Source organism: Wolffia australiana, chromosome 7, assembly GCF_029677425.1.
Source record: "Wolffia australiana isolate 7733 chromosome 7, ASM2967742v1".
Classification (NCBI taxonomy): Eukaryota; Viridiplantae; Streptophyta; class Magnoliopsida; order Alismatales; family Araceae; genus Wolffia; species Wolffia australiana.
The window spans coordinates 13960232-14032320 of record NC_135841.1 but is presented as its reverse complement, the minus strand read 5'-3'; the positions used below and the strand labels follow the sequence as shown (position 1 = coordinate 14032320).

General features: G+C 40.2%; 2 protein-coding genes across 4 annotated transcripts; one reads left to right on the top strand and one right to left on the bottom strand.

Moving 5' to 3' along the window:
• Positions 1-6693: 6693 nt before the first annotated feature.
• LOC144706018 (uncharacterized) lies at positions 6694-9506 on the top strand. The gene is made up of 7 exons (XM_078578896.1): positions 6694-6827; positions 6909-6980; positions 8552-8692; positions 8750-8906; positions 8984-9181; positions 9264-9323; positions 9384-9506. The coding sequence occupies exons 1-7, from the start codon at positions 6694-6696 to the stop codon at positions 9504-9506; spliced, it is 885 nt and encodes a 294-aa protein (XP_078435022.1).
• Positions 9507-20332: 10826 nt separating this feature from the next.
• Positions 20333-58933, bottom strand: LOC144705514 (midasin-like protein). Of its 3 annotated transcripts, none has more exons than XM_078578241.1 (75): positions 58369-58933; positions 57674-57758; positions 53116-53390; positions 52818-53021; positions 52401-52567; positions 51240-51349; positions 51050-51169; positions 50708-50783; positions 49809-49931; positions 49637-49733; positions 49418-49514; positions 49198-49332; positions 49066-49122; positions 48811-48987; positions 48611-48736; positions 46802-48541; positions 46624-46688; positions 46341-46536; positions 46169-46273; positions 45792-46094; positions 44761-44796; positions 44512-44669; positions 44362-44416; positions 43856-44006; positions 42562-42635; positions 41748-41916; positions 41162-41260; positions 40990-41090; positions 40820-40909; positions 40683-40748; positions 40453-40617; positions 40171-40378; positions 39211-40103; positions 37640-39109; positions 37378-37564; positions 37238-37300; positions 36848-36927; positions 36521-36784; positions 35929-36064; positions 35765-35850; positions 35600-35676; positions 34113-34254; positions 33957-34040; positions 33633-33750; positions 33234-33388; positions 32948-33061; positions 32548-32670; positions 32284-32460; positions 32063-32191; positions 31853-31954; positions 31290-31496; positions 31096-31215; positions 30348-30429; positions 30143-30273; positions 29896-30060; positions 29223-29298; positions 29034-29146; positions 28870-28949; positions 28665-28778; positions 28516-28584; positions 28278-28419; positions 28013-28173; positions 27851-27942; positions 25639-25865; positions 24938-25174; positions 24730-24856; positions 24565-24632; positions 24320-24478; positions 24019-24243; positions 23537-23953; positions 23251-23460; positions 21130-23154; positions 20787-20885; positions 20583-20708; positions 20333-20496 (listed from the first exon to the last, which is right to left on the bottom strand). In XM_078578241.1, the coding sequence occupies exons 1-75, from the start codon at positions 58863-58865 to the stop codon at positions 20467-20469; spliced, it is 16029 nt and encodes a 5342-aa protein (XP_078434367.1). In that variant the 5' UTR covers positions 58866-58933; the 3' UTR covers positions 20333-20466. The 3 variants fall into 3 exon arrangements, with proteins under 3 accessions (XP_078434367.1, XP_078434368.1, XP_078434369.1); XM_078578242.1 differs by having other exon boundaries at positions 31293-31496; XM_078578243.1 differs by having other exon boundaries at positions 46624-46682.
• Between the last annotated feature and the right edge of the window lie 13156 nt (positions 58934-72089).

Sequence of the window (72089 nt, the reverse complement as noted above, 5' to 3'; positions counted from 1 at the left end):
AAACTGCCACCTTCTTGGCGTTCTTGATCAACTACTGCATAAGAAGCTCCAAGATTTCAAGAAACCGCCTCCTTCTTGGCATTCTTGATGAACTACTGCACAAGAACCACAAAGATTTCAAGAAACCGCCACCTTCTTGGCGTTCTTGATCAACTGCTGCACAAGAAGCTCCAAGAATCGACGCCCAGCCACCCTCCGGAGGAGTTCTTGGGGTGGTTACAAGCCAAGAACCCATCTTCCGCCTTTGCTGCGCCACCTCCGCCGATGCCAATGCCCGCGGCGCCCGCGCACCGCCTCCGTGCGTCTCTCGCTGACGCCTGCACTCCGGGGTATCAAACCCGCACGAGCGCTATTGCCTACGCCGTGCGACAGCGTTCGCTCGCTCCGCACAGGCCGCACAATAGCACACCGGCTCCTCTCCGTTGTTGTCTCGCCGTCAATGTAATCTCCCATCGTCTTCGACGTCATCGAGACATCCTACCTTGCTGTGGACTCCATCAATTCAGGTATCTTCTCGTCTTCCCCATCGTATTTTCAGTGTCATTATCTGTTGCATTGCCATCTTCCGCTATTGATTCCTATGCCTTGGATTACGACTATAATTGCTAGGATATCCAGTTGTTGAGTGATAGGATTTCTTTGCGGTAAGAGATTACTCGTTAATCCTTAAGCTTGGAACAACCCAGGGCCATCAAACGCCCCTTGCTCGTAGACGTCTAGTTGGTTCTCTAGGTCATTGGGACTCTAACTTGATCAATATCTCTCTTAGTGGACGTCATCGATCGATACCCATTCGTAGTCGTCTCATATTGCTAAATTGGGGTGTTCTTATCGATATGCATTGCATCTAAAGGATTTACCAAACTTAACCCTCATCTGGTTGGGACATAATAAGATCCGTTCGATCCCGGCACCCTTCGTATTACATCAGTACGGAGATGTACTATGACATCCACAATGTGGCTTTGATACCAAAATGATGTCAGATGGTGTCAATGACGTCGTCTGATGGGTAATTCACTGAGTATGTAACTACATGATGACGTGAACCCAAGGTGGATGTACGTGCAGATCCTGACCTGCGGGGATTCGCTGAATTTCCGAGCTCCCGGATGGGCGACTGACAATAGTGACGGTGGCCATCTAACCCTTGTCAGAGCAATGACGGTGACGATAGTGACGACAACGCCAAACAAAGAAATTCCATCGATGCTTGCACATAACGGACAGGCTCGACCCGTACCTAAGAAATCACTCGAATCGTAGTTTTTTTGATAAATTCTCTCACCTATCTAACCTGAACGTGGTGGAGTGTAGACGAAAATATATTGAAGAAAATAATGCAACTGACGAGGGAAGGGGAACAACGTACTCCATTGGTGGCGGTGTTCGTCATCATTTTTTCGTCAATGCACGGGCTGACGTAGGAGAGGTGGACTGTGATGTGTCGAGACGGGTTCAGAATGGCTCGACAGTTCGCAAGGGCACGGTGCTAGAGTCATGTTGGAAGATAGCTGGCGTCGCTCGACAAGCGGCGGTGACGCGGAGACCGGAGTAGTGACCTGGCGCCTGGAGCCGTGACGCTAAAGATAGGTGAAAATGACGTAAATGGAGAACCACATAGGTTTTGCAACTCGAGTGTTCGCTCTCGGCTCGATGATTATAGGGGTCACTCACTGGTATAAGCTACACAGTTCTCGTAAACCAACAGCAATAAGTCCACCGATGGAGTCATGGGGCGTGTGTTCTATCCTGTAGTGGGAAACTCGGCAATCAACAGAATTAGCTGCACATGCATGAGGGGGTTCCAAAGAGAGGACCAGGCATTCTACGGGTGGGGTCGTCGTGCGGGGTCACAATGTTGGTAGTCGGCGATATTGTGGCAGAATGTTTGCGCCCGGCATAAATAATGCCCACTCAAAACGGTCATCATTGATCAGATCGTGGTGGCCTGAAGATCACATGATGGCCAAAGTCAAGACGAACGCACACGTCGACCACGTAATATCACGTTGGCGCGTTGACTATTCGTAAGACCACACCACGTCGGTGGACATGGAAGTTTACCTCTACGATGGATGACGACATGTCGATGGACCCTTGCGATGCAGATGGCCAGGGGGATGGCACGGCGAGAGCTGGATTGTTTCCACCCCAAGAATGACGATCTGGGAGGACCAACACACGGAATCATTTCTCCCTTATGGTTTCCATTTCTTCTCATTTTCCTTCACTTCTTTTCTCCTTCTTCCCTAGCGGTAATATCCAGTCTGAACAATAACTGCCAAAATAGGAAACCACATCTAAATGTGTGCGGTGCCCATCATGGCCTTTATATTAGGCCATGATGGGCCCTTTACAATGTTAGCGAACACTGTCTTTACTTTTTCGTAGGAGGCGACGTGTGATGAAGACAAATTACAAACTTACTTTTCTTGTAGTTGTAATTTAACTTGCCTAAATCAAATGACTTTTTTAAAATAAAAAACTCACTCAGATGTATATTAGGAGTGAGGTCGTCTCAACTAGACATGTGTGTTCTGTTCTTTTTGTGTGATTGTGCACGAATTGTGTGTTCTGTTCGGTTATCCTAACAGAACAAAATTGAATTCACACAGAACATCGCACAGATCCATGTGTGTTTTTGGATTGTGAGAATTGTGCGAATTTTTTTGAAGTTTTTAAAAAACTCCACTCGATTTCCTCCCTCTCTCACAGTCTCCCATCGCTATTCCAGTCCCCTCTCTCTGTCTCTAGTCTCTATACTCTACTCCCTAGTCTCCACGGTGCCCGTTGCCAGTCTCGCTGCTCCGGCGTCGGATTCAGATGAGGAGCATGGTGGAGGCAGAAATAAAAAGCGGAAGTTTTTCAGCTTTCTAAGGTTGTTGGTACGTTTTGTTTTATTTTTTTATTTCAGTTCATGTTATAATATTATTTGCTGTGTGATGTTTTTCTTTATTATTATTTTTAGTGAGCATAATCATTAATTTTTTATCTCAAATCTATCAAACCTCTCGCGTTTTCAATTTTTTGATTCGCTTCGATCTTCGATAATAAACCTCATATACTTATATATATTCGGACGTTAACTAATTTGTGGTATTAAGAGATCGATCTGCACACCAGTCTTTTATTAAATGTATTCCTGGATATAAGAAATATTTTGGTACAGTTATATGTATATTTCCAAATTCTATTGTCTATGGTTTGATTATCTTCCCAATCAAACCATAGGTTACAGTATTGTATTCCATCTCCATGATCATGTTTTTGATTTCAGGCTGACAAGCCAAGGCTGAACTTGAAAGACATGTACTCAGAATCTTATAGAAGCTTACACCCATCGGTGCCTGTGGTTTTCCCCTGGATCTCCGGCATCATTGGCCAAGGATTCTCAGTCTTCCAAGCTTATCGGCTGTGAGTAGCTTCAATTGTAAGAGATATTACTTGATTATTATATGATCCTTCTCATTTTGCATCCAAATTTATTCCTTTGGGTTTTTGTTTTATTTCCTCGCCGCCATCATTGGGGTGTCCCAGCCTAGCTACTGTTGGATTTGTTATCATTTTATATAATACGGAGATAGAAAGAAATAAAAATTACCTTCTTTTTATTTTACTCTTGTCATAAACATTGTCAAAGTGGGTGCTTCATTTTATCTACTTGCCTCATAAAACCACTTTATACTTCAAACGTGGATGGAATCACATCATTGTGTGTTTAGCATTTACTTCAGAGGTATCGTAACCTAATCGTCCATTTTATTTATTATATGTTCTGTATGTACCTTTGTAGGTTGTTCTTATTATTGGTTACCGATACTGAATCACGTGGCCTTTATGGTTGGCGGACAATGAGGAATGAGGAATACATTAGTGTCATCATCAAATTTATCCTCTCCAAGTTCAAGACGAATGATGAGTCAATGATGAGCTGAGGACAAGGCGATGACCGAGATGATGATGTGGTGATAGCAAATTTGTCATTGTATGATGATGTCAACTCAGCATTCTCCTTATCTGCTCTCATCACCAATGTAAGAGTTTAACCCTAACTGACTTAACTATAACTTGAAAATACTTTGGGAGTCTCTCATCTATGATTGGTCAAACCCAAACAACAGATTTCATAGGCATTGTTCGTACTGGCATTTTTAATGTTTATAAAACCATTTTACTTTTCAAAAGATCAAGACTACCTCCAAATCTCATCTTAGAAAAGAACAGTGCACAAATACAGTAAATTCTATATAATTGACCTCCCGAGGCTTTTATTTCCAATTGACACAAATCGTTGAATACTAAAATAAACCTCAATTGCAGTATGAATTTTTCAAGATGGTAATTATGCATTTGTCTCACCGATTTTTTCCCTCAGATGGCTTCCATAAAGAAATATTATTTGTTGTTTGATGTTTTTCTTTCTTGGCACCCTATTTGACTCCAAATGAGGTTTATTATCATTTTTTGTGACTTTATTCATTATTTTTTAATATATATTATGGATATCATATAAGTGCAATACCATGACTTTGAATGTTTAAATTTATCTGATTTTGTGGAGTGATATTCTGAATTTTACACATATAGATGCATAATGATTATCAAATAAGTGCGTTAGAATGACTTCGAGTGCTTAAATTCATCTGCTATTCTGAATTATGATTATCACGTATTAGGGTGATATCCTGATTTTTGTAGAGTTTATGGGATTTTCTCATGCTCCAGCTATTTTTTGAATCACTCCATCTTGTTCTTAGTTATTGTCATATATTTCATTTATTTTGCTTCTATATATACCTAGAGGAGGAAAATTTTATATTTCTACATTCAAGTAGTCATATATTTTATATACTTCAATTTACGAATCTGTTTTAACATTTTTACTTTAATTGCACTTCAAACTTTGTCTCAAATTATTTTGATATTGGATGAATTATCAGGTAAATTTATATTTCAACTGTAATTTTGGATGCCTAGAGCACCTCTCTTGCATGCTTCTGGTGCCTATGAAATCTCGTCATCGTCCCAGGGGAGTGTTGGCCGAAGCGAAAAGAAGAAAAAGAGAGAAAGAATGTATGCACTACACAGATACACTTCACAGAGGTTGCACTAAAGGTGTTCACGTGCAACCTTTGTGCGACCCGTAATTAGGGTCGTGTTGTGATTGTAGAGCAAAATAAGTATAATTGTAGCACGGTCCTATGGCGTCATTTTCAAAATATGCACCAAAAAGAGTATAATGAGTTGAAGGCACAAGAAGGCAGCTCTTCTAACCAACCATCTGTGGCGAACATCTTTGACCAAAAATTGAATGAAAAAATACACTTCTATGGTCACACGTTTGAGATGACAAAAGAGGAGCTTGTATGTTTCATTTGTCAGTCAGCCTCACCGTGGAATATTGTATGTAAGAAATACTTCATACGACTGCTTCAATACATCACACAAGAGGAGATATCCATTCCGTCGACAAGGACTGTGAAGGAAAAAGCTTTCAAGCTTTATATTGACCAACCGGAGAGTGTTGATATAGTTGCCATCACTCTAGATTGTTGGACTTTTGTGAATCAAATCTCCTTCATAGGTCTCAAAGTTCATTGGGAGACAAGGAATGGAAAATGTGTGAATGTGTCCTTGTTATACACCAGTTGGAAGGATCGCACACTAGGGAGTGCTTGAGCAAGGTTGTGTTAGAGGTTCTTGTAGAATTTAATTTGAGCACAAAAATATGTGCTATTACTTTGGATAATGCTTCGAACAACGCAATAATAATGGTGACATTAGAACAAGAGTTGCGGCCAGTGAACGTCCGTTGCACTGCAAAGAGACATGTCTTGTGTATTGCGCATGTGATCAACTTAGTTATGCAGGCCAGATTGAAGGTGCTCCATGTCGTCGAAGATGAGCCCGAGTCAACTTTGATGAAGTAGACCTCACAAACCTTGATGGTGTGTTGGATGCAGTCGAGTCTGATCCTTCTTCAGCTATTTCCTTAGGGGATATTGTTCAGTGCCTAAGAGACGTGGTTAGTGCAATACGAGGATCGTCAAGGCAAGAGGTGAAGTATTTTTCATACTGTAGACAATTGAATATGACAAACACAAGGAGGATCCAGCTAGATTGCCCTACTAGGTGAAGCTCTGCATACAAAATGCTACGCGGGTGCCTTGAGAAGAAAATAGTTATTGATATGATGATGTTATATGCTCGTAGAAGACCTACTTTACTTGAGTAAAAAGAGACCTAGTAGAAAAATTTGTTGACCTACTCAAACCACTCCAGTATGGTACCTCTATTGCTATTCAGAGCAAGACACTGACTTCAAATGAGGGTGTGGTCATTATAAAGGGATTGATGAGGCATCTTGAGCCAATTAGTGTGGGAATATCAAACTCATCCATGCTTCCAGTTGGACATGCTATCTCCGCTAGGCAAGGAATGGCTTAGCTAACGTATGTTCTGCTATGTGGGCAAAGCTAGAGAAATATGTGTCCGTGCTAACACGAGACGAGGCTTTCACTATCGCTTCCACTTGATCCATCAATGAAGCTTCTCTTGATTGATCCACAGGCTAAGAACAATGTTCTATCTACCGGCTGGACTATCGTGAAGTCATATTCAATATCCAGGAACCTGGGGAATCAGTCCACCAAACTATCTACTCTATCACTGAGGAATGATTTCCTACAAATGGAGCTCCAAGAACTACTAGATCCATGCGAGCTACCACAAAGAGTTGATCCAATTGAAGAGCCCTATGTGTACGCGACGCCCCCCCCCCCCAGCACGTGGTACAAAGGTGTTGCATTGGTGGAAGATGACAGGTATCAGATAATGTGCATCGTTAGATTAAAATTTTCTTACTTACCTTATTGAATTTCTAACTGCTTTTATCCCCATAACAGGTCAGGTTTCTTACCCCGCATTAGCATTGGTGGCAAAGAAATTTCTAGCAGTTCAAGCGACAAGTGCCACGTGTGAGCGTCTATTCTCAAAAGGGTGTCGTGTAATCAACTAAAAGCGATTGAGGCTCACAGCATAGAGTGTCGAAGTCCTGATGATGTTGAAGTCATACTACAGCAACGATGATTTGAGAGCAAAAGAGGATGATGACGGTGATGGTGATGATGACCGATTTGCCATCCATGTGGATGCACCCATTGGTTAGACTCTCAATTTTTGCCATCATCTAATGACATATACTCTGTTATTCTTCCTTTACTGGTGTATTGAACTATTAATTTACTTGCACATTGAGTTTAAAGTATTATTTCACCCACATTGTGTTTAAAGTATTATTACACATTGGTAAAATCTTTCATTTTTTCATGTCGCAGTTTAGTTGTCCAACACCCACTACCGGTGACGAAGATGGAAGAGAACTGTGAGCTAGATGCGAGAATCCTATAGCATTATTGTGGAAGACTAATCCACCATCCAATGTCAAGACTACTCTAAAAATACTGTCTTGGATGATTGTTCGCTCATCTTTCTCACGGATTTTGATCTGTATTTTTCAAATTTAATCAAGGTGTGATCCTCATATCTATTTTCCTTTTCTACTAATGTTTTTAGGTTAGCAACAGTGACAATCTGAACTCGGTAGTCGGGGCACGGGAAGAATGGTCAAAGAACAAGATGAATATGTGGAAGACCACGGCGTCAATCATGGAGGTCAAATTCACGTAGAGACCAACCATCTCGCACAACGTTGCAATTCGGTACGGTATTTTTTGGCTAACTATCAGGTTCATAACCAGAAATCAATCAGATTCAATATCTTGTATTCTACCTATCAATCATTCTAACATCTATTTTTATTTCTATCTATTGACATCCTATCGATTTATCTATCTAGCATTATGTCTGTATGTTCATAAATTCACTTAGATTTGCTTTCATGCGTCATGATGTATTGTTTCATTTTAATGATTTTTACATTGTTCTCAGATATTAGATTGGCTCCTAACTATGGTAAGGATTTTTATGGATTCCCTACCATGTTCAGCTATTATGTCTATATTTTTGAAAAAATATGTTTTATTGATTTCAGATGGTCACGTGTGGGCTAGAATCCAATAAGAACGGAGGAGCTCCTTGTTGAGCTTTCGCACACTAATTTTATTGTGTGATCCGAATTGCATGAATTATGTTTCATTTGTTTGAAGGGTCCCAAGTAAAGACAAAGCCGTTAAACCAGAATCAACGCGTCCCATTCAATCCAGGGATTTCTGTTTGATCATCCTACAGGAAAGGTTAACTTCATGTTGATTTTTTCCATGACTTTGGATTAATGAATTCTTTAAATAATACCCTATAAATAAAGTTCAATTCTTTGTTCTTGACGAGTAATTCAGCAACAATACTCAAATTTCTCTAATGGTGGCTGAGGAACCACGATACTGAATGGTGCTGCCAAATCAAATTTTTTGTTTCAGCTCAAAAAACAGTCTCTTGCATTATCTTTGTTACCAACCATATGATTATCGAGTCGACCAAATTCGACTTCGATCCCGAAATTCATCTATTTTCCTTAATTATTTTTCAGGATAATGGTTGTCAGGCTTGGCCTCTTGTTTCTTCTTTTCTTGAGCATTAAGTGTATCAACGCCGACGTCAAAGGTGTAGAAGAATCTGTTATCTCCAATAAATTTTCATCTCCCATCTATTACTCATCAGACTTTCATAGGCAAGTTTCATCATTCGACTTCATATCATATTAATATCTCCACTGAACAAATCGTAGTTTCTTCGGAAGGCAAAGAAACAACAATAATCTCTGCACACTATGTGAAGAGTTTGCATCTCAAGCATTGGACTATTTCAACTCCAATAAGACCCAAGAAGAGCCCATCGAGAGGCTGCACCATGCTTGCTCTCAGTTGCATCATTTGAAAGAGCAGGTTCTCAAATAATCTAATAATTCATGTGGTAAATCAAAACTTTATTGATATTATTTTTTATTATTCTCTTTCCAAAGTGCATTTCACTGGTGGACTACTACGCCCCCCACTTCTTCGTGGAAGTTGGCTCAGTCCAGCCAGAAGCGTTCTGCAAGAAGGTAGATCTATGTGGAGCCCAGACGGCTGTTCCGACAACTAATGTAGAGGAAATCTGCTCTACTTGCCAGCAGACCATCCTAGAAGTTTTGACAAAATTAAAGGACCCTGAGACACAGGTCAGCTTCAGAATCAGAAATAATGTAAGCTAAATATTACCTAAACTTACTCAAGTCTTATTAAAATTTACTATGGGTTTAGGTGGATATAATCCAAGTGTTTCTGAAGGCATGCAACAACGTGGAACAGTACAAGCAGCAGGTATTTTGAATTTTTTTGTCGTGAGGTTCTTATAGTTTTTTAATTATTTGTTAATGCAAGAAGCTTGTTTTCGAGTATGGGCTGCTGATTCTGGTCAACACTGAGAAGTTTTTGGAGACGACGGATCTTTGTAAAGCTGTTTGCTCTTGCCAATCGTCAAAAGCGGTGATTGTTTCTCCATGAGATTGTGGCACAATGATAATAAGACACTCATGTTTATATAAATGTGTATGTTGTACTTTGGTTAATCAGACGTGTATATGTCAAAACTGCGGCTTGATTTGTACCTTCAATCTTATAAACATTTTTTCCCAACTAATTAGTGTGAATTATGCAAATTCAGTCAAATTGTGAAGCAGTTTGTACGGAATTTAGTAATTGTGCAAATTTTGTGTGAATTTTGACGCATTGTGTGAATTTTGTTCACTCTGTGCGAAATTTGTTTGGATTGTGTGAATTGTTCTGATTGTGTGAATTTTGTTCGGGTTATGCAAATTTGTGCAAATTTCACGACGTGCAAATTTTGTGCGGACTGTGAAAATTTTGTTTGGATTGTGCAAATTGTTCAAACATCTGTTCTAGTTTTTGTACAATTAGAGAACAGAACAATGAACAGGGTCCTGTGTGGTTCTTTTGTGCAAAACTTTTGTTCATTTTAAATGAACAGAATAGAACACCCATGTCTAGTTTCAAAAGAGTCTGGACTTTAGAGTGATAGAAAATTTAGTATGATAATATTGGTACTTAAAGAAATTAGTTTTAGTTCAGTATTAGACATAATAATAGTGGGGAAGATAGTGGAATAGTCGAACATAAGTAATTAGTAGTTGGAAGGTAGTATCTAATGGATGAGAGAATTAAGATAATACTTAATAGTGAGGAATAATAAGTCATATGAGAGAGAGCTAGAGAAAGAGAGAGATAATATAATATATTATTCATATCTCTTTATAGATACTAGAGATAATAAAGAAGTACGCTATTTGAAATGAAGTAATGGTATTATGATTGTGGATGATGCTAATGTAGGAAGTGGAAAATTAGGCAAAATTAGTGAGATATATAGAATAGTAAAATACTAATAATAGGATAGGACGCATATTTATTTAGTTAATTGTCATTTTTATGTAAGATAGGAGATCGGTATAATAATAATGGATATTTATATTTACTTAGTTAACAGCAACTTTATCTTTGGTAAGATGTAAGGAGTTAAATAATTGGAATATTTATTTTAATAAGAGGTCATAAGAAGAGTGAAGAAGAAAGGGAATAGAACTATGATAGATACGGGGAAGAAGTGATTATTAATCGAGTTATAGATTAAATGAAGAGATAAAGATGTATATGTATATATAGATATGCTAAAATATAAAATAAAAACAAGTAGAGATAATATATTTTATTTAGATTAAATGAATTCAGGTAAGTAGATAGAGAGAGGATATTAAAGTTTTTAAAAAGTTAATAGTTTTATTGTTTTACATTTATGATAACTTAGAATGATAAGGATATGTTTTATACAAGTAGATATATTTAATAAGTATTTTTTTAGCACTTTTAATGAGGTAAAACCTGGAAATTTCATGTAAAATACCCAATGCATGGAACATGTTTGATGGAATGCCTTAGAGAGGTTGAGTTAAGAAGACAAAATTCGAGTCCAGATTGCAGCGTCAATTTCTAAAAAATATTATCATGGAATAATTCATACAAGCTCAATATCCACTCAATAATTATCACAAAATCACTGTTGGTGCCCTGATTTGAATGATTGAGGATCGAGGCGCTGTCCGCCAGCCCCTCACTTTGGCTTGCATCTCAGCCACCCTCTGTGACGATGGCACACCGTCAATGATTCCTAGACCTTCTTGTGTGCCTTCTTCAGCCAGACCCGCCACCCTACAGCTGTCATCCTCTCCAACTTGCTTGGAAGATCTCAAGATGGGTCTCCCATTTCCGCTGATTTATTTCCATCAAAAGATCAAAAATTACAGTCCAAAACCCCCTATTAAGGATCCTGGGCGATCACCAATAACCGCAAATGACATGGTCTGGCCCACCAAGGGCACTGGATTGCATGAGGCAGTCCCCCTTAGTTGAAAATTGCTGTTGAGCCGGAGGAGGACAACAGCCCGAACAGAGATGGATGTTCCTGGTCATAGGATTTGGCTTCTAGAGGGGTTAACACCTGCAATTAAATCACCCCATGGACCTCTAGAAGTTTATGGTGACTCACCCTTGCCATATTGACAACCCAATCAGTGGCCCGTTAGCTACCCTGGCAGTAATCTGTCTCCTGATTCGTCGATCATGTAGCTCAATTGTCCTCATTGAAGAAGTGGCCAATCAGAGCCTTGGAGGAAAAAAATAAAAACAAATAATGGGTTAAATATAGTGTGGACTGTCTGATCTTCCTTAGGGATATCAGACAATTGTGATTAATATGCTGCTTATGAACCGGCCCCTTGTGATGCAGGCTTCGGGATGGGCCGGCTCAAAGCTCGTTCATTACTACTTTGTTTTTTTCGTTGTCACTTATTATCACTTGGCAGCCCGGCCTTGGTGCAGAGCTGAAAGAAACAGTGAGATATGATCCCATATTGGAAAGGATTAGAAAAATGACAACTATGTAAACCTGATAAATATAGTTATTTTAAATAACATGTCATATCCCCCATGCATGTGTGAGGGCTACCTCTATAGTAAGCCTTTGCGGGCTCCTTGCCAGATTACTAGGGCTTGTGCCGAGGGTCGCAGCTTGCTGGCTGCAGGTAGGCTTCATCGCCTTGCATTTGTCTGCCTATGGCTGGCTTGAGTGCGCTGCACCTAGGCTCAACCCTCACTGCCCACTTAAATATAGTATATCTCTTTTTTGTTTATTTATTTACCTTTAATGTCCAACCTGCAAAACATAGATTGACGTATTAGACAGGAGTATTAATCTCATTAAAATTATCAGCATTTTAAACATATTTTTATTGAGAAATACTTGAACTTGTAAAATATGTAAAAATTATATTAAACTTCATTGTTTTATCAAAGCTCCATTTATTGCATGAGATGAAAATTCTAGTAAAGATGAAGGTAATACATATAAAATGATCTTAAAATGACCTAAAAATATCCATAATTTGATGCCGCATTTAAGGTTCATCAACATGGACCCATCAAAAGGCATGCTTTAAATCACAATATATGTGGTTCATAAACCAGGAAAAGAATTTAAAAAGGGGAGATAAAAGTCAAAAGTTTCAGTGGTATACATGGTGCCCACATGTACCACCACAAATGTTTAAAAATAAATTGAACGCTCACGCAGCATGCAAAAATATGTGCCATGTCAGGCAATAATGACAAAATATTCCCCTTTTCCTGATGTGAATGACACGCGTCGGCATATCATTCAAGTAAAAAGGGGAATATTGTGATGTGCCATGCAGTAGCGCATCACCATGTCATAAATATTAAAAATGATAGTTAAAGTTAGTTTTTGTCTTTTTCTGCTGTAGGTGCACGTAATGTTATCGAAGTGTGCAATCGTGGAAGACAGGTCGATCGGACAATCATTAACTATCTGAAAATTTTACTATTTAACTGAAGACTGAAAAGGAAAGCATTAGCGTCGATGACAAGGAGAGAGAAAAATGGATGGCTAAGATTACTCCAAATTTACAGCACAATATCTAACAATCCAAAAGTTATATTGAGCTGAAAATTGTAGGGGTGCTTTGCCTTGCCCTCCTATTTCCATCCATACCCTGTGATCTATAAATAGAAATGTGGACTACTGTCATAATCATTGTTTAACTTGCTTCTTACTCATAGGGCTAATTGAAAGGTAGTAAGTTTTTGAGATCCATCAAGTGTGTTCTTTGTTCCTTAGGTGTGTGGGAAGAAGCAACATCGAAGAGGAGGAGCTTACCTGTGCTTGAAAATTTCTGTGATCCTAGAAAAATATATGGATCTATGTTAAACGTCTTCACCTTAGATTACTCTTTCTCGAGATCGTATGTAGCGTAGTTTGCTTCCACTATCACATCCACTAACGCACCACCTCCATATGTTCTCCCAATCACATATTACCACCTTCATATAATCGTCTAATCCTTAAAATTCCTCATCACATATCAGATTTCACTTGTCTCTACCTCATCTCCGTCACACTTTGTATCATCGTGATTGTATTCTCGCATTCAGTCGCTATCTCGCCTTTAATTTTCTCGTCGCTTGATTTCATGTTTAGTATGTATTTCTTCTCATTTGAATAATCACAATATTAATAATATTAAACACTTAATCTATGTTCCCAATGGATACGATCAGTACTCATCACTAGATAAGATTACTGAGTACAGGTTTATATTTATGGATACGGTTAGTACTCATCAAAAATTCCGACGACAATTTAAGACCCTAGTTTTAATAATATCATGCTTCTGCGCCTTAATGGTTCTGATGCTGCTACTAACCATTTTTTTATTTTCCTCTTTCTCTCTCTATTAATATTTATTTATTTAATATTATGATTATTAAAATTATGTAGTTTTAAATATAATTTGAATAAGATGTAATGGGCCTGAAAATTATATTCAATTTTTGGTATTTTAACTAAATGGCCCATTTAATTTATGAAACGAGAATTCATATCAAAACCAAGATAAACGAGTAAAATGATGCAAAAATAGCATTAACATATGTAAAATTTCATGCCTCAATTAGCGTTTGTCACAATACATTGACGTTGTGAATGTATTGATTTTATTTATATGTTTAAGATATCATTATTACTTATGTGACTGTTTAATGACATCCCCTATACCTCCGTGTTTCATATTTCTGCATATATACTTTATACTCATCAAATCCATATTTTCATTTATTCAGGCCAACAATCAGTACATGAGTAAAGTACATGCAACCAAACACTTCAGCCATAACACTCTTCTTAGGGTTTACATGTATGTAGAATAATTTAACTGAGTAGTATGTTCCTTCGATTTGTCAGAAATAATATTTGGGGGTTTCTTGGGAGTCCTCCTTAGTATATTTTAATATTGTCATTCGCTCGGCATCACCATATATCTTCCCTTGAAATGGGGACTTTCCTCCGTTTCCTTTTAAAAAAAGAAGTGGAGACTTGGGGAGTATAATCCGAAACATTTATGGCAGTTAGAACTACTAAAAAAAGGTTGTCATAGTTGAAATTACAATGAAGAATTCATGTCATGCTAATAAAGAGAAGAGGAGAAATAGAAACATACAATAAACACAGAGGGAGATAACAAGGATATCATATCACGAATGAATAATATAAAAAAGGGGAGGAGAAGAAAAACTTAGAAGAACACATGTAAAGAATACTAAAGGGAAAATGGATTATAGATGTGAGGGAGAGGTAAGTTATGACTTAAACTGATACGCATCTCTACTACCAGAAATAATTTCACCCAATGAAAAATCAAAGCATATGACTAGAACCAGTCTTGGGTTGTTGATGTAACACGCTATCGGCCAGGATCGATCGGCGCTTATTACACCACAGATGATGACTAATGTAACGACGTATCATGACGCAATGATGTGAACTTTAGAAAATTTAACGACAAGTAAGAAGAAACTATATAACAGAGTTCGAGGATTAGCAAAATTGTCCAAGTTTTATTGGACACAATCGACTCCCCCAACGTCCCTTTGGACCTACTAGATGCGTAAGATGAGAGGTAAGCGAATTAACCGTCAGCGTCCAAGTTCAGGTAAATGATTAATGTAGTACCACCAAAGAGAAAATCACTAATGCTCACTAAGGGTAAACAGGTTCAATTGACGTAATAGGAACCTATCTCTCGAGGCACGGAAGAATATACCAACGAATACTGTAAGGAAAGTAAAGAACTGCGTTGGCGAAGGACAACGGCGGAACCTGTGGGTAGGTACCTGTAGTAGTTGTTGTAAGACCAAGATGACATTCAATGCGATGATAGCATACTAGTGGGCTGAGATGCACAGCAGTCTCTAGACTGGCAGGGACGGAAGAGTTGGTCATCTGCTGAGGCGTGTCGAGGAGCACGCTCGGTTGGATGTGGAGCGCTCACGTCAGCACGCACGAAGAGACCAAAATGATGCGCAGGAGTACTGAGTGCGCACGGTGGGGACAGTTGACGCATCGGGCATGGCAGTGCACGCACGCACGCACAAGGCAGCTAAGGGCGCGGCCGCTGATGGACAGGACCGACCGTCGGCAGACTTTTATGTGTGGACAACGTGCACGTGAGAGGCACTGACGGCATGTGCTCACGAGGGGGCACTACAGCTCAAGCTGAGATTCCAAGAATCTAAAGAGGAGTCGAAGACTCGCAAAGACGAAAGCAGCATGATAGGATCTTAATCAAGATTAGAGTAGTAATAAAAGGCGCTATAATTTTACTCGTTAGAGGTTAGAGTATTAGGAAATCATATAAGTTCAAACATAGTTAGGATTAAACATAGTTAGGATTAAACATAGATAGGAATATACGGTCAGGATTAGATCTCGCATATCCGTAATAATGAAAGTGTCCACAGCACCGATCAACGGTTGTGATCGGTGCACCCAAACGTTATAACGGTTTTGATTTAAAACAATATTTCAAATCTATGTGTCCATTGTAAGTCGTTACAACGGATACATATACGTTATAGTAGTTACTATATTTAGTTACCTATACACCGTATAAATTGACAACCAATGTTCATAAAATATCTAAGTGGAAATACAACGATCTTGGAGTATTTCTGTGTCTCTTCTCTCTCTCTCTTCTTCTTCTTCTCCTCTCTATCTTTCTTTCTTCCGTTCTACTTCTTGTGGCGAGATCGAAATATTTAAGAATCCACTCCTCGGCTTTCTTAGTGTAAGGGAGAGAGTCTTGAACGTTCAGGTGCAAGAAGATCCAAGAAACAGAGCACAGGCTTTCTTGGGCAAGTAGTGGAGTTCGTCAAGTGTAGCAAATTGGCAGTAGGGGTGGACGACAGCAATGAAACTATGCAATCCACGATGGCAATGAAGGTCGAGGCCGATCAAGGACTCTAATGCTTCGATGAGATTCTTGAACGATTCCTGGCGACGATGATGCTTAAAGAACGGGTGATCCTTGATGGTGCAGTGATCTTCCAATTAACACCGATAATGCAAGGAGAGGAATCACGACCCTGAACCTGCGAAAGAACCATGTCTCCATGATCTAAACTGGCAATCAGAAAGCTATACCAGAACTAGCTATGGCTAAAGGAAACAACGAAATGAAAAAAAGAAAAATTCCACTTGATTCTCAAATTCAGTCTATCTATACTCTTGGGCATGTTTTCCTTGTATAGGGCCGTCGGCATGCCCAATTGGGCGTAACTGGAGGGAACCGTCTCAGGACGAGCGGTTCTCTCAAAACGATGAGAAATATAAAAATATTCGAAATGGACGAGGGCAAAACACGATGGGCCCAGTCCACAATACAACGGGAAATTACAACAATAATAAAATAAAAATAAACGAGGACTGAAGCGGTTTCGATTCATGCAGAATGTGTGAACGATGCGTCGCGGGCATCGGCTCATGCGGCTCGATGAGGCTACTGGCGCCGTTCCATCTTAATGCCAAGATGGTTCCCCATCAGTCATGTAATGTGGCCATTCACTCTTCACTCATTGACATCCACTACAAGAGCTAAGTTTCTATGCTTTCAGTTCTCAAGTTCAAGGACTTTATAAATATCTCAAATTAGAGTTAAAATTAATGTAATGAAGGCATAAGTAAAATAAATATGTATGCATTATGAGATGTGTTTTCAGTTTCACTCTCAAGATGCCTTGCAACTATTATGTGTTTTATCCCCAATACAAATAATAAATAAAATGGGAAACAGAAAATTCAAGTTGTGCTTTCTAACTGTTTGTCATCCCATGTAAACATGGATGCTACTAAAACTTGATGATATCTCTGCTTCCCCTGGCTTAGTAGAACAACTCAACAAAAAACCATCAAAAAAATGTGAGTCCTTGTGGCTCGTGTTGATAGTGCAAGATAACAAATGGAAATAAAAAATCAACTAAATAAAAACTATAGAAACTCTAATGACTAAAATATAAATCTAAAAAATTGATAGGTTACCAAATGAATTTAAAATCTATTCCAGCATTTGAAAATTTCCAGTTACCAAATGAATTTTTTATTATTCAAAAAACTAACTTTCATTTTTTATTATTTGAAAGAATAAACAACATCATGGGATATAAGGCTTTAAAAAATAATAAACAAAAAGTGAAATTTTCAAGGATATCGAAATTCAGCTTATGGTAATGATATGAAAGGTAAACAAATTTCTCATTCCAGTTTGCAGAAATTTTATGCAAGGTTTGCCTGCTTATGATGGAAACAAAAAAAGTGGAGCATGTGATGACCATACAAGCATTTGCTCAATCCATGAAGTGATATCCTCAACATCACCTATAGAAAACATATTAACGTGATAATATATTTAGGCACATAGACCAAATCAAAATCATGCAAATTTTCTTTTTCCATCTTATCTATCATCAGATCTTCATCAAAAATAGAATTTATATATGCGAGAGTGTTTTCTCAACTATCCATTTAGTAAACTTCTGCATTATTTTACATAACTGCTCTCAAATCAAAGATATTTGGTTCATATATGTGAGTAGGTTCTCTAAACACAACATAATTTATGTCATCGTCATCATTCCTCAAGACAAAATTTTCAAATATGGAATCATCCTTTCCGTATATCATTTGTTCTTTGAAATCCTTACATGCTATTTACATCTAGATCGTTACCTATTTTGACTCTCCCTCATACCCTAGATAAAATCTTATTTATCATATTGACTTAAAAGCATAGTAAATATAAGTCCAAATATTTCTTTGTATTAACATCATTTGTGACAGAAGTCCTCATTCTTTTTACCTCATCAAATAAAATAAACAAGGTGTATGTTTCGTTCATGGTGTTTCTCTGGCCATCTTGACCTCCATAGCTCATCTCTCGTTCACTCTTCAGTTTCCCCATTCTTTTCTTTAATACTTCTCTGGTTCTCCTGGAGTTCTTATGTGTTCATCATTTGTATAGGGCTGATGAACATGTCATCAGAATTCAAAGAAATTCATCGACTGGCCTAGATAAAAGAGTTGGACTCTTGTGCACAAAACTACTTCTCAATTTCATTTTCATAGTAAACTTGATTTCTAGATTTAACATTATCTGAATTTCCAAAATCATTAGATAAGAGAGTTTAAGAAATAATCTTGATTTTGATGAAAATCTTTGCATGATATTTTTCATGAGCATCAGTGAACCAAAATAATATTAGAACCAGGGATATCAGTTTTAGGTCCCAAGATATAATGAACAAAATGTTTGGTTTACTTTTGGTAAAGGTAGAAAAAGTATTTCGGCTATGCTAGTCAAATTATTTTTTATCCTAATGATTCTTATGATTATTGCCATCATAGTGTGAATGAGAGATTTGGACTTGATCTAGACCTCCATAAACCTGCCTCAAGAACTCAATAAATTACTCATTTAACTCTTGAAATATTGTGCTCACATTGAAGTGGAAATTTATTTATTAGAATCAAACATGATTGACTTCATAGAACTCAAGCAGGGTTAGTTTAAACTAGCAAATGCCCAACTGATATCCGTTCGATATCCGGTAACGGACAACCGATTTCCGATATCTGCGAAAAAATGGGACGGGGCTGGATATCGGATATCGGTCAATATCAGTTGGGGTTAGACGGATATCGGTATCGGGGGGTTGAAGATGAACAGGGTATCGGATACCTTATATCGGTTTTCCGGTATCCGGATGTTGGAGACGGATACCGGATGCCGGATATCGGTTTTCAATATCCGGATATCGTATCCGGATTAAATGGTTTTATTTTATTTGAATCTCAGTTAATATATAGAGTTTAAAATTTTTATTTTCTTCGATATGGGATAACAGGATTAAAGTTTAATGTAAACTCAGAATCCCGTTTTCCCACATGCAAGAATTTAGAAATCTTTCTTTGTATATATTGAATGAATCCGATATTTTTTTAAAGTAAAATTATATTATAGCCCATATTTGCAATATTTATTGACCTTTATATTTAGTCATTATTTAATATATTATCACAGCGTGCAATAAATAGAAGCGAAATTTTCTATATTCTTCCATATGGGACAAAGGGATTCGGATTTGACACCAAACCCGAATCCAGTTATCCCATATGGAAAAAAATAAAAATATGTAGCTGTATGAATTAAATGTGATGACTTACCTCTTAAAAATTTCTCTCCTAACTCTCTGGCCCATGTTAAATTGACCTATCGCTGAATAGTTGTCAATTAATATTATTTTTAAATATACTTTCAGAGTGGATATTGAAAACCGATATCCACAACCGATGTCGTAATCCTCCCACCTGAGACGGAGATGGATGCCAACATCGGAATGAACGGATACCGGAAATTGACTTCCCAGTATTCGATACGGTATCCGTCCCGATACCGGCATCCGGTACCGGTATCGGGATGGGCAAACGCTAGTTTAAACTCTCTGTAATTCGCAATATATGAAATTTGTAAGCAATAAATATCAATTAATATTATTTTTTTTGAAATTTTGAACTGTGATCATGCTGTGGTCACCCACGAGGACTTCCCAGGCAGTCACCCATCCTGGTACTGCTCTCGCCCAAGCACATTTAACTATAAAATTTTACTTACCAACATAATAACTCTAAAGTCACGTAAAAAATATGGAGAGAAACAGTGCATTTATAATGTTATGGACAAAGCTATTAGGTATCCATGTATCCTTCCAATACCCATCTGCTATGGTTGAAAATGGTGAAAAGTGGTTGGCCGTGTTTTTAAAATGGTTGAAGGCATGAAATTAAATAACCAACATCAAAAAAAGACCGAGAGACATGGGAGAAATTGAAGAAAGAAGTTTTACGATCCTCATTGTAAGACTAATTTCAGGGCAGATTTGCATATATATGGATGCTAATTTCAAGGTCAACTGTGTAAAACACTAAGATTATCGTCAAATAAAATTAATTGAATCAAAAATAGGAAAACCTCTGTCAAAAAGTGGCTCAATCGGCGCTCTGCATCAGCAGGAACCACTGCAGCCAAGAACACAAAAGACCGCGTAAGACGAAGATGAAATAAAGAGAGATAATAACGACGACGACGATGATGATTATTTTACCTGGCGGAGCAAGTCCGAGACCGTCCGGGGGAGAGCTTCGATATTCCGGAGGACGACGTAGAAGGGGAAGGGGAAGCTGTCCATGTACTTGGTGCAAGAGAACTTGCCTCCGGCGAACGAGTACTCCTGCAGATTCCCCCACCAATTCCATTTTCAGAGAGTGAGAATATATATATATATTGAGAGAGAGAGATGTGAGCTTACGGGTATATCCATAATGGACTCCTCGGGGTTGTCGAGGAGCACGAAGGCGATCATCCTCCTCCTCTGCAGAATATCTCTCACCCGTCGCCTCAAACTCTCCTAAAAAGAAGAAAAAGAAAAAAGCTCAGATGAAGACAACTGAGGGGATGGACGAACAAAACGTCCCGTCCAAGGCAATGGACGGAATTCGGACCGAAAATTCGTCCCGGGAACCACGGGACGGGACGGTTTTCGCCCTGTAGGCCGAAAAACCGTCCGATTCACATCGGACGGTTGTGATGCAGCCACGTGGCCTCGCTATGACAAACGAATTTTTCCGTCCGGGACGGAGGGAGGGACGGACCTTGTCTTGGAAGCGGCCGTCGGCGATGATGAGGATGAGCTGGTGGAGGGGGTTAACGCCGGAGGGCAGGCGAGCCCGAGCCACGGCCTGGTCCAGCACGCGGTCGAGGAAGCCGAGCAGCTCGACCACGGGCTCGTCCCTGACGGTGTTGTCCTGCTTGAAGGAGAGGCTGGAGAGGATCCGGGCGCCGGCGTCGGGGGTGAAGGGGCGGTCGAAGTCGTGGAGCAGGCGCGCGTTGCCCTTCTCGCCGAAGGAGGCGACGGCGAGCTGGCCGACCTCGAGCTGAGCCATGGCTCGGCAGATGAGCGCCAGCGCCTGCACCGCGAACTCCCCGCAGCCGCCCTCCGACATGCTCCGCGAGTCGTCCACCGCGACCACCACCTGGTACTCCCGCCGGTTCGGCTTCGTCCTCCTCAGCCAGATCTTGTCCTTCCGGTACTGGCTCGCTATGTACGGGATCACCTTCTTCATGTTTATCCGTTTCCCCGACTTGTAGTCCCCCTGCAGCTTGCTCGCCACCGTCGGCTCCATCACCACCCGCAGCTGCTCGCACAGCTCCTGCGACAGCCTCGTCGTCTTCCGCTCGTACCTCCTCCACTCCGCCGTCGCCTCCTCCATCTCCCTCTCCTCTTCCCTCTTCTTCTCTGGAGTCCCTTCTTCTTCTTCTTCGTCCTCCTCGAAGGGCTCCGCTTCCAAACCGGCTCGCTCAAACAAGACGAGATCCGCGGCGGACTCCGAGCTCGGCCTCCGCCCCAATTCCTCCTCCTCCGCCTCCGGCGGCTTCTTCCATGATTCCTCGCCGCCCTTGGCGGAAGAAGAAGAAGCTTCCGAGGATCTCTTCACTCTCTGAGGCTCCGCCGTGTGTTCTTCTTCCTTGGGGATTCTCTTTCTCTCCTCCGCTTGATCGGCTTCTTCCATGGCGGATTCCTTCCTCTGGATGTTCTGCTCGATCTGGTCGTGGGCGGCGGGGGCCAAGGTCTGGGAGCTGCCGGGGGTCTTCTCCGGCTCAGAGACGAACTGGTACTCGTCGCCGCCGCCGTCTCCCTCCCGGTCGGGGTCGTCCGAGAGCTTGACTCTCTCCTTCCAGTCTTCCATGGCGTCGCCGAGGCTGCGGTAGGGATTGGGGGCGATTCTCTGCAGAGATGGCGGTGGTTTCTCGCCTTCTTCACCTTCTTCGCCTTCTTCCACGCCGAGCTTCTCGCCTCCGCGGGAGTCCGGCGCGGTCGTCTCCTTCCTCGGCGCGTCCTCGGAGGTCATCTCCCCCGACGGCGCGCTGCTTCTGGCTTGGAGATCGTCGGCTATGGCGCTCGAACCTTGCTGATCCGCCGCCGTGGAAGCTGAATCCGCCGCGGAGGCGTCGTCCTCCTTCTGTTCATTCTTCTCCTCCGCTTCGGCCGATTCCCCCGCCCCCGCGGCATCGGTCCCGTTCTCATCCGTCTCCATGCGATCATCTTCCTGTTCTTCTTGATTATCATCTTCTTGATTATCATCTTCTTGGAGATCGGCTGCCTCCTCCATCGGTTCTTCTTCTGGATGATCGTTCTTCTGCTCGAGCTCGATTCCGGTCGGCTCTTGGAAGGCGTCGGATCCGTCCATCTCCGCCTTCTCTGCGGAGCATTCGTCGTCGGAGCCGCTAGGGTTTGCTTGATCGTCCTCCGCCATTTCTTCGTCGGCGAGCTCCCCAGCCTCGTCGTCTTCCGCGATGGTGGAATCCTTGCCTCTGAGCTCCCTCGAGCTCGGATCGTCTTCCCCGACGGCAGGTCCGGATTCGTACTTCTCCGTCGTCTGATCGCCATCGCCGTCTTCTTCCTTGTCCCAGAGCTTCTCGTCGACCACCTCGCTGCCATCGTCGCCTTTTCCCATGGCGGACTCGATATCCACGTCGTCTTCGTCCTCTTCCTGGTTCTGTTCGTCCTCCGAATCTTCGCTGACGCTGAGCATATCCGCGGCGAAATCCTCCTCCATTTCAATCCCTTGATCCGTCTTGCTCGGCGCATTCTCGGCTGCGTTCTCGGTTCCATCGTTCTGCGGGAATTCAGAACTCGGAATTCAGAATCGGAGAAAAGATTGATGCAGCTGAGATAAGGATTTTGGGGAATGCGGAAGAACAATTAACCCTACCTTCTCGGCGGAGGCGCCGAGGAGCTGATCTTCGTCTTCGATTTGATTGCTCACGTCGTTGGCGCCGTCGCCCTCTCCCATTCCAGTTCCAGTGGCATCTTCGCAAGGACCGGAGGCGTCTTCTTCCTCCCGCTCGTCCGCCTTCCCCCCCAATCCCTCGGAGAACAAGAGAACGAAGATCTGCGCGATCGTCTTCGAAGCTTCGCAGATCTGCTCACCGAAGACGAATCACGAAGAAGAAAAACGAAGAAATCGAGGTGATTCCACGGAGAAAACGGGAACTTACGGCGTTATGGGCCGCCAGGAAATCCAAGAGCAGCGCGTCGACAAAACTCAAGAACAGATCCAGCAGCTCGTGGAGATGCTGCAGCTGAGCCTCCACCCTGACGCAAATCCCGTCGTTCTTACTTCCCGCGCTCCGCCACAGCTCTCCGGCTTTGATCAGCGTTCGTCTGGAAGATTCCAGCACGAGATCGAGTTGCAATTCCGAGAAAAAGTTTCTGAATATAGTGCTCCACGAAGTGATCTTCTCGTCCGGTTGCTGTTCCTCAGATTGACGATCGAATTTGCTCAACTTCTCGATCAAACCTTCGATCGTGCCGACGGACTTGACGTAAGATCCAGCGAACGCAGCCTCCTGTTCGGCGAGAATCTGAGAATCTTCTGCCGCATCGCCGCGGAGTTCCTGCTCGATCCGCTTCCCCTGTATCCTCAACCATCAGCGTTGGCTCTTCAGTCCAGATCAAATTGATAACAACGGAGACATACCTCGGCGAAGAGCGGTTCAAATCGGCTAAACAAGACGCCATCGACGGATCTCTTGGAAGCTCTGGAACGGGCGAGGCTGTTCATCTCGTCTTCCATAGAACAAACGACTTTGAAATTTTCAATCACCAGCGCTTCCATTTCCTTGGTAACCAAATACGGATACTCCAAGTCCACCGACGTGCTCGCCCCCGCGCATCTCCCGAGAAGGAACCGATCAAGCGATTGCTGAGAAAGAAATTAGCCGAGATCTGATCGCAAAAGTCCCATTTGAAGCCGAAATTGGCGGGAAAACTACACAAACCTTGGATTTAAACAGTCGTTCAGTTTGGCAGCCGAGGAACTCGGAGATCTTCAAGGCTTCATCCCTCACGTCTCGGCAGCCACTCAGATGAGCGTTCCCGACGCACTCCGTGACCAGAGCCATGTCGCTCGTCATCACCACCAACTGATCGAACAGTTTCTGCAAGAAATCGCGAAAACGCGTGAGGTAAATTATAGATGAACAGATGAATCCGGTTGATTATCGCTCAGATTTCGGATGCTCACCTTCTGCTTCCACATGCACCGCGAAATCGAACGATGATCCAAGGATAACCGCAGACCTCCCCCATTTCCTGCAGAGTATTTATTTCCAGATCATGATACGATTTATTAACAACAGAGGAACTTCGTTCAAGTAGGAATATTTAGAACACATTGTTAAATCCTTACCAATAGTTCTCAACAAAGAACAGTGATCTCTAGCTTTCTTTATTTTCCCGCGAAAATCGTACAGAATGGAACGCTGTTCTTGTTGAATTGCGATCAGATGGTCGACGAAGGACACGGCCCGATTGACCTGCACAACAAGAAAAGAGTTGAAAAAACTCAAAGATGGCGAAAGCGAAACCCACAGTCACGGCGTTTGAAAGATGCCGACCTGTTCGAGAGACAAGTCCTTGTGGAAATTCAAGCGAGCTTGGCGTATCTCTTGTAGCAGAGAGAGGCTCTTGAAGTATCCCCGGTTTGACTTTTTCAACTCGGAGTCAAAGTCAACGTGATTAACCAATTGACCGTTGACAGGGAGACTCGCTGAGTCAGACTCCGGAAGCAGCAGATGATCTACGTCGTATGACGGCTGAAGGAAGAGATTGCTTGACTGGTCGGACATCTCCGCCTGAAGATAAATTAGCACGAAAGGAAAAATCATTGAGAAATATCAAGCAGGGGACCATTGAAAGTTATTGAAAAATTAATTAAGTGGGGCGTCTTATTTCTCCGAACGGTACAAAATTTTGTTTTTCAGGGCTAAAAGTCCGACCCATCAGACTCTTTCCAAAGAAATTGAACAAGACATATTTTTCTGAAATAAATTTCGGTTGCAAAATTCCAGTAAAAAAAACGGTGGGTAATGAAATCTAAAAACTCTTATCTGATCCGAGCAAGTAGTTGCAAAGATACCGAATACTATCAAATTTAATTCAGTCAAATAGAAATAGTACTAATTAGTCAGAATATAAAGTCTGATCTAAAAAAGGCCCATTGCAAGGAAAAAACCAAGAAATGGTACTTACCCCAAAGGAATCGAATTATTAAGAGGAATCAGATTTTTCATTTTTATTTGAAAAGATGCGAAAATACCTCAGAGAGAAGCGATCTGCGCTTCGAGAGGCCAGTTGCTTCTAAGGTCTTCAATAGTTCGGCTAAAGATCGCCGTTTCTTCATGTTCTTGGAAGCAGTTCTCCAAACCTGCGAAAAGTCGACTACAGCCCCGTATACCCGTTCAACGGAGGCCCAGGCGCTGCTCGTGGACGCCAGAAGGTCCAGACACCCGGAAAACGACGAGAGCCTGCTGGGCATTGGCTTACCTGGATTGAATCGAATTTCATTACCTTAGAATCAGAGGAACAATAAGTGAATTATGTGGGTAGAACATGGGTTTCTACAAACAGGGAAAGAAACTGTCATGATGATGATGATGATGAGCCTTGGATTATGTGGATACCATTGAATTTCACCCCCCAAGAATCATAAGAATAACTCTTCTTTTTAAATGAACAAAATGGGTTTCTGAAAAGGTAAAATAGCGACTAAATGGACTCGGGAGCAGTTCGAGGTTGACTCTGGCTATCTCATCCTTGTGAAGATCCTGGCAAACAGGTTAACGGAGGTGATTGGAGATTTTGTCAGTGTTAGAGTCCTGATGTGATAACATATTCTTGAAATCGTAGGGTTATAAATACCCCCTTGTAAGGTCATTAGAAGGACTTTTGATGAATGATTACCCTGTGGTTTCTTGGCATGAGTAGCTGTATCCAGCTTTCGTGAGGGCAAGAACTCCCGATTCAGAGGTTCTTGAGAGTTTGTTCACCTATCGCTCTCTCTTCTTCTCTCTTACCTCTTCCATCTCTCATGTTCTCTCTATCTCTTGTCCGGTTTCTTGATTTTTTTAGATCTCCATGGGGATCGTAACATTGGTATTAGAGCTTTCCAGTCAAACCTTTCCAGTCAGGTTTCATTCCGGGTAGGCAGTCAGTAGATGATACAGTCGTGGCACAGAAAGGGGACCAGTGGCTTCGTGTCAAAGTTAGACTTTGCAAAAGCTTCTGTGGGCTTCCATGAGGAAGAGAGGCTTCCCTGCTGAATGGGTGGCCTGGGTCAGGATGTGTTACCTCTCACTTGTTCTAAGGTTTGATAAATAGGCGCTTCGAAGGGGGATGGATTCAGTGGTGTTCTGCAATTCTAAACAATGTACTTGCCGTTTCTGACCAAGTAGGTTGGCAGAATTACGAGTTCCAGGGAGGATCTGATACTGTTTTTTTTGTTGAAATATAACAAGGGATGAACACCCGACGAATCAGTGAACCTCCCATCAGGACTTTACAGGCCCTTTACTCGCTTTTCAGTCATCTTCAAAACCTCCCTTCACCTCCCCTTGCTCGCGAGGATGGGAGGATCTGATACTAAAGGTATTGAAACACAACTATCGCAGGCAGTTGGAGGGGCATCTTCGTTCTGGCAGGGTTTGAGGCAGGTCTTACCCCAAATATGGAAATTCTACCACAAACTAAGGAACTGATTATTTTTTTGACATTCTACAAAAAGAGTTTTTGCAGCCTTCTGCCCTTGCATGAGACCCTAGGGCCAGGGTTGGCAACTGCTGGGATGGTAGAGGATCCGAGGGTACTGTGTGTGATCAGAAGGTAGAGGATCTCTTGTGCCTGAAATAGTCTCTAACTCACCTCAGGGCCTATCAATGGGGCATAGGATGAATGGGAGTGGAGGGCACCTCTTTTTTCTGTCCGGGATGTTTATAAAGAAACGAAAGGTTCACTTAAAGGTACGAATTTTGGGGTTGTGGGGCAGCGATGGATTCATCATCCCTAAATTGTCATCGACATGTCAAACATGTATGGCTGGAACAAATATCGAGTGAAGACGAATTCAACAGATAGACGACAACGATATGATGAAGGCCCTTGACCACCGGATGATGATGACCTTGAAAACCACATGACAAAACACTATGTCTTCGTTTGGAAACTTTTGGATGATGATGATGATTCATCGACTAATCTGTCACGTTGAAGATAATGGTTCTTGAAACTAGATTTCTAATAGTCATTGTCATTGCTGACGCCAAACCCTAAATGGACTTTGGCTTGTCCATTGGATTGAGTCATATAAGCTCAATGTTTTCTTTCCCCAAGAGTGAGCTTTGGGAAACTAAGAGCGTGGACTCTGGCTCGTTCGACTCACTAAAGCTTCAATATCTTAGGATCATTTGAACAATATCTCTTTAAAACAAAATTGGTTTCTGAAAATAGAAAAAGATCAGGAAGTAGCAATCTACCTCGACCTTCGACAACAACTGGATCGAAAAAAATAGGAGCAGCATCAAACACCGATTTCAGTTTGTCTCCCCACTGATGATTGTTCAGCAACCTAGAAAGAAAAATATCAGTAGAAGTGCACGTACTAGAAGCACAACCTTCCGAAATTTTTGAAAGAAAACCTTTCTATGGCGCCAAAATATGATGGCTCCGAAGGGAAAGGAGCCGATTCCCCATTTGCCTCCCCATCAGCAGGTTTCTGTTTGAACCACACCCCAAGAGAACTATTTTTTGTACTTGTTTCCTGATTAAGAAAAACCATGACAGGTTGCTGCAAGAACTCCTGAAACACAGATGAACATCGGCAAGGTAACTAAAACGTTGACACCAATAACATAAAAAGATATCATCAGACGTAGAATTAGAAGTTGTTAACAGGAAAATCACATTAAACTTCTCGACAATCTTCCAAAGCTTATGGCGCGCTCGTCTAAATGTCTCGACAGATGAGTCCCACTTAAGAAGCTTTATCTGCTTCTTAATTTCTTCTTCTTTGGCTTTTTTCTCCACTTCAATATGTTTCATGACTCTGCGATGAGAGAAAATTGGTATAAATCAGGTCAGAAGTGGAGAGATTTAATATGAAAAGATAAATCTAGACATGTATCGGTTGAAAAATACTTACAAAGGCCAAAATTGCACGTAGTACCCAAAAGAGTTGTACAAAATATTCAATATTTCTTCCTGATGTGGGCTACATTCCAAGATTGGTGTACCTTTTAGAAACAGTTCGATGAAAAACAAAGAGAGAACTGGGCCTTCCAAAGCTCTTACCTTTCACAAAGATTCAAGCAAAGTGCGGTATTAAACTCTCCATAAAAAGCAAGAAGAAGTTTAAGGCGTTTATTGAACTCCCCCACACTGCTCGTCTGTAAAAATGCTTCCACGCTGCAGTCCCGATCCTCCATCAATTGGATTAGAACTTTCAAAAAGTAATCCGTAGAGAAAAAAGAAACCAAATACAGAGAGTTGAACGTGCCTGTGGACATTTGATGCGCTATTGTGATCTGCATTGTCAGAAACTTTGCGATGAAGGACGGAATGCAGCGGAAACCATAGCTGTAGACAACAGGTAAAAGAAAGAAGATGAGTAAGAATATAATAAATATTAAACAACAGGTATAAACCGCAAAATTCTATCACCTTCCCAGCATTAAGATCATGCTGTTCAACGGTTCCATCTAGAAGTTTTGGCCAACATTCTACTTCAGTCTTTTGCCACGCCTGGACGATGGAATTGACGCTCTCCAAGAGACCTGTAGAAGGAATTAATTCAAACAAAGTTGTGAATTAATCCATCAAAAAAATAGAATTGGTGCATATCGTTTTCACCTGCAACAGATAATTTTGGCAGCGCTTCTTGCAACGAACTGATCCTGCTAAGTAAGAACTCCAATCCACACAATGCCTGCAAAAGTAATGCAGCATTGAAGTGAAAAATATTATTATAATGCAACAACTTTCGAGTGTTTGAACGTTGGGATCGGCAATCCAATACAAATGGCCTGTAGAAGGGATTAGTTCGAACAAACGGGGCCACTCCAATCGCTGATCAGTCCAACCCACATTCAACCTTATCATCTAAAGGCTGGTCGGATAGATTTGATCAACGATGCGGCAAATTTGACCCATTGGACCATTCACTTGATGGACCAAACCAATCGAGCTGACTAGTCCAATTAGTCAGATCGGCTGATCAATCCTTGAAGGCCCCTGACGATTACATCAGATCAGATCGTTTCCGCTGAATGGATAGATCGGATCGGCGATTGGGCAGGTCGGACTCATTATCCCATTCACCTAACAGCCGACTCAATCAAACTGGCTGAACCAATGAGTCAGATTGGCCGATCGAACATTGAATGACACTTTATATTGGATTGGGTTGTCCAGATCAGATCGACTGGGTTATTGATTGAGCTCCGTGATCAATCAAATATTTTTTATCATAGCCGATGCAATCTCAATGCAGAACCCCGTTCTACCCGCTCTGAACGGATTGTACCTTGAAAAGCAAAGTATCGGATGAGAAATTCAAAAGCATTTCCGTCATATCAAGAAGCTTCAGGAGATCCGGATGATCAGACCATTCAAGCAGAAGACACTGCACCCGCTGTCGAATTTTAACGAGAGGCTCAACCATTCTAGACATGGTGGCTGCGTCTGGGTCCTGAAAGAACAATTAACCAAAAAAGATAAATAAAACCAAAAATAAATATTTTGAAAAATATCTGCTAGCGTCCTTGTGCGACCTTGTAAATGTTAAATCCATGAGTTTGCTGACTAAACGATCCTGCGTTCTCTTCGTTCGCCAATGATACACGGAGCATTTGTTCAATCACAAGTTTTTCATCCAGTATACAAGAGACTGAGGACGGTAAACCTGTGGAAAATAAAGACATGTTCGAGAAAAGGACCAGTAAATTCGTCACCACCATCACCATCACCGCCACCTACCTTGTATCAGAAGTGTACCAAGGTCAAATGAGTCCATAAATAATTGTAACCTGTCCTTGTTCGCAATCTTGGGAATAGAAACCTTGAATAGAGGGCACATATTTAGTTCTCTATAGCAAATTAATTAGGGTATTTTAAAAGAATTTGAGAAAATCAAGAATAACTGTTCACAGAATGTTCAACGTTGCCATATCATCCAGTAAAACTTGAGGTTTCGTCATCAGAAGAAAGAATACCCTCTATGTTTCTATGTTGAAAACGTCCAAAGACATTGATGAGTTCTTCAATTTGAATCATATCAAAAAAAAAGATAAAAAAGAAATTATCTTTTTTATATTACACCAAGAAAGAAATTATTACACCAAGAAAGATAAAGAAATTATTACACCAAGAAAGATAAAGAAATTATTACACCAAGAAAAATTGTGCCTCGCAATGTTTCCCTTTACAGTCAGGGTACAGGGAAGAACATGACATCCAATATGCAAGCGAAATTCAGAGAAAAAATGGAAGAATAAGAAGACTGAAGACTTCAAAGTTGAGAGAAAAATAATTTGGTATAGGAGTTTTTCAATTTGTTGGATGACATGTTTTTCAATGAAAATATACGTCCAAGTTTTTCAATTATCCAGTGAAAAATTATAAAATAAAATTTCCTCATTACAGCAGGTAGTGTCATGATTTTACTCGGGATAGAGAAATAGGGCAAAAAATCTGCAGAGCTATGAAATCCAAAGAGAGAACTCACAAATTCGTTCAGGGAACTGGAGCCAAAAAGTTGATTATGAATGTTGAGCATGTTGTTCAGAAAACGCTCAGGAACTTGGCTCCATTCCTCGAAATTTCCTTCCTCCGGTCGAGGATCCACCTAAAACACAGACAGCGTCAGTAAGCATGCCTATAAAATACCAGAAAAAAAAACTCAAAAGGTAATTCAATCACAACTGAAGTATCTTCTGATCCTGGCCCCAGGTTGCCATAAGAATCTTCATCCTCTAAAGATAGCATGCCGATTTTCAAAATATCCTCTATCCTGATTGGCCTAGGTCTGAACTTGAAAGACTGTTCCTCCTGATATTTTGTCTTCTGTGCTTGATCTCTCATCCCAAACCATAATCCTGTAAAGTGGTTAAACAGCTCGTACAAAACCTGGAACACAAAAAAGAGAACAAAAAAAATCAGTCAAGACAGTCGAGTTCGGGAACTGGATTGGATAGTGTCCTGCCCCATAGCCCAGGACAGAAGGTGGGCGGGATACAACTTGTGGGACCCATCAGACTACATTAGATATTAAATGAATTCGTTATCTATCAATAGATCCCACGTCTTAAATATCGGAGAAAAGTTTAATGTATATTAAAACGTATTACCAGGCCCAGCGGCGATGCATGCATCACAGGAAGGGGAGATGTATCTCGACCGGGCCGCATCTTGCGGCCAGGACACACACCCAACTCTAATGATAATCTAATAAGGAGAAAACGTTGAATCTAGGTCCAACTTACCGTGAAAGAACCATTATCGATGATTAAAGATGTCCATATGTGATGCGCAACATCAAACAGATTGAGATGATGAACACCAGCTTCTAACTGATGTAAAGTTAGCTGTAACAAGAAGAATCCATTAATTATTCATCAAATGACGAATTATAGGAAAGAATGATTCTATATATAAAAAAATAAGAATAAAGAAGGCATAATGAGGTGGCTAACTGAGGGAGCTGGAGAATTGTCGATCAATTTCTGCAGAATGAGACATAAGGAGTGAATATTGGGGCATGGAACCCGCGTGCACTCATCAAGAACAGATCTAGGAAACCGCATGAGGGAACAAACAGCCCCCTGAAAGCAAATTAGAAGTGGCATGATTACAAATTGCCACCAAAAGGGAGAATATGAATGTTGAAGATTTGGCAATTCTTAAAAATCCAGACCAGTATGTTGTCCTTGCTTTGGTCCAGCATCATCAGATATTTACTCTCCATCTCATGTGACATAAACAGCGACATTCCTAGCTTGATTTCATAAATAGCAACTTGGATAGGCTGAACTATATCTACAAATGCGCTATATTGTTCAGACAACTGGCTGACGAAACAAGATGACTTAATCTGTGAAAAGCAAATACCACAAAAGCCGTCCAATCAGCATGTCGACTTTAAAGTGTAATCAAATTAAGATGAAATAGCTGCACATACTTGCCAATTATGAACCTCATGAACGTTCCGTAAATTGCATGGCAGTTTAAAGTGAGGCCCCAGGAATCCAGCGCAGAAGCTTTTCAGGTTTTCAAACTCAGCCACATTAGGGCGGTAAACAACCTACGAAATTGCAACCCGGATTATTCAAAACCTCAATCTGTGAAAATCAATCCAGTAATTAATCCTTCTAGTAATGTTTAATGAAGAGGGTTCTTCAAAAAAAATGTTGAATGAAGAGAGCCCACTGATTTTTGAATAACTTTCATACTATTTGTACTTTTTCCCCTGAGAGACTCATAGTTCTGAATTAACAAGAGCTTTTACTTAGCCGATCAGAAAATTTATGAAAGCTACCTAGACGGTCCAAAATGCACTTTGGAAAGAGAAAACCACCCACCTTTGCCTGGAGTTTCTTCTTATCATCCTTGAGTTTTTTCAGCAAGCTAATTCTTTCATTCTGATCGGACCACGCTATATGACTTCCAGCAAGATGTTCACACTGACGGCGAACCTGAGAAAGGTACAAAAGGTTTATTCTAAGCAACCTTTCGTAAATGGTATTACTACAAAGGCATTTTGCAATTGTAAATATTCATTTGTACACAGTTTAGCAAATAAATTCACAATGATTCTTACATACGTAAATATTTAACGAGTAAATTTGTGAAATTTGATGCATGTACCTGGATTTCAAGCTCAAGGATCTTAATCCTCTCCACTATTTGCGACTCCATTAAAGAATACTTCACAGCGGGATCTGGAATGCCCTCATGGAGCAGAAGATGGAAACGAAGAAGACCCAGGTGCACCCATGCAAGGCCGATATTATGGAAGTCGTCTGCAACCATCATTACGATGAACCCCACAAATTAAATTCAAAAAAATGAATAGAAAACAATCCTAGAAGCGAAGACTGTGTCCATAAACTTCGTCCAACCACAACTTTATTGAGGAATGACCATACGAACCAAGGCCTTATCTGTTAACTAAAACGAAAAAATCTGTTTCACAAAACGCCAATTAAAAGTATTTTCCACCATTAACAAATAGAAGATGTTTAAAGGACTACGGATCTTTTTAACCTGGCTGATGTTCAGGATAGAGCTCTGCAACCAAAGGCACAATAAGCTTATCTACAAAGGTGAGCAGATTTTTACAGTTCGACGACAAGATTAGGGTCTTTAAACCATCGAAATTTGCCTGCAAAAAAAGAAAAAAAAAGAAGTCAGTTCACAGATATTTCCGTGTTTCTACGGATGTTAAATTCTAAAGCCTAAGAATCGCCTTTTTGCCAGGATAAGGTAGGAAACCAAATGGGAAAAAGTGAGAAAACACCAGCTTCTGTTGACACGAGGGAAGACTGAAAAGAAAAAATTGATTGCAGCTACCAGCTAAAGTTTCCTTACATTGCTATTTTTGAAAGAATGGAGAATACTCATAATTTCCTGATACACAGCTGCTTCAAACGTTCTTTCATGTGCAACTATAATCTGCAGTCATGAGAGGCATTAATTTCCCAGAGTCATATTACTAGCCTGAATCACAGCAGCATAAACAAATACCTGATGAAACAGAGAACGTGCTGCCCCTCGAAGAAACTCAAAAATGCCTTTCCCTGTAATAGCCTCCTGATAAAGATTGTGGGATGTGATCCTAAGCTTCAAATGATACGCATCATGGTCGCAGATCACACGTGTACCATGACTGCATAAAACCACAAAACCATGGTGAACTATCCCTCAATTTCTGTTCAAATATAAATATCATAATGTCTAGGAATGATAGAAAAAGATGCCATGAGACACTCTAAGAAGATGGACGCTAAAAGAAACTGTTACCATCCCAATGACCCAATAACCCAAGATGCAGATGTAGAGTTCTGATACGGATCTCCCCAAGATAAGATTAAATCAAGAAATCGCTAGAACAAGAACTTCCAAAAAGAACTATCAATCAATACAACCTCCACAAGTTCAGGTATTATGACAGAGAGGGAGAGACAGAATGTAACAAACTCTATGCTGGGATGAATTAGAGATCGAGGTAACTAGGATGCCACCGAATTAGAGCCTCGTCCTCCAAAGGATTCTGACACATCAGCATCCTCCTTGCTGGAATGGAATATCTCCAAAGTCCAGCCCTGCTTCAGCCAATTCTGGTAAGAATCTTCAGATGCTTTACTGCGGGTCAATACCTCTTCCTTTTTCCTGCCTAACTTCAATTGGGGTCACCCGCGCCTCCTCCCGCACGCATGCTTTCCTCAAATATTTCTTAGGAAGGTTTGTATTGGGTTCCAGGTCACCACAGACGAGGGCAAAAGGATGACGAGTCATCATTGTTCTCGTCACTTGTCAGCATGAAGATGATGTTTATGACAACGGACTTTCCTCGGCACTGTTATCCAAATGCAGCAAGGATAATGGATGACCATAACACATCATCATCCCATCGCTCTCAATTTTTACTCTTTCAGATGATGAGGAGAGATGACAAGCCGTCATCATCCTTGTCATCTGTATGCGGACAAATGACAATCACAATATTGTCCTCATCACTCTGACTGTGTACGAGGACAAGGACAAGTTCGTTATTATCATCATCCCCGAATCCTATACAAGGACTAAAATTCTACAAATAAGTACGTAAAAAATTGGGGTAAATTATGAAGCTACACGAGAAGGGATCCCAGCTAAATACTCAAGAAGAGACTGCTTTTTCTCTATGGGACTTTGTCTCAACAGAGGCGTAGCGAGTTTTTTTCGCTCCCACAATGTTTTTTAAATTTCTTCAAAAAAAACAATATTTATAAATCTCTCCCTCCATCACTCAGCTTCTCTTTAGATTCGGTAATGCCCAAACGACTACAAGCAAAAGAGAAGATGAAAAATGGATACTGATTTGCAATCTATCCAAAGAGAAATAATGAGCATGAGCAAGGCCCACCAAGAAGATGTAAAGAACTCTACCCGCAAAAAATAAAGGAAACATTCAGTAAGGACGCTACATAATTTTTAAAAAGGAATACTCGTAAGAAGGGACGTAATCTCACAGAATCCTGAAAAGTGTCTCAAGTCTGATGGGCCGCAGAAGCAAGCAGCTCTGATCACGGCTCTGTCGGGAAGAGTCCTGCATTTAAATGGGAACCAAGTAAACGTTACCAGAAAATAAGATGAAATCAATGAGCCCATCGTATGAGACAAATTTGACGTTCTACCTCATGCCATTCAGAACATTGATACCACAGAGAAGAGTGCCAGCTAAACCACATCTCATGGACAACATTAGCAACTCGCATACGAACTAAAAGAAAAAGGTCAGATTATTGTCTTGTTTCGTCAGATTTAGCCTGAATAAAAGCCCAACAAAAAAGAAAATTACCATCTCCTAGTGAAGCCCACGCATCTATGATCCACAAAATTTTCTGATGAGGTGAGAAATCCACCGGCGATCTTGAAGAAAACTTTAAGGAGTACTCTAGTGCATACTGCAAAAGCCCAGACATCTTGGAGAAAGCCTAAACAAAGCATAGCTTTCATAAACTTGCCGTTCAATAAATTTTAATTAGATTAACAACAGATAGTAATAAATATGACTTGAGTCAATCCATGATAAAACTTTGACGTCAACAGTATGCAACTCCCATCAAGTACAGTTAATTTACTGAGAATTCCTTAAGATTCTACAGCAAGAACTAGAAAGGACTGCCTTCACCCTCTACAAAATAGTGCAAGAGATTTTGATTAACTACCTATGATCCAAGTTTGTACATGATAAGAGTACGTGAAAACTAAATGCAACGTCCCACGGAAAAAAGCAAACGGAGTAGCCCGTCATTAACTTAAACAGGTTGATTTATCAAGATAAACCAATCAGACAAAAGAAAAAAAGGATTGTCACCATTATTCCAAGTGGAATCCCACAATAGTTGTACACCAAAACGGCAAAAGGTACCAGAAAAACTTAAGCGTACCTCAAGAAGGTCACAAGGACTGAGCGTACAGCCTTCAGTTAATTCTTCGAGCAATTTTATATCTAACAACAGACTATTTCTATCAAACAAAGGTCGAGTTTGCAGCCAACAGTCAACGTCAGACTTCTGACGAAACAATTCAAAACTGAATGTACAACATTCCGTCAATAAACTCTTGGTGACGTGGAATGTGGGGTTTTGCTTGCTTGAAATAAGACGCATTGTAAGGTTATTCCGCTCGTGTTCAATTCTTCTCTGAAGTCCCTGCGAAATCCGCACCAAAGCGTTAAAAAGCGTCCAAACACAAAAAAGACTTAAAAAGCATACCTGATAAATTTCATCGAGATGATTCACGGTACAGTTTTTTTCCCTATCAGCTGGTATGAGATTGGTAGACATGCAAACCCCTAAAACAACAAGAGGAAACCATTTAATAGGGATATTCAGACAATTATCGAGTTAAATAATTACACAATACGAATAAATAGAAATTTCCCCAGCTGTAGAGTCTAGAACCAAAGGCGAAGAGTGTTAATCTGCCTGCATTCCTCTTTTTTCTGTTTGTTGTTGTAAGTGTAGCCACATTTTATGTGGCACACATCGGATGACTATTGTTACTTATCCCCACGTGGGAATAAGTAAATTAAGCCATGAAAACGGATAACTACATGAGCCAAAGTGTTATCTAAAAATGAAGAAATGGGATTTGAAACACACCTTCGGCTGCCAAGTACCTCAATTCAGAGTTTGCTGATAAGGCAACATCTACTTCATAATGGCCTACGCAAGATAAAAGAAATATTATTTCGTTTCAGAAGACAAACGTGCGATAGCTTCAAAAGAAAGTAAATATTAACCTTTATGGCATGTTTTTCTAAGGGCCTCTTTAGGCCAAATATCAGCACACAGAGATAAAATCTTTTGCCTTCTATAAAATACTTCCTCGGAGGGTGATGTTGAGGGATGCCCGCCATGCTTCCAAAGGATAGACTTCGCCGAGAAAAAACTCCATGTCAACCTTCTCTGAAGGTCTGCGCAAAGCACCTACAGTAGAAAACCACTTCTTCAGAATTGAATGACCGATGATGGCCTGACGCACAATGGGCTCCAAAAGCGTACCAGTAAATTATCAACGGGTACAGGGAAAAATCTTTTCAACTTGATCGCCTCCTTCCTCAGAAGATGCCAGGCCATGGCAGAATGCAGGTGACTTTGACCTTCCGAGATGCACTTCCAGAATAATCGATGTTGTCCGAGCAGGCAAGAATATAAATCAAAAAGGTCATCAAAAGAAGGCGACTCAATAATCACACTGAGCACCTCCTCTTCTAAATATCTTAATGATTGTAGAACAGGGAAAAACGTCAGATTAAATTCATGTGCCTTAGAACTAGCACTTATTTCAGTATCTCTCCATATATCCAGAGTTAGGCGGAGCAAACCAACGCACCGAATAGCATTAGAGAGACGGTTAGATGGACCTCCCAATGACTCTGCGACTCTGTTTGAAAGGAGAGGAAGATATTGGCGATCAGCGCTCCATACGTCCATAGAGAATGTGACCTCTTTCCAGCCACTTAAAATGCATTCCCAGATAGGATGTGAGTGCTCCTGCTCTAGTATCCCCGCAAAGGACCTGAAGAAATCACAGTGCGGATGTAACTGGCTGCCATACCACTGGAACCACTGAAGGTAAAGCAGAAGATCATTCCCAGTAGCTTGTTCGATCACCCAGCTGGAACAAATATAAAGCATATTTTCCCACAACGCCACATCTGTCATTGACCTCAAGAAACTATTTCCATCCCCACACTGCTTGATATTTGGGTCATTTTTGTCATCTAGACGGAGAAATTGACGGAGTGCCTGGAATGAAAGTAGGTGTGGTTTGACGTTCAGGCTTTTGAGATTCATTTCCTGGGATGCGCACTGTGCGCCAAGAAACTCTAAGTACGAGCAGTTCTTCACAACTGTCCTCTCCTGAGGGAAATAGATGAAGTTTGAAAGTTGAACAGGTGATGGCCAACCACCTGGGAGATGCAATGAACTCCCAGCTAATGGGTATTCTTTGTAAAGGGAGGATAGAGTGTGTTTCACACATCCCACGACTTGATCCGCATCACACTCCCCGAGAGATGTGAGATACGTATGCTCCCAGCTCAACAGAAGACTCCACAAGGGGTGATTCCCGCCAGTGATTAACTGCTGAAACAATTGAACCCATCTTCTGAGCTCCAGAAGAGTGATACGTATGCCAAGGCGTAGACCAACTGCTTTAGTGTGTAAGTGTACTTGCGACATCGCCTCAACTAAGGAGTAGAACGGAATACCCGACTGGACTAAAAATTGTTTGACATCACCAAAAATGTTGTCTGCATCTTCATCAAACAGGTTTTCTTCTAACATGAATATTTCTACTCCTCTATTTCTCATTGCTCGTGATAGTTCACCATAAGTGGGGTCAAAAGTTATAAACATCCGAAACTTGGGATGAGCACGAAGTATAACGGGACTCCCATCTAAAAGGCCGCGCTCATTAACAGTTATAAACCCACTTGACTCGGCCAGTGAGTTGATTCTGTCCAGGACCTAGAAAAGAAAAGATAACGTGATCAAGCCCCCCAAAGGAACCGCTAACCTCGATGAATGATCACAAAACAATTATAATAATAAAGTTAAACTTTTATTACCGTCGGATTGCAGAGATTTGCGTTGTCTAAGACGACCCAGTCACCAGATTCTATAGCATTGATCAGACGCCCGTTTACCCATTCAAAATTTGCCGGAGCAACCTTGTTAATTTTGCTTTTCAAACTCGCAACAGTGCTCAGCGATGAAGTCAAAAGATCGCTTGACCAAGACACAGGCAGAGAGAACTCCTCCAGGTCATGCTTCAGCTGCTCAATTATCTCAGTCATAACGTTTAAGAACTTGCAGTCTCCGTGATTCCATGCCGTGACAAATTGAGAACTCAAGGAAGATGTGTTGTCATTCACAGCAGCTAACAGATCCCACCACATAGCAATTAAGCCCCTCCTCTCTTTCAATAAACTCTCCCATGATGATTGTGCGCGCAGCTCGCAATACTCGCTCATGAAACGCTCAATTAGGCCAAGAACAGACGTGCAGCTTTGTAACGCATTATACTGCTCGAAACAACCAAGCAGCTCAGACACATCAGTTCCGGACGAAAGATTTATCTCATGAAGTACATTTCCAGTGAGTTGAGCCAACAACTGCACAAGAGATGTCTTCCCGCAGGATGAGGGCCCACCCAAAATGCACAGCCACTGATGCTGCACACACTGAATAGCAGCTTCCAAGTACTTCCGAGCGCCAGGCAATACGTTCAGGTCTATGGGTGCAAGCTTAGCTGGCTGGAAATGATTTCTGGGCAAAGCAACTTTTCCCACAACCAAGTACTCTGCATTTATTTGAACCTTAGGTATCTCATTTAAATGGGGCTTCCTACCGAATATACTTTCATAAAGTTGCATGATCTGATCACGATCAGCGGATGTACGCATCCTTTGAAGATATATGGAATTTAGAAAGCTGGTTTCCCAATCGCCTTTGGGTGCATCTTCATTCAATAAATGCACAATCAGAAAACTAGAAGCATAAATAAACTAAAGTTAAAGAAGCTTCACCTTCTATGATCTGACAAGCCCGAATTACATCACGCAGGTTGAATTCCCAAGGGGCACCATCCTGACCGTATTTGTGGCGTAGCATCGTATCATCGTAGAGTTGGCTATTGAAGTCGATCAACTTGGAAAGTAAAGATGAAGGAACTGACGGATGAAGTGATTGACAAATAAAGTGATAATCCTCTGCACTTAGCTCATCCACGTATACCTACGAATATTATAATATTAATTGGGTCCCCAATGATGTGATGACAGGACAAATCCACGCTAATAGTGTGATACCTTCGTGAAACGATTCAAGAAAGATTTGGGTAGTCCTTTCCTTCCGCCCCCTTGGATTGTGGGGTTTTGACAAGCGAATACTCTGAACGTAGAAGGGCATTTGAAAGAAGCAGCCAACTCTGGAATATATACCTCGGCACGATGGTCTAAGATAGCATTCAACCCCTACAAGATTAATTTTTAAAGAGTCAGATTCAACGATAAATTGGATGATGGGCGAAGAATACTACCTCCAAAACAGACTGTGGGGCCAGATTAAGTTCATCCAACAGTACCCAGCTGCCATTCTTGAGAGCCTGAAAAAAAATTAAAAGAAAAAAGTTGTCGAAGAACCACTCAACAGAAAAGTAATAAGAATTGAACCCACCTGGAGCAGGATTCCATCTGACCAGGCAAACTGCATTCCGTTGTCACCTGCTACAGGAAGATCCGAACCCAACAGATCCATCATGTCCGTCTGAAGAGATGACATGACATTATAAGGCGGATAAAGGAGATAGATATTTAAGATGGATTTCAAACTGGAAGATATCATACCTGCTCAGACAGGTTAATTCTGACAACATCATGTCCAGAGAATTCTGCAAGTGCAACGACTAAACTTGTCTTCCCTACTCCAGGACTGCCTTCCAGGAGAACTGAAAAATAGAAAGATAAAGTCAGCAGTAGTCGAAACGAATATGTCGAAAGACAATGAAAGAAAAATGACCAGGTCTATGAAGCTGCATTGCTCGCAGCAGTCGAAAAGAATTCCGACAAGTAGTTGGAGCCTTGAACTCGAATCCTTTTTCCTTGCAACTACGTTTCCCTGCCGGGCCAATAAGAATCATCACCAGCATATGCAAGACCATATCCAAATATTAGTAGTTCTGAACTTCAAGAATAAATGGAAAATAAGACAAGTATGCCTAATTGAAAATATCCTTTTCAGTGATAGAGAAATTAAGATTTATGTTATGGAAATAATGTCGAACACTGAATACATTGATGAATATGCATGCATGATTCGAACTAAATATAAACTTTAGTCAGTCTAGTTTTTCAAGAAACACGAAACAGAATTGCATGGTTTGCCAGAAAACGGCCATCTAATGAAAGTATTTTGACATTTCCAAATGTAATGCATGATAGAGCAAGTCAGAGGTCATGGGATCAAATAACAAAGCCTTAACTAGTATCATCACATGTAAAAGGCATGCAGTAAAACCAATGCATATAAATGCATAGGAAGTTCACGAGGAATCAGATGACTCGGCCAAAAAAAGTAATGGAATATGCATGAAAGAACCGCTCACCTTTCACAATGTAAAATGGAGGAATACCAAATAAAAGTCCATCTTCATGAATGTCTTGACACTTTTGTACGCAATCAAGATCCATCGTGGTGATAGGATTCCTGACACTTTTCCAGCCGTAACTTTCAATACTGGACAACTGTGAGTCTACATTAACAATGCCAGTCACCTGCAATCAAAAATGATGTTAATGAATCAAAAGCCAACGCACGTGGTATTAACATTTTTTTAGCACCAAGACTAGAGATGACAAACGATGAAGATGACGAACAGCAATACACCCATCATTTTCATCGTCATCCGTAACGGTTAAGATAACAATGATGATTCGGCATCGCCATCCATGCCTGCGGATGGATGACACCTCGCTATCAACACACGAAAACTATACCACAAGATTATTTTAATGAATAACAGCAATCATATACAGAGGTACACTTTAATACAAATGAGCATGTCCTAAGAAAAGATATTTTTTATGCTAAGACCCATAGAACATTCGTTTGTCACACGTTCAAGTAAGAATGAAATAACATCTTTTAGAAGCCACAAATAATGACGACTAGTATCATACTGAGAGAGGTAAATAGATTCTCACAGGACAACCAAAACCAGCGCATGCTTTCGTTTAAGGAACCATAATTAGACCGCCAAGATATCTGGTTTCAAGACATCAAATGTATTCTATCCAAACAACAGCAAATATTTCGATTCTAAAGCCGCAGATCTGGAAAATATGATTAATTAGAACTTAAGAAAAACATGAAATGACATTAATCTCAGTCGTAATCACATAATCAGAAGCTAAATTTACCTTTGCTTCGTTAAGTAGGTAATCTAAGCAACGTTCTCTCAAGCTGTACACATCATGCTTGGATATATTGGTCCCTGCGGTCACATACACCAGAAAACAAAAAGTTCCGACTATCAGCACCAAAACAAGGCAATCCACAAAACATAAGCCAACAATTAATCTGAAATGCAGGACAGATTACAGACTACAAAATGATCTTGATAGAGATCTTGACATAGATCTCTATTGAGAAGGGTTCTTAAAGGAAAGGGAGAGGGAGAAAAACAGGAAGATAGAAGAAACCAAATAACTGGCCCGGATTGAAGTCTGTGCCCCCTGTGGAAGAATCTCCCAGACATTCAACGCTTACTTCTTTTCTGTCCTTAGGGAATAAAGGAAGTGATGTAAGGTCAAAAGATTGACATATCCCTGGACAGTGGTTGGGGATACAAATAGAGCTGATCCTCATAAAATCAGTCAATTAGACCCGTCCAAATAAACCAACCCCAGACTGCATCCAGAAAAGGAATGCAATCAAAAGGGGTTAAGATCCGCCGTCCAGAAATGATCTAGCATTAATGCTGGAAGAATGAGGGCATTCAATATAGATTTTTTTGAAAGAAGGCATTCAATATAGTTTAAAAAGCTAGCATATATTTGTACGCTATAAAAACTGAACTTGACTCAGCAAATCCTAATAAACTACTCTAGTTGATCATTTAACAGATCATAAATCCTTCGGCAGAGAATGCTTGGAAGTGTTATCGTATATTTGCATCTGAAAAAGGTCCAGAAAAGGGTTTATCAACCAGCTCTAGATGAGAAGTATGATAGGATCGATGAATTACAATTGTCAATATTAGCACTGCGCAAGCGCCTTTCAAGGTATCTAGAACTACCTGCAGTTACAATTGTGTTGGCATTCCACGTTTGGAAAAGCTAATCATAGGTTCTGTCTATCGGAATAATTGGGGTATTATACTTATTGCTTAACTTCTAGAAGAGATGAAATAGAACCACGGAATATCTTTTTTCAAGAAACAGAATCAATCATCAGAAGAAGATGATGCCAAAAGGAGAATGCATTCTTGGAAACGATACTCCTATTCAACAGAACAGTAAAACGAACTCATAAAAAATCTCCTATTCAAAGCTCCAAAAAGTAACTCAAAAAATAATGGGCATCAAGATATGAAAAAAACAAAGGTTAACACCAAATTACGATGGGTTTTGATAACTCGTCAAGGCATAAAAGAGACAAAAGTATTTGCTCAAGCAGCAAATAGGAAATTTTCAAAGATAATAACAAAAATACCTAGTCCCAAACCGTCAAGCAAAATGAGGAAAGCCCCATGAAGAAACGCAAGAACAGAGCCAAGTTTCTCCTCAGTCTCGTTCATAAATGAGACCCAGGAGACGAGGTCCCTCACTGTAAGCATTCTCCCACTCTCAAGCCGATTGAACCACTAAAATAAGAATATAAATCATCAGTCAGATATAGGAAGTTTTGCGGTACTGCAAACGAATAGCATAAAAAAAATCAACCATCAATCAAAGGAAACCTAGCTAGATATCTATTTGGTAATTTATTGCTATATCATTTCCAAACACAATCGAGTTTTCTTAGGTACATAGACAAGAACAAAAACATGCAATATTTTTTAAAATCATTTCTATATGGATCATTGAACATCAATTTAACCGGCATAAAAGAAAAGAGAAAATGACATCCTGAAGCTACTCGTCACAGCCCATATCTAAACACCGATCACTGATCACTATGACCTAGGAACCAAAAAACAAGGAGTTGATGTTACTCACTTCCCAAAATTTAATCATTGGCTCCGAGAAGCATGTCAACTCTGGTTTTACAAACCTGCACCAGAATAAATAAGTTTTGAATGGAAAAAGAAAGAAAAGCTGAGATAAGAACGTTCTAGTCAACCTTGCAATGAAAATGCAGGCAAATACCTCTCGTGGGCAATATACTTAAGTTCATCAGCCTCGTTCACAGAAGAAACCCAGATCTCGGTAAAACGATTTCTTAAAGCTGGAGACAGTTCCTTCTTTCCATAGTCTCCACCAGGATTCATTGTCGCAAGGATGAAAAAATCCGGATGGGCAGTAACCTGATCACGAAAATATTAAAATATTTCAACTACTCGAAGAATTTAAGTGAAAAAACACTGGTAACAAGAAGAGGATATAACAAGATTGAACCTTCTCGAGACTGGAGCCACCCTTCTCGGCTAGAGACTGCAGATATTTAATGGCCAGAGAAAACGATTAGGAGTCCAGGTAAAAGGTTGGGAAAGTACTACATGCAGAAGTTGAGGTAGATACATATGCTATTTTATCCTAAAGGAAACTAAACAAATCCAAACTGGAACAGATTTAAAGCGCCAAAGTCCTCACAAATCATAACCATAATTAATAACGGAAATGCTATTCAGAATTTGCAATAAGATTAGAACGGTCCCAATCAAAATGCTTGATCAGTCAGACGGCCAAGATCTTGATCTGATCAGTCCGATCCAATTGATCGGGCCGGATAACAATTAGCCCCTCGTCCAGATTCAATCAAGAGGGCCAGTCAATTTTGGATCATTCCAATCGGCCCAATAAGTGGGATGGCCTGATAAGTCCAATTGGATGCTACGACAATAAGTGGGAGCCACCTCTTTTTCAATGGGGGAGCTGACATTAGCTGAGTAATTCTCTGGTAGAGCAGGGACATACCGCTGCCTGCTAATTTTATCAAAAGAGCATAAGCAAATCACATGGCAACACGCAAAAGGAGAGGGAGGGAGAGCTCGTTTCTCTTTTAATTTTCTAATGATTAAGGTCCAACGAGCCGACTGTGGTCGATCTTTCAGTGATCAATTGAAATTTTCAACTGATCAAGATACTTGGACCAGATATGATGGAGAGAGATCGATACTGCAATCCAAAAAACATTGTGTGGTTGTCTGAAGATTAGATCAATTGGATAAAGAGTTTCAATCGATTCCTGACCCCTAACTGCCGAGCATGGCCTTAAGAAGAAATTAAAAGTTTGATGTAGACACGAACTTCGAATTAAAAACTTTGGTTTTTGGGAGGCGACCATTATTTCAGACTAACTACTAGTCTTTCAAAAAAAGGATAATTTTTTTTGAAATAAGCTCGAGTAATACTAGGCGACCATAATTTTTTTTTTCAAAAAAAGGATAATGAACCATGCGTATGCAAAAACTAGAGAGAGGACTGACCAAGGTCCTTTCCGGTTCCAGAACACTATTTAGACGCTCTAACACACTATCATCGGCCAAGGAAATCTCGTCCACAAGGAAAAAATCACCATCCTTCATCGCTTGAACCAATGGCCCGTCCTGCCATGCAAATATGGACTGCCACCTAAGCTCGAGTAACACTAGGTCGCCGAATACTGACTGAAAGTCTTCAATATCTTGCAAGGAAACATCAGAGTGTGGTGCTGGATCCTTAAATTGATCTAGCGATTGTCTCAAGGAGATTATAGTCGATGAAGCTTGTCCAATGTCAGACGATATGTCCTGCAAAAGAAAGAAAACAAGTAAAGATATTGAAGATTTTTAACAAGTCAAAAAACACACCCTTATATACATACAGCGTCCACGCAGAAATGACGGAAGAACTTCAGCTGTTTCACTTTCTCAATTTTCGACTGATATTCGGCAGTCAATCTTGATCTATCACGTATCGGACGAAACCCCTGAAAAATACCCCGCACAGTCAATTCATGAAGGCACTGAAAAAATAATAGTTCAAAAATGACGCACCCCAATGAAATCTGAGGCCTCAGTGTATTGATGGCAGTTTAGAATGTGCAGCCTCGATTTGAAAACATCACTCAACAACTGGCACACTGTTGTCTTCCCACCTCCAGTTTCACCGATCAAAAGAACAGGTTCACGCAAGTGGTAGCACCTCTCAACAAGGAAATAAAGCCTCCACATACTCTGCGTCATTATCACTCTGCACCACAAAAAAATTCAAGAACCAATCAATGGTAGAATTTCTTCGAACAAAAACATTAATGTTCAGAAGAGATTATAAACATACTTCCCGGTATTTTGAAGTCCTTCACGTTTTTGAATCTCGCTGATCAATTCTGACGGACACTGCCCCTAAGACACAGAAAAATATAGATATGCGTTAAGGAAATAAACCTAGAGATGCTTAGTAAAAGATTATCACATTCTCTCTGAATAAAAATAAAAGAGAAATATAGGACAATTACGTATAAGTCCTGTTTTGATAGCTTTACACGGAGTTGCTTCTCTAAGATATCTTGGACCACATATTTTTCATTTTCTTCCCTCAATCTCTCAGCGAGAAGAAGATAGCCGTCCAAGGCAAGATCCCCATAAGACTGTCCGAACTTTTGAAAGCGGTTAGCCCATCGAAATAAATCCCTTGGCGTTATAAACCCATGCTTCCCAGAAAACACTTTACTGTTCTGCCGATGCAACTGCAAGTCCTTCATCACTTCCACCATCTTTTTTGCATAGGATAGAGGGACTTTGCACCTCTTCTCTAATATTTCTGCAAGCTCAGTCTCTGGAATCTCACCAACATGGATCTCCAAAAATCGATTGCGAAATGCTCGAGAGAGCACTTTACGACCAGCATACAACATTGGTGGGTTCTGAGTCGCAAAGAGCATGAAATTTGGGTGTGCAGGTATCGTTTCTTGTATCTCTGGAATGAAGAGCTCCCTGTTATCATCCAGCAAGCGGTTCAGAGCCTCTAGGACGTCTGATGGGGCAAGATTAAGTTCATCCAAGACAACCCAGAAACCCTTGCGGACAGCTTCGACCAGAGCACCTTCTTGGAACTCCAGCTTTCCAAGAGAATTGGTTATGTACGAGCCGAAGTATTCCTGGATATCAGTGTGTTCATGGTTATTAATTCGTACAAATTTGTTGCCTGTTATAAAGGCAAGATACTGAACGAGACTGGTCTTCCCACTTGACGTAGGCCCTTGCAAAAGAACAGGATATTTCTTTGCATACACGGCTCGTGCAACATTCCTCAACTGGACTCTGACGCTTGAGGTCAGAACATAGGTAGCTACTTCGCCACGGTTCACATTAGGGTTCTCCAAATAAGCTTCAAAAGGAACATCATGTGGCATCGATCCTGACAGCAAAGACGAGACAATCATCTCCTTCATTATACCTCCACTGGAACAATCCAATGATGTCATAAAGAACATAGAGAACCCATCATAAAGCGCCCGCTGCAAACCAAATTTACTCTGAGATATCCTGGTATACTCGAGTGCACGAGCAAGAGACCGCAGGCTGAACTGGGGCTTCTGATTGGCGCCATCCTGCAGCCTATCTTCTGATTTTTTCGCAAGTTTATAGAACTGGACAATCCGGTCTAGTACTCCTCTCCCACTGACAACTTCCCCAGAGTATTGATCAATAAAAATCCTAAGATCCGCATCTTCTAGAAGATCATCCACATAGTACTCTGTAAACCTGCTGCGGAAGGAATGAGGCAAATCCCTCTTCCCCGCGTCATTAGCCGGATTCATGCAGCAAAATATACGAAAGCAAGGGTGGCAGGAAACATAGTCCACATCCCCCTTCTCTACAAGACAAAGACTCCTGTCTCCGCCATCCAACACACCTATAACCCGCTGCAGTGTCTCCTGAGGAGCAAGATTCACTTCATCGAGTAAGATCCAGTGGCCCTTCTTAAGAGCCGTAATAAATGCTCCTTCCACAAAGGAAAATGACATGAGGGAAGTGCTGATCTGTTTATGGGCTGACTGGATTTTTGATGAGAAGCACTCCCAAGCTTTTGGAAGGTCTTCTGGCCTCTTTCTCTTAGACCCGGAATGTTTTGCTTTCCGTTTGCACAAAATATCTGAAGTAGACCTCACACACCTTGCAAGTGCATTGAGTAACTTCTTCCAATCTTCCTTGTCCCTGTAAGACTTACATCGCCCAAGGAGTTCTTCATTTCCCTACACATTTCAAGAAAACTGCATATCAATTTCTACAAGTAACCATATACAGAAAATATAGTAAGATACCTGCACAGAAAAGGTCTGACGAAATAATTCCAGAAACTCATGATAGATGGGGATGCAAATGGAGCGTGCATCTGAAGGCTTGAAACCTCCTAATAGATCCGATGCATCACTTTGTTGGCTTAAGTTCTACAGTTTTGGAAACAATTAAAAGATGGGACATCAAGTTTACAGAGAAATAAGAAAAACCAAAATAAACATACAAGAACAGTGAGTGGTTGCCCGAGCCTCAATGCTAGATTCTGCACGAGAGTAGTCTTCCCTGTACCAGTTTCGCCAACTAATAGAACTGGTTCGTTGTGCCTGACAGAGCAAGCTATCTTCTCGAGAGTATCCAGCGAGCTACGGAGATTGGCAAAAGGTCGGGCAGGCCGATAATTCTGCACACATCATGAATAGACTCACCTCAGGCTAAGTTTCAATTACATCAAATCTATTAGAATTCCATATTGACATACCCCAGGATTGGTGCGAAGCAATGTGGCACGACCAACTTGGATTTCTAAGTTGAAGTCCTAAACGTCAAAACGAAATATAAAAGGTAAAAAAGAAAATATTGCAACTATATCAGGACATCGTTTGAAACAGACCTGAATAGCAGGTTTATTCAGTAGGCATAGACCTTCTAATTCACTATGTTGGATTCCCCATATCACTGCTAACTCCCTCATTACAACCAACCGTTCTCCAACAGATGAGAAGGAAGAAGCGAAAACATCAACAGCCTGTAAATTTGTAATCGAAATTATTGTTTCTTGGAAAATGCATCACTGTTAAAGCAGAAATTAGAGCTTGGAAATGAACTAACACCTCTAGGAATATCCTTTTGGACTCGGAATATGACAAATGCGGACGTGAATGGTCAATGCCCAAGTCACTGATTCTCTTGCACAGTTTCAAAAGATGCCTATTCAGAGAGAAAAAAGATTAAATCCAGAACCACAAATAAGACAAATGGATAGTTGTTAAATTAGACAGGCTATAAATAACCTAAAAGAGAACCTTAAAGAGAACTTCAAAAAAAATAACCTTAGAGAGAACTTGCCGAGGGTGGAAGAAGACAAAGTTCCAGCCTGTTGCATTCTAAAATGCGCGGACGTCAGAGCATTGACTCTCTCCAGCGTTTCTAGAAGAGACGACTATATAATCAAATGCACCAAATAAAAAGTGGGATCAGCGCAAGCAGAAGAGCAAACCATACCTGTAAGTTTAACAGAAAGGTCTTCTAGATTTGGATACCACGACAGAAGTATCTTCACCAAATCATCACTGTTTGGTGACTCCAAAATAACTTTTCTCCATAGTCGGCTGAACGAACCTTTACCTGATATGGACGAAACTTATTAGGAATCGAAGATCATAACCCAGTTATTATCATCTTAAGCTTATCCCTAGATAACATGCTAAATTGAAGACTGATCAGGCATACGAGTAAAACAATGCTTCAACGGAAGATATGAAGTCTAAATAACAAAAGTTAGGTAAAAAACTGTCATGCAATAATGACAAAGCTCCATCTTCAAACAGTTACATTTGAAACCCAATAATTATGTCTATCAACTATTGGCGTTGCATACAATAGACAGCACTGTCCGCGCCAAGTGTGCTAACCTTTATATTAATGTATATTACAATATACAGTAATACCCTTATCTTATGATTAACAAGAATAAGAATCTGGGTTTAATGATGTGATACCAGTCTTTTTTAGGTGAAGTTTTATCCATATCTACCCAATACTGGCATTTCAGTCATTTTACAAGCAAGGTTAATATCGGTCTTTTCCCATTCTGGATTAGTTTGTCCCTTTCAATTGATGCAGCCATCATTGTTTGAGGGCAGTCAAGAAGTATCTATAAGAATAGTGTGTTTAGGTCTCTACTTCTATCCTTCTCTACACAAATTCATCTTTGCAAGATTGACGACGGCGCCCTCACCATCCATCTCTGGGGTTCTATCATTTTACAGCCCACATACCTTTTCCTGAGAAGAAACCAGAAGAACAATAATTCATACATGACAACAGCATCAAGACGAGGAGATCTGGCACAAAAAGTAGCGAGAGCAACAACCACTGAAAGCAAAATGAGAAGAATATACCTTCATAATGATGCCCGCTAAGCTTTGAGCTGGAAATTGTTGCAAACAACCGAAAACCTTCAGCCACATTAACAGCCTGAAAGAGTTAATGGATATTTTTGAAGTTATCTAAAAATGGGGTATAAAACTCTAAAAAAAACAGAACCCAGCAGTGCTTCTGAGATAGAGAGAGAGCCATAAAAAATCGGTATAATTAACTCAACCCCTATGGAACATCGAAAAGATTGTATGCCTAATTGCCTTGACATGATCCAGCAAGCCAAATCGATAATAAAAAAATGGAGAGCGGCATGCTTGCACCTATCCATTTGACTTACTACAGGCTAATTTTAAAGCAAATACCTCCTCATGTACAGTTGCAAACGAGCGTGCACCTTCCAACAAAGGCAACAAGATGAATTGCACCTCAACAGGCGACTTATCTATATCCTCAAAGACTACCCAAAATCCTTGCTGGATAGCCTGTAAGATAATATCATGTCAACTGATGAAAAGTCAATAGATGAAATCCATTTACTCTCCTAAGGCATACCTGAGTCAACGAACCAGGTTGCCATCTGAACTCCCCGGGCTGTTCTGAACAGACATAGCTCCCAACCAGCACCTTGCTATCCATTTGGTCATCCATATGAATAAATAAAACTGAGAAAAAAATTATCAAAGAGTTTAAACTTTGGTGAGGGAAAAACGAGATAGATATCTGAATCGCATCAAAATTCGTTTTCTCTAGAAGATTCCAAACAGTATCCATATGGTTGTATGAAAAAGTGAAAAGATTCTATGTTTAGTCTGAATAATGATTTCCTGAACGAAAAACCATTTTCCTATCAAGCAGGAGCAACCTATTTCTATCATTATTAGCCCACCATAAGCCACGTGTCATACGAAAAAACAGTTTTTATCATATGACCAAATAAAATCAGATGTACTGATTCTATCAGGAAAAATGAGCCACATACTGATTCTTCAAACCTTTTATCTTCATCCAAGCTGGAGTTTGAGAGAAGTATGGACATTATTTATTGTATTCTAGTTTATCTGATAGTTAACCACACGCCGAACATCAACAATCACAACTTTGCCCGCAGCAAGTCCCCTTGTCCTTGCACTGGATACTGATGATTCAATAATATTATTCAAAAAAAAAACTGATGATTCAATATTGATGGCATTAACAGTGGATCATCCGGCGTCAATGTCAACGTCAACAGTCTGAAGGCTAGTTAAAGCTTACGTATATGAATTTTTCACTAGAATTAAACTAAGTTGACGCCATAGTCTGTAACCCCAAAAATCGTCAACGTCAACAAGTGTCAACGATAGACAGTTGAAGTGGGCCAAACTCTAGCCAAAAATTAAACAAAAAGACCGATAGAATAATCTCAGAAGTAGTTTGATTGGATAAAGATTCTCCTCTAAAACAAATATGGATGATAGGACTTGTGACCGTTTGCATACAGAATTTTCCTCGAACTCACAGATTGAAGATCAAACTACTCCCAGACAGATACGGCATCTTTGCCTTCATGGTGACTAATTAAAAAATGAATCATTGCTACAGTAATTTAACAGGATTATATTCCAAATGAATGTGTGTTCCTTGGTAAGACTGAGGTTATCAATGTACTTTGTGCTCTCGTCTTAACCTCTTTGAGACAGGACCAACTTGAGCATTATAAAGTTGTAAATGTACCTTGGGCTTGATATGTTTCTGCCAACTTCCTGATCAATGCTGTCTTCCCTGACCCTGTGGCCCCATGAAGGATAACTGGACAGTTTTGAGCAATAGCCACCATAACTATTTCCACACCTTTCTTCACTCCAGATGTCAGTACAAATGGACTGTTTGAACTTCCACCACTGCTCATAGAAAATGAAAACAACGATAAGTAGTATCCAACCTCTATCAAACCTCGTATCTCTAACTCAGGGAAGAAGACAATTCATGAAAGAATACTCGTATAAGGAAAGGCAACAAATTATGGAAATGAGTCACAATTAATGAAAGGCAACAAATTATGGAAAACCGTATATGGAAACAATAACGTGACATGGCTGATAGTGATAGTGCAACTACAACGAAGAGGAGGAAATGAGTCAGAATTTTTACTCCGAGGTCCTCCTCTTTGATTGGCAAGGAGTCAAAGCAAAACTCTGACTTGTCTTGTAGGGACACATGAAGGATCCGCCAGAAGACTTCAGATGCAGACTGGCACCGAGAATTCCACCCTCGATGACTTCTCTTCCTGATTGAACAGTTGGGAAGTAAAAGCTAGCCTTCTCAACTGCTGTGTCCTGGCAGAATTCATCCCAACTGCCATTGAAACAAGTGCGTTCCAGGTAAGAAACCTAAAATGCGAATAAAGCTTTACTTAATGATGCAGTAAGTGAGCAAATGTAAAACTAACCGAAGCATGCAGAGAAATGCCTCATCTGCTTGTAGACCAACGTTTGCCATGGACTTATTGCTCATTTTCAGTGTAATTGACAATACAACTATTGCACACCATCTCAAGTCCGCCATTTTGCTCATCGATGATACTATTGTACCTTCTTTAAAATTGGATAATGTCTTCAATAGATCCCAGAAACAGCACCAACTCCAAATCTTGGAAATGATGTCAGGTTTCAACATAAGAAACCGTAAGGATATACGAGCCGCTCCCAGCAGCAGATGATAATCCTGAAATCAAAAGGATATATCATGGATGAAGGGAAATGATTAAGATAAAAAGCAGGACCCAACATCCTCAACTGAGAAATAAGAACGGAAATTAACAGAGATAAACCTGATTTAAAATAACAGATTCAAAGCTAAATCCAGGCTTTTAAATCAAGGTGGTGTTATATTTCAAAATGAATATTTCTTCAAAAAATGAAGATCAGTAGATTGATATCATCATCATCAACCGCGGCGGAGACAGTGGAGAAGTGGCTGGACAGGCTGCGCGCAGCGGAGCCCGCCGTGCGGAGCTTCTTCTTCGTGGAAGAAGCCGAGCGAGTCCTGAACCAGGCAGAGGAGGCCGACCGGGCGACTCGGCGGTGAAGGACAACATCTGCACGGCGGACATGCCTTCCACGGGCGGCTCTCGCATCCTGGAAGGGTACCGGCCGGCGTACGACGCCACCGCCGTGCGGAAGCTCCGCCGGAGCGGCGCAATCGTGGTGGGGAAGATGAACCTGGACGAGTTCGGGATGGGGAGCTCCACCGAGGGTTGCGGATTTCACGCCACAGCGAACCCTTGGGACTTGGCTAGGGTTCCGGGCGACTCGTCGGGGGGCTCCACCGCCGCTGTCACCGCGCGGCAGTGCGTGGTGGCATTCGGCAGCGATACCGGCGGCAGCGTGAGGCAGCCCGCATCCTTCTGCGGCATCGTCGGCGTCAAGCCGACCTACGGGAGGGTTTCCAGGTTCGGGCTCATGGCGTATGCTTCTTCCTTGGAGGCCATCGGATGCTTCGGAGCTTCGGTCCTGGACTCGGCTGCTGTTCTTGGCGTGATTTCTGGCCATCATAGACTCGATTCCACCAGCAGCACTAGCCGGATCTTTCTTTCTTGTATCATCCTATTCACTTTCTTTGTGAGAGAAAGAATGTTCTTCCTGGCAAGTTCCCGACAAAGATCACTACTTCTGGCACTGTCTTGAATCCTTCAACAGAAATTACTGACGATTTTTCTCTGGACAACAGTGAACTTTCTGAAGATAATGACGATGAGGAGGATCGTGATGAGAATGTACCCGGTATTCATAATATCTTGGACGACATGATTCCCGGGGTCAAGGTGAAGGTCATGAAGATGGTCTCCCCGGGAAAAGTTGACAGAGATCTGATTTCTCAAGTGATCGAGCAAATCATAGAGGACGAAGATGAGGATGCAGACTCCGACATGGAAGACGTGGAATCAGACGATGAATCAAAGACAGAGAGCGATGTTGATGAGATAGATTCGGAGGGTGGAAATGTAACAAGCATGGAGGGTTCGGAGGATAGCGAGGGCGACATTGCAGAAATGTCCCTGAAATTCGTTACCGGAGGAAGAATGCCAAAGGGGTAAGAGACCCGTGCATGCTCAGCACAAGGGGGGGCCACATGAGAGGGACGAGGGGGCCCTGAACAACAATCAGAAGAAGGATAGAACAGGACCAATGCCGCAGAGGAGATGGCGGAGGGGGACCTGGGCAAGAGAGGGCAGACCCCGGGGGCACACATTAAATGCAGAGGGAGCGCAAGAAGACCCTGGAGTTGCTGTAGCAGGCAGAGGCATAGACGGATCAAGAAAACACATGAGGACGGCACACGAGCAAGAAGTCCCGTGCGGATTGGAGAACGAAGCGGTTGGATGGGTGACGGTGAGATCTCGTAGCGCGAAGAGGGCTCAACTTGTCAATGGGCCAATACAGCAAAGACCCCTCGGAGAGAAAAACATTTGTTTCAGATGTTTAGCGCAAGGCCACCACGCACGTGACTGTCGAGATCCAGTGATCTGCCGGGGGTGCCGAAGGACAGGACACCACCAGTTCGAGTGTAGGCAAGGAAGAGGAGAAAATAACAGAATTCAGGCGCAGACAGGACACCTGATCCAAAGCCAAAGATCCACTGAAGGGCAAGATGAGGGCATCAATTTTCTCCAAAAATGCCTGGTGGGAGATGTTTTCGGAGATAGCCCAGAGACCGAGGTCGTACGGGCTGGCTTATGGCAGAAATTCCCGAAACTGGAGCAGGCGGAGATACGACGGATAGATACCAACACCTTTTTTCTTCGAAGGGTACCGATGGCTGCCTATGTGGCAGTATGCGGCTGGAAGCAACGGATCACCGACACCACGGAGGTGAGATGGCGGCGGATACTTCCCACCGATGGACCTGATGGAGTTAAAAAAATGGGGATCATGGTGGAGATGCATGGGGTCCCGTTGGTGCATCATAATAAATCGACGCTGACAAAATTGGTCTCCTCATTCGGACGGCTTAAGAGTATCATCTCGACAGGGTTGGAATGTGGGACCCAAACGTGGCGTTACTAGACGTCGAAGTGATAGAAGGGGAGTCGTTACCAGAATCAGCATGGTCACATGGACACACGAAAACCTTCAAGGTCAGAATAAGCCACAAGACTCCCCCAGCAGCACCTTGCGAGTTCAGGGGCTCCCCCACAAGACCCCCATCGGAGCGACCTACCATGGAAGAAGGCGTACAAGGAGTAGAGAGCGGCAACAAGATGCAGGTGGAGAGCGCATCATCGTCCTTACCGTTGACATCGGCCACTGTGGACAAGGTTCAGAAAGACCGAAGCCCAAGACGGAAGAGGATACGGCAGATAACTAATGAAGCTCTTTGCCGGTTCAAGGGTGTGGTTTACCTAAGGGGGAAACTGGCTTTAATGGAGGCAGATGGTAAGAAGACTTGGGTGGTGTCCAGGCAAAATGGTCAGGTGCGCTTAATCGTGGACAGCAGATCAAAGAAAGTGAAATCTCGAAAAGAGCTACACGAGGTAGCACCAAATGGTCAAAGCTCCAAGGGAAAAGAGATCATAGAGTCATCAAGCCACATAAAGGAAATAGAGACAGAGGAAACTCAAATCGCACACCCAACATTGCTTGAGTTGGCGAAGGTAGTGGAGGTGACACCGGAGAAGATGCAGGGAGAGCAATTATCATATAATAGATGAAGTATGTATCGTGGAATGTGCACGGTCTACGGGATGAAGGGAGACGGGGAGTGGTGGGGAGCTATTTACGGGACTGGGGAGCCGATGTGGTCTGCCTACAAGAGACGATGTTGGAGAGGTGTGAAACAGAAGAATGGAACTTGGTGGGACGAGGTTTTCTCGAGGGCTTCGTGGCCGTGAATGCCACAGGTAGATCCGGGGGCCTATTGGTGGCATGGAATATGACGACCTTTGCCACACCTTTTTTTCACATGTCACCTTACTCAAGGAGTATGGGCCTCGCAACAAATTTCAGGGGTGAATATCTCCTCAGACGACGATTTTTGGGCATCAGTCACGACGGGTGGATACCGGACCGGAGCAGAATGGCGTGGGGGAGAATTCTCGCAATACTGTGGGCGGTATGGTTGCACCGAAACAAAGTGGTGTTCAAGGGAGGAAAGGCTTCAGTCGAGAGTGCCATATTTGATGTTGAGGCACTAATATCTTTTTGGGGGGTAGGGGGATAAAAACAGGATGTGCAGTCATAACTGTAAATGATGTGTACAGGACTTTGTTTTTTTAATAGTATCAGGTGGACCACCGGTTTCGGGTGGTCTGCCCTATTTTCTTCAAAAAATATATATATATATATTTCAACATGAATGAAAATAAATAAATCTAGGTAGTTCTTTTCTCGACATTAGAATATAATCCTGTTAAATTACTGTATCAAATTTTTTTGAAACTTGGAATATAAGATGGACTTTTTTCCAACAAAGACCAGAGCAGACGACATGTTCCATCAGACGATCCATCAAACGATGGAAAGAATGGTCAAGACTCTGAAACAATACCAGTATCAATATTGTGAACCGTTTGTCTACCCTCTACCTCGGGAATCTTCTCCTCTATCCTCTCCAATTCTGTTATCGGCATTGAACCTTGAGTATTTCCATTGATCGTTGGTTTACAACTGTCCATCGATACGTCCCGAGAGCGGGATCATATCAGGGACTTCCTCACAATGTTGCGGACAGAACGACAATAATGAACAAGAAAATACAGTATTCTCGAATAAATATTCAAATTTTCAGTCATTAATCTGATCTATGCATTGCATGATACAGAAGCTTTATTTTCATACTCAAAATGCCTTGATACAGAAGAAACTTTTCTCAAGTGGCCTTTACTCAATCGGAGGTATTTACAGAGTCTACAAAATATGCTATGCATAAATCACATCGAGTAGGCCGCAATTACGCCCTCAAAAAGCATCACTAAGCAAGACTTGTAAAAAAAAAGTAAAGCACAGTACCTTTTCAATTAGCCGAAAAGAGGAGATTGCTTTCTGTAGTCGTAGGAAAGGAGGATGAGAAAATTTAAAATAATCCAATATAGACCTGCACAGAAGAACAATGTTATTTGACGACTGATCTGTGCCTCGGCTAGAACAGACAGTATATTGCAGAAATTAGCATCCTAAGAAAAAAATTTGATACAAGTCGAGAGCCACATATTTGGGCTTGACCATTCAGCCAGTATTTCTGTGAAAAACATAAAACTTCCAAGATGAATCCGAACAAAACATCAAGAGGAATCCTTAATTTCATCACTAACTATATAACAAAGTCCATCCAAAAAGAGCATCAAATAGAAGTGGCCATCAAATGACTGATGCTCATCCGATACAGGATGGCGTAATAGAAAAGTTGCTAAATAAAAGTTAAGACTTTCTAAAAGAATCTGATAAAAAAATCGACAGAAAGCTTTGTTTTCATCACAGACAACAGGGACACAGTCCATCCGAAAACGCCATCAAACAGAAGTGGTCATCGACAGATAGATGGCCACCGATGCCCCATAGCGGAATACGAAAAAAGTTTAAAACTTTACACCGTTCCCGAAGGCAGTCTTCACATCGTACAAAACGAAGTACCGAAAACCCTCAGCCGACGCTGTTATAACGGTAATTGAGAAAAAAAAAATGAATTAAGAAGAAAAGAGACCCACTTCAACAGTATAGGCTGTAAATCCAGCAACCGACAAAAAGCAAGGCAAGCAAATTCATGCAGCCTAAGTCCGCGACGCCTTGTCGCATAGAAACCGATGATTTCAGCATCATCTTCGTCAATTTCCTCCGCATCTCCGTCCCCGGAATCCCACTTCGGGTCCAACTTTATCCATTGCGCCTGAAGTCTTCCCACGGCCCTGTCCACTATAATCCTAGACAGAGGGCGGAAGCAGCCGACGATGGGCAAAGTATAACTCGGATGAATCAAGGGTTCCGCCAAAGCAGACGCCACACGATCCTGCAAACTCAAATCTCCGCTAATTTCCAATCCATCCACATCAGAAGCGAGAATGGCGACTTCCTTGTGGGAAGCGAGCCTGGGGCAGCGCGCGAGGAGTCGCCGCAAGGCAGCGCAGCAACTGAAACTCCCGTCCAACGAGAACGACGACGACGATGGATTCACTCCTTCATCGCCGGCATCGCTAGCGATGGCCATTCCTCACGCGATGAACGAATTCTCGAGCACGATGGAAAGCGGAGGCTTAGGGTTTAAGGGTTTAAGGGGAAAGGGTACCCGACGTAACCGCCTTCTCCGGTGGCGGGGATTTCGTATTTAAATCGATTTTCTTATTTTTACCAATGAATATTCATCCATTTTAAAATACCAACATATTAGCCTTCTGGATTGTGGTAAAATAAGCCAGCTTAAATGATTTTGAAGGGTTTTTTAAGGGCGCCATTCCTGCTTTTTGTGCTCAAAGTTATTCTGTTTACTACCTCAAAAAGTTTGTATTTGAGTTTATTACCACGGACTTGGGCACGACTTTGGTCCATGAGAAGCTGACTTGGGTCCATCTTCACTGATACTTAACAGATTCTAGGATGTCTCATTTGTGTAATTTTGTTTTAATCACGAAGAGCCATCAGTTTGACTTTTATTATTTTCATTAAAAAACGATAATTACAGAAAGATAATTATCTTGAAGTGAGCATTGGGCTGGTTTGAGATTATTTTTGGCCTTGAAGTGGACGTGTCTAAATTGGTTTTTTTAATGAGTAATAATGGAATTTTATATGAGATTATATTAGACCATTTGTTTAGTGTTTGGGGCTGTCTCTCTGGTCACCAGGGTACCAGAAAAAATAGAAATTTGTTCTCCATTTCGACACCTTTTGGAGCATTTGATGTGTGCCTGAGTGCATTGTGTGACATAGAGGTATATTTTCCCTTTCCACACCTTTTGGAGCATTTGATGTGTGCATGATTGCGTTGTGTGCCATAGCGGAATAAGATGTTATGTATGAGTCCCAAAGTTCTATTTAACAGTTCTTTCGGAGAAACAGTCCTAGGTGAAGGATACAAAATTATTGATGAAAGGTCACCAACATTTATAAGATAACTTCCTTTAAAAAGTAATTGGTTTGTAGTCTCTAATTGTGTTGCAACAAAATAAATCATATGCTTAGGGGATTCCACAACATGTAATCCTATCATCAGAGGATAATGCCCTGTAGAATATTTTTCAAAGAAAGCAAAATATGTTTAATTTGGAACTCGTGTTTTGGAGACGCAACCAGGTGTACAGTTCCAATCTCAGTTAGAGTCCTGCTGGCTTCATACTAATGGACTTTTTATGTGAATTTGATGGAGATTTGGAATGGGTACTGCATTCCATTCTGGAGCCATAGGTTGTATTCCCTATGGGTTGGGCTATCACCAGCCTAACATGCAAATGTTTAAAATTAGGAAAGACTCTCCTTTTTTTGGGAGAGTGGAGTGTATTTTGGTGCCACGTGTCAAACCACGTATTGTTTCCCCTCATCCAACTTCTCACATAATAAGAGGTTTCATTCACATCCAAAACATTTGTCATAAGTTCCATCATTAGTTCATTTGGATAATCCTTTAGTCGACTGGCCCATTCCCACATTTCCTTTTTATGAGTTGACTAAGTTGGAAGTGAGACTTACGTAGAATTACATGTTAACCTTATATAGAATGAAGAAATCTATAATTGAAAGAGGCTCAACCCTGGTAAAAGTGATTTATGGCTCATTACATGGTACTTATAGTGAGGAGGAGAGAGAGTCTGAAATGAGCCGATGTTAATGGGCTATTACATATAGATAGACAAGAGAAAAAGAAAGGAATCCATTCAAATACAGCAAAAAATAAATGGGCTAATAATATTTAAACCTTATTAGTGTGAGCTTTAAATATTATGTCCCAAAGGAGCATATATTCTCCAACCTCGAGGGCATTGGTGGGTGCATAATGTAGGGAAAATTTGTGCAATTATTAGGGATGAAAGGAGATGTACGTTGATGCCACCTGAATATGACGGCACCAATGTTAGTAACGATGATGCTCAATAGCTACTAATATTAGAAATCACATGACGATGTAGACTAGATCAAAAGAGTTTGAAGATTCAAAATTCTAAAAGGGATACAAAAGAAGAAGAATAAGTGTATGTAAAACTTCAATACGTGGGTCTATTTAGACCCTGACATTCGCTTAGCCTTATGAGACTTTCTCAGAATATGGTTTGGCATCTGTGATGGAAGATCATTCTAGACGATGAAATTAGACAGGATGACAGGGGCAGTGGCACCATAATGCCTTGTGATCATTAGATTAGCCTTGTCATATCGTATCATACCTCGTTAATGATTGGCATCAGACTATCTTTAAACTTGAACTGTTATGGCATCACTATTACGAATGACATAAAGGAATTTATTGCCAACAGAATCTCTTTCTTAATTTTTTTATCACAGGAGTGCTATGACCTAATAGAAAAAGAAACTCTTTTTTTGCAACAAATGTGAAACGGAGATCAAGGCTTGAAATTTTAAAATATTGATTTTCTAATACTTTGATTGGTCAACAATGACAACATCGTCCATAATGGGTCACAAGATACATGGGGCGCATGTGTCTCCCTTTTATTGGGTCTCAAATGAAGTGCAACGATGTGGCATGCGCTGACGCACCACCACGTCACACGCGTAGGACTTTAATGATAAATATATTATAATATTATTTTGTTATACTCTTATTTTGTGTTGTCTATGACACAACCGTGTCGCGATGGGGGATTTTGATCAAGGATGACGCAAGGAAATTCAAACCAATAATTGCTTTTAATGCGGCAATGAGAGGAAAACCTTAAAAATGACATGATGGTGATGACACAGATGAGGAGAGATAAATCTTTTGATCAAATCTACAACTAAGAATAATCCAACTTCAAGGCTTGATATCCGATGATCCAGAAATCTGATTGAGCTGAAACTTTGAGGGTAGTTTTTTCTTTGTAAAAAATATAGTTAAGCTCACTTCCTCCCAGGGAAGCAGATTGAAAGAAAGTGAAAATTTCAAGGTCCATCTAGAGTGCTCTTGGTGTATTGAGTGCTTGGAGATGGTCAACAGAAAAGAAGGGAGGCTTATCTACATCGTGAAGGTGCCATGGTCCCAGTGGAACATAGGGATATAAGGTTATTCTCTTGCATTACATTGATCATTCTTCAACACCATCATTTAGGTAAATCATACCCATCATCACCATCCACCATCATACATCATCCATCCCAATCCATCATCATCTACCATCCACATCACATATCACCTACGACATCACAGTCTCGTCACATGTTCTCCTTCCTATTTGTTTAAGAAAACATAAACCATTGGCTTCTTCCATTTCATTCATCATGCTACTCCTTCCACCACCTTTGTCACCACGTCTCATCATGTCATCTCTATCGTATCTCGCTTTCAAAAAACACTCCTTTCTTTTATTAAACCCTAAATCAGATATGTCTTATTATCACTTCCTATTAGTTCTTCCATTGACTTATTGGCATACTCAAATTTATTCATGTAGTTTGTTACTTTACAGGTTAAATTATGTCTATATGATGGAGTAAACAAATTCCATTTCATGTATCAATTCACACATTAGGTAACTTTCATATTTCTAATGAATTTGGTGTTATTATTACATTGAATATGACCTGATGAGTAAATTTTTGATAACGTAATAAGAAAGGAAAAAACTATAAATAAATAAATAAAGTTGTGGCTCTAAAGGAGCCGCCAAGGGCTATAGCTGCAACCACAGCTGCAGGGCGAGTGCTAATGGCCACACATATGCAAGCTGCGGCTGCAGCCATAGTTGTAAGAGGGTACATGGCAGCCTTAAGATATGCTCACACACGCGCATGAGAGTCTCTTTATTGTTTTCTTTTTAATTCAAATGTTAAAGAGTTTCAAATTTTATATACTTTTGAGAGATTTTAAAATTTTCAATGTGGAATTAACAAACTAGGGTTTCAGAGAGATTCGGCCTGGGGAAAGGCAGAAATTACAAAGCCCTTACCAATCCCACGGGCTACCGCAAATATTGATTCATAGAGAAACCAACATCGGGCTATGCTTTAACCCAGCCCAAAGCTTGAGTCGGAATGGGCTTTTCTTATAACGAACACTTTAATCCTGACCATTGATCTTATCAAAGAAGATAGAACGGTCAGATTAAATTGACATCTTTTTAATATATCCTTTTTTTCTTTTACATGCGTCTAGTGTTCGCCCAACCAATATCCGCCCGCCATCCAGTATCAGACAACCGATATCCGATATCCAGGAAAAAATGGGACGGTGTCGGATATCGGATATCGGTCGATATCCGTCTAGAAGGGGTTAGACGGATATCAGTATCGGATATCGGGGGGGTAAGGACGAATACGGTATCGGATATCGCATATCAGTTTTCCGATATCCGGATTTCGGAGACGGATACCGCACGCCGGGTATCGATTGTCGATATCCGGATATCAGAACCGGTATCCAGATATCGAAACCAATTCCGACCGATAAAAATAAGCTATGTTTTACATTCCACCTATTAGTTTTAATCGCATTGTATGGTTTTTGATTTATGATCAATGCCTATTAATATATAGTGTGAAATTTTATTTTTTTTCTTCCATATGGGATAACAGGATTCAAAGTTAATGTAAACTCTGAATCCCGTTATCCCACATGGAAGATAATAGAAAATTTTCTCTGTATAAATAATGTTTATATCTATTACCGCTATATTTTAAGAACGTTATATATATATAATATTTAATTAATAAGTACACCGTCCAATAAATAGAAACAAAAATTTCTAAATCTTTCCATATGGGATAAATGGATTTCGAGTTTAACAGAAAACCCGAATCCTTCTATCCCATATGGAAAAAATTAAAAATCCGCAACTGTATATAATAGTTGAGATGTATGACCAAATAGAAAGCTCTTCCGGTTCACCTGTGCCCACGTTATCTATGTGAAATGGGGGATATCTAATAAATAAAGTTATTTTTATTATAATTCGATGCGGATATCGGTTTTCGATATCCGATACCGTTATCTGCCCCGTTGAGACGGAGACGGATGCCGACATCGAGACGGATATCGGTATCGGATATCGGCACTATAGCAACCGATATCCGATACCGATATCCGGTATCCAGATATCGAAAAAAATGGATACCGGAAAATGCCTTTCCGGTATCCGATACAGCATTGGTCGCGATACTGGCATCCGGTACCGGTATCGGGACGGGCGAACCCTACATGCGCCAAATTAGCAACCGCGGCTGACGCATGCCAATGAAGAGCTGCCATATAGAGGATATGCTCAATGTGTGTGGACCACTGAGTATTAAAAGGGTCCACAGCTACAATTTTAATCGTAGCTTTTTGACCCTCCAAGATGTGGATTGGACGGTTGAGGAGAAAAACATGGCATTCTTCAACCTCTCGGCGTCGTTTCCGTCGTCGGCCACCGGATTCCAGCGACAAGAGGACGGATCTCCGCCTATTCACTGCCAAAAAGTAGTGGGGATTGATCCCATATCGATGAGACACTTCCTTGGAGCACTTCCTTCCTATAAAACACAAATTTACCTGCCCCAAATCTGACATATCTCACTGAATTTGAATCTGAACCTTGAAATTTAAAACGTAGAGAATCCTCCTCCTTTTCATTTTCCCTTTATTCTCTCAATTAGGGGCCATGACCTGGAGAGAGAACTGTAAGAGTTATGGAAGACGAGAAACATCATCAGTGACTGACCTGGAGGAGGACTGGCCGTTTGAAGTCGATATGGAGAACGGGGTCTGAAGTCGTCGGGAGCCGAAAACACGCGAGGAATCCTGGTAAGTCAACACCTAACCAGAATTTGATACAAAAAATGTTTACTTAATTGCTAACAAACTTAGGAAATATTTTAATACAATCGGCATGAATATTTCAGCTTTTGCAAAATTTGTTTTCTCTTGTGCATTTCATCAAACACTTGGTCAGCATCACTTTTCAAAAGAAATTCTAATCGATTTTTTAAATATTTCTAATCCAATGAAAAATCTTATAAAATACCTAATAACTATAAAAAAATTACACAGCTCATTCTATTGATTTCCTAGATATAAAACACACAAAAAATCCTTGGCATTTCCTATAAGAGTGTCATATAACTACGTTCTTTCAAGCATTTCATCAAATACATCATACTCATAGTATTTTCCAAACGTTTACTCTGAATTTTCTACCAGAAATTGACTTCTAAAAAATTACTTTAATTATCTAATATACATATACTATCATAATAAAAAATTACATCGTTGAAATAAAATCTCTAGGGGAAATTCTCTTTATAAAAACATATATAGTTTTACATTTTCTACTAATCATTTTACAAACAACTAGGGTACTCTCTATCTTCTTCAACTACACTCTCTATATTCCTTGTTTCTAGATAATTTTCATCACCTTAACTATCTCTTAATATTTAATTGAACCATTTTTAGATATATTTTCACATTTTCCTATCTGGAATTCAAATATCAATAATCCTAAATTTCTTATGGTTACTATTATCCTGGAAATTCTTATCCCTATCTTTTAGTTCATTAGTTAATTCTATTTCTAAGAGCCAATTCCTGAGGAGATGACCCTACTCATGCTATAAATCTTTGAGTAAGATTAAAATTCATAAATATTATTTGACAGGAGTGAAAGTGATAACAACGACATTAAGACACATATTTTTCCTTTATCACTTATTGTCACCTCTTCACATCTTCCTTCATCCTTGCCTTTCATTTTCGCTCACTTCATTTAAGATCCACGATCCACCACTCGTGTATTACTCTTCTTATTCTTCTTAAATAATTTTCATCTCTATCACTATATTTATCCTATCAGGCATAGGAATAGCTAGATCAATTTCATGATCTCTCCTCTCAATCCTAGTAAGGGCTTGTACATGCCGCTCAAGCCAAGATTTAGAAATGCAGACCAAGTTCAAGAGGAAAAATCACAAACTTCACTAAAACATAATCCAAATTACACTAAAAATCAAATACAATGAAATAGAAAGCACCTAATAGAGTTGATCCAGGATGAAGCTCCTCTCCATCTTGCAGTTGTGAGAGAGCCACCTCTAGAATGATCTCCTCCTCTGGAAATTTGGCTTTTATACTTGGGTTACATATTAAAAATTAGCATTTTACCCTCATTTAGTAATTAATTTTTATCCATCAATTTGGGCTTGATCTAAATGATCGAACATAATAAAAAGAGGAGGTGGAGACGAGCAAATCCATAAAACATCACCTCAATCAGACTTCAAGATCAAAAGTTATTAATAAATGAAAATTGACCAATCATAGCCGTTGGATCAATTTTTATTTATTTAATTTAAATTTTCTTTTACACACAATGTCGTGTCATTTTCTGATTGGCTGATGCATTTTGAACTTCAAATGGCGGGTTCATTCTTGGCGCTCCACGTACCCACGTCCTGCAGTAAAAATAAAGAAAAAATAATAAAAATAGACATAATGAATAGCAATTTTCATTTACCTGTGCGCCTTCATATTTCAAACCAATCACAGAGTGACAGGTCACCTCCCGTGCGTGCACTTTGTATGCACAGCACGGAAGGTGAACTTACCTCTTGGAGAGAGAATGGCCTAGAATTTTGCAAAAGCGTCGCTGTTTAAATACACAAGCCCAAATCGACGCCACTCAAAATTTTTTATGTATACATCCTTTTTGCTCTCTGTCTCCTCCAATTTTCCTGAACCCCATTAAAAAAAGTCCTGATTAATTGCAATAAAACCCTGAAACTATTTTAACCGTATCTTTACGTCAGCACATACGACCGAGAGCTGTTTTTAAGGGTATAATTGCAACAACAATTTAAGAAAAACCCCTCCAAGTTTAGATATTACTTTAAAACTCATATTTTCGTAATAAATATAATTTTGTCTCATTTAAAATTTCATTTCTTCCTCGAATGAATTCCCAAAAATTCCAATAAAATACTAGAAAATTCTAGAAAAATCAGTAATTCATCCTGCCATTAATTAACATTAAAATTAATTTTTAAACGTGCCATCTTTGTTAAAATAAAATTATGCTATGCTTAAATAAATTTCAGAAAATTCATAAAATAGGGAAAAAGCAAAATTCACTTGCAAAAATTAATTAACATGAAATATATGATAAAACCCCTATTTTAGACTCTTTAAATGCATAAAACTGTGCCGATTGCTTGAAATAAATACCAAATTTAGGGTGTTATCACTGCCTCATACTTCATATGCATCTCGTCTTCTCAAATTCACCAAATAGATAAAGTTATTTCCTAGGATCCGTTCCATGCGGAGACAACCCTTGCTCATCATTAACTAGTCAAATTATTATTACGAGTTTATGAATTAAAAATTGATTCCAAAAAAATATCATTTTACCCTATTTTTTTCTTTATTAGTAAACCTGGCATGCATGTGTACCATTGAAATTGATTAAAAGCATAATGATGCTGAAGTGGCACCCAGAAACATAATACCACATCATAAAATCATTGAATGTCTTATGGCTTTTATGATGCATGCATCAGCAAGTAGTTTAATATAAGAAGAAGAAAAGAAAAAAGATGTAGAGCGACATGCATCATAAAATCTTTCAGATAGTGTTGTTCTTTTTGTATATTCAAGGTCTGTGATGATTATCATTCAAATCAGACTATTTAGAATACATGTGTAGAGTAGGATAATGAATACAAAAAGGGATGTTCGGAATGACATTGGAATCTCTTTTGGGTGACTTTAATTCGTTATAGATAATTTCTTATATATGATATCTAATCCGGGAGTGTTTCTCAATTTTGGAAGTTTTTTGTATTAGATATCATGAATGGATATCACATATGAATAATATTAACAATATAACATACTAGTAAGTGTATCTCTATCGTGAGAGGGGAAGTGAGCGGGAGAACGAGCAATAGTCAAAGACATACATACAAGAGGGCGAGAGAGCCAAAGAGAGTCAAATAGAGTGGGAGATATAGAGAGAGTCAAAGAGAGGGGGAGAGCCAAATGCAGAGAGTTAGAGAGAGGGAGGGCGATAAGCCTTAAAAATGCGTATAAATATGTCGTTGATTTGATGTTTAGACTTATACAATAAAATTTATAAATACCCTTAATCACTAAATATAGAATATAGAGCAAGCAAGGGGTCAAACCACAAGGAGGCAGAAAGTAAGAATTTTTATCAAATTTCAATGAATTAATTCAAAGAAGAATTAATTATGCACTTAATAACTCTTAATTATGCTTAATAGTGTTTTTAATTAATCAAAATCAAGTAAAACTTAATTTTGATTTTAAATATTTTGGTCAGAAAGCTCAAGATAGAAGTATTTCAATTATAAGATCAGATTAATTCAGATTATTAATTTCCCAATTAATATAAAATTTTAAGACACTTTTTATGAATTAAAATTGGGAATTAAATAATCAAGAAAGGGATTTTTTTTAAATTGGACTTCAAGATGGATGAATTTTTTAATCAATTTTTATTTTTAAGTTTTTAATATATTAAATTAAATTCCTAAATGATAAAAATCAAAATCTAGAGAGAGAAACTAGACAATTTAAACTAGAGAGAGAAGTGAAGAATTTGGGGAAAAGATGAAATCTGACCCTAAATTAAAAATCTAATGATGGATAAATGTTCTAAATTGATGTAGAGTTAAATATCAAAAATCAGATCGTGAATCAGAATCAAGATGCAGTGCTACTTTCATTCAAAACCAACTTCTACGGCATGTACATTTTGCCCATGCCTTGGCGTTTTAGAATCGTTCAAGAAGAAGATTGAAATACAAATCAGAAACTTACAACTTTGAGTGAAGAATCAAGAACTATCGACTTCAAAAGCATCCCTTGCGTCCTTCTTTTGGATAAATCCTTGGAGAGAGCTTCAAAAAGTGATTTCTGCCCTTTTCCAGACCTCTATTTAAAGATCCAACCGAGGGGTAGAGGGGGAAAAGACAAACATACCCTCAAAATTTCAGCCCAATCGGACATCTAGATCTCTAGATATCGTCATTTTACTGCAGATTAATCTAGGCCGTTGGATCATTTTATATCTAAAAAAAATCAATTTTTCTGATTGGTTGCAGCATTCTTTCTCGTCTTCCGCCTCCTCGGATCATGCACTGACACTTCGTTGTCTGCGTCCAAGGTGCGCAATCATTGGATGATTGAAGCTCCTTTTGAATGGCTGAGAGGACACCACGTCGCCCTCGTCATTGGCCCTTAAAAATAAAGAAATAAAGAAATTAGCTTACCGATTTATTTAATATAGGCGGCGTTGATTTCTGCATGCATTTAATGCACGCGGCGAATCGACGCCGCATATATAAAATGGCGTCTTTAATAATTCAAAATGCGGCTGTCAGTTGCCGCGTGCAATCAGTGCACGCGGCTAACTGACGCAGCATATATTAAATAAAGCACGTCTTAAAAAAAATGCGGCGGTCGGTTGCCGCATGCATTAAATGCACGCGAAAATCGATTGCGGCTTTCATTTTTGTAAAGCATGCCACAATTTTTGACCTGCATCATTTTTTTTTAAATGTGGTAAGCTTACCGGGCGTCTATTTCCACGTGCAGTATGAGCTAATGATTGGCTCGTTATGGCATCGCGATTTGCGATGCCATAATGAGCCAATAATGCTCATTCTCTCTCTCTATTCTTATTCAAATAAAATTCATCCATTTATTCGCTCGAATTTCGGGCGAATGACCTGGATACCCCTTGATAAATATATAAATACATTGTAAAATGCCAAATAAATTAAATATGTATTATTTAAGTATATAAAAATTATTTCTTGGCTATGTATGGTCAAAAAATTATATAAAAATATGTAAAAATTCCAGAAAAATTAAGAAAGCCCTTACCAACCTTTAGCCAAGTATTTAAGGCCCTGTAAATTTTTTTTTCACTGAAATGAGGTTAAATTCCATGTAAAAAATGATAAAAAAAATCAGAAATAATAGTAAAATTAAACTGTAAGTGATTTATCTTTATTTTTATATGATAACATGCAAATATAGTCATTAAAACACATAAATATAATGTAAAATTAATTAATTAATCATGTTAATTTGCAAGTTATCAGAGGGAGAGCGGAAAGAATGTGAGACAGTGAAAGAGGGATCGAGAGGTAGAGAGATAGTTGGAGACAGAGTGATGTAGAGAAAGGGAAATAGAGTGGGATAGAGAAACATAGAATGGGAGGGTGAGCAAGAGAGACTAAGCGAGAACGGGAAGGAGATAGAGATAATGAGAGAGAGTCAGAAAGAGGGTGGGCAAATGAGCAGTAGAGAGAGGGAGAGATAGTGAGAGAGAGAGGAAAATGAGATAGACTAAGGGAGTCAAAAAGAGGGAGAGAGAAAGACTTAACGGTATCAGTTATCAAAATCGTATCAATTATCTCTTAGCAATCATTATTGTTATCCAACTTAATGATATCAATATATGATATCATAATCTGGGTAACGATATCTGTTATACAGTGAAATGTTATACGTTGTCATTATAAAACAAACTTCAGACTTTTCCAGATAATGGATATTGTGATATCCCATAATGAATCTCGAGTATGGATACCATTAGTAGCACCCTAGTTTAGAGACTAAAGATCACTGTATTATGATCTTGTCATAATTCAGTAACCCATGCATATATTGAAGGACTTCATTATAAACATCATATAAGAAAACAAATATTTTAGTGAAATTAAATATGACATTGAATTATGATTGGTTTGACAGCCACATAATATCTATTTCCTTATAAATTAATGTGGAATTAATTTTTTACCTCTAAGGATCATTCACCCAACTCTATTGAATATAGCATGACAATGGAGAAAATCCCAAATGACTCTTGAATCAAATCCAAGTGTTTGGAATCCTATGTATGAGGTAGGATGTGGAATTTGTTCCATGAGAATATTTCAGGTCGGACATAGAGATGAGCAATAGATAGTCATGAAATGAAACCTTAAATACTTGAGAAGGACTAAGGATTGATTTATGTAGGAGAGGGTCTTAACCTAAATGGTTATTCTGACTAAAGTTTTTTGGCAAACCTGCATGATAATAAATGTACAACCTAGTTTGTGCTTGCATCAAACGGAGGGGTAGTGTCTCGAAAGAGGTCAAAGTTGATAATCACTTAGATACATCTGGTTGGGTTTTGATGCCTTCTAGATGAACCTTCTAGATTCGTTATGTGAAATACACCTTCTAGATGGAGGGTTGTGTTTTGACAATGAATTATGAATGTCTAACCACAAGATTCTAATCAATATTATCATAGATGCAAAAAGAAATACACGACAAGACTGCCTTATGTGATTGTCCGCCTCGGGTGTAAGATAAGACTGACTCATGGAAGATGACATAATCAATCTGTGGTCATGGAAAAGGAAATATCAGAGGTGTTCACTGATATTTTTTTCCATGCTTGAGTTCTAGCTATAATGATTTATTGGGATTTGATAGTAAACCGTACTTTAAGTTTTTCGAGTATGACATGTAGATGAAGGATATAAAGACAAGACTTTAATAATGGTAAAGGTTCCAGAAGAAATCTGACATACTCCTATGTATCTTCAGGAGAACGAGTTGTAGTTGGACCCCCGAGTTGTAGGAAACTCAACCTATCAATTAGGTCAAATTGATCATTAAGTAATTAATCTATAAGTTGATAATTTAATAAATAAGGTTGTTCATCAAAATTATTGGGCCTTTAGATTTATTAACTAGGCTGATACTTGCATACACTCCCTTCTCTTCTATTGTTTTCTCAAAAGGCTGCATTTTAATAAGCCGAGAAGGTTAATATCCTCTTAGATTTCAAGACGATGATTTAGGGAACGACAAGGAGACCCAATGTTCAAAAGATAATGTCAATACACCTAGAGGTCACTCATGTGAACAGTTAGAAGAGACTTGTCCAAGCCGTGATAACATAATTTCTTCTACACAAGGTGATAAGATCATCTTATTATTTAGTTTTAATCTGTCTTGATTTGTTTCATTTATTCCGCGCAAATCATTCTGCATCACTAGTCTAGCCTAACAAATCCATAAACTGACTATATCTTTCTGATAGTCAAAGTTTATACATCATTGAAAACAGTATCATTTTCACAACCTTGTAACTAATGTTACGAAAATAAAATGATTGTAAATAAGAAAAAATGAAATGTAGACATGGTTATTATTGAGACATACCATTGAATTTAGAACGAGACTGAATCATACAATGATCTATTTTGAAATTGTATC

Excerpts from the sequence above, each read along its gene's own strand:
- LOC144706018 (XM_078578896.1), top strand. The coding sequence starts at position 6,694 with ATGGAGCTCCAAGAACTACTAGATCCATGCGAGCTACCACAAAGAGTT. Across the intron at positions 8,693-8,749 it reads TACTCATCAGACTTTCATAG|TTTCTTCGGAAGGCAAAGAA; the intron begins GCAAGTTTCATC and ends AACAAATCGTAG. Across the intron at positions 9,182-9,263 it reads TAAAGGACCCTGAGACACAG|GTGGATATAATCCAAGTGTT; the intron begins GTCAGCTTCAGA and ends CTATGGGTTTAG.
- LOC144705514 (XM_078578241.1), bottom strand. The coding sequence starts at position 58,865 with ATGGCCATCGCTAGCGATGCCGGCGATGAAGGAGTGAATCCATCGTCG. Across the intron at positions 28,585-28,664 it reads TGCTTGAATCTTTGTGAAAG|CCCACATCAGGAAGAAATAT; the intron begins GTAAGAGCTTTG and ends CTTGGAATGTAG. Across the intron at positions 20,497-20,582 it reads TCTCGGACTTGCTCCGCCAG|TGGTTCCTGCTGATGCAGAG; the intron begins GTAAAATAATCA and ends TCTTGGCTGCAG.